Genomic DNA, 72,089 nt, shown 5'->3' with positions numbered 1-72,089 from the left:
GTCTTTGAATTTCGATCAATTTAAGCCTGTGGAGAAAACAGCATATTTTTTTGTAGGAATTAACGAAACTAATTACACGAAACCTAAACAATGTCCTTTATTACAGAAAATAAAACTGAATGAAAAAGATTGCTATTAAGGTAGGATATTTGTCAATAGATGTGCTTTGACTCTGGCACAGTGCTATTGACTGTACGAGCTTCGGACTGCTCTCTGAAGTCCCTCTGGTGTGGAGTATATTGGCTCCCTTCTGGCTGCTGGCCTTGTTGCAACGGAGGTGGAGGCGGAGGCTGTTGCCAGGAAGCTTGAGGCTGACTCGCCGAAGCAACAGAAACTGCAGGATGATTACCCACATATTCTGGGATGTAGGGCGAATGATACGAAGCTGTATGCATGACCTGCTTCGGCTGAGCCTGTTGTGCTGCTGCTTCAGCTATTTCCTTTTGCTTCTGAATAGTAACGTGGCACATCCTGGTAGTATGGCCTTTGTTCTCACCGCAGAATAAGCAAAAGATTCTTCTCGGTTGGTCGCCAAATCTTCCTCCGAAGCCCCTGGCGCCTCTGCCTCTTGGAGCTGGAGGTCGGAAGGAGCTTTGCTGTTGTCCAGAAGCCTGTGAGGAGCATTGTGGCCTTTGCTGTTGGCTTCCTCTGTCATCATTTTGTGTAGAATTGTGAATTGATCTCACATGCCTCGGGTAAAACCTCCCTCCGAAGCCCCTGGTCATTTCAGAAAACCTGAAAGCCTCCTCCCTTCTTTGGCGAAAATCATTGTCGGCCCGAATGTATTCATCCATTTTCTGGAGAAGCTTCTCCAAAGTTTGAGGAGGCTTCCTGGCGAAGTACTGAGCTGACGGACCTGGCCGAAGCCCCTTGATCATGGCCTCGATGACAATTTCATTGGGCACCGTTGGTGCCTGTGCCCTTAAACGCAAGAACCTTCGGACATATGCCTGAAGGTATTCTTCGTGATCCTGAGTGCACTGGAACAGAGCCTGAGCAGTGACCGGCTTCGTCTGAAATCCTTGAAAGCTGGTTAACAACAAATCCTTCAGCTTCTGCCATGAAGTGATCGTTCCTGGTCGAAGGGAGGAATACCAGGTTTGAGCAACACTTCTGACAGCCATAACAAAAGATTTGGCCATGACTGAAGCATTGCCACCATACGAAGACACTGTTGCTTCGTAGCTCATCAAAAACTGCTTCGGATCTGAGTGGCCATCAAATACGGGGAGCTGAGGCGGCTTGTAGGACGGAGGCCAAGGTGTAGCCTGCAGCTCAGCGGACAGGGGAGAAGCATCATCAAAAACAAAATTCCCATGATGGAAATTGTCATACCAGTCATCTTCGTTGGGAAAGCCCTCCTGATGAAGGTCTTGATGCTGAGGCCTTCGGTGTTGCTCATCCTGAGCAAGATGACGAACTTCTTCAGAGGCTTCGTCTATCTGCCTCTGCAGTTCAGCTAGCCTGGCCATCTTCTCCTTCTTGCGTTGAACCTGCTGCTGAAGGATTTCCAGATTTTGAATCTCCTGATCTAGATCATCCTCCGGAGGTGTTGGACTGGTAGCCTTCCTCTTCTGGCTTCGTGCCTCTCTAAGAGAAAGGACGTCTTGATTGGGGTCCAGCGGCTGCAGCGTGCCAGCCCCTGGTGCTGAAGCCTTCTTCGGCGGCATGACGAAGGTGATGCTTGCCGAAGGTGTTGAAAAGCTCAAGAAATGGAAGTGAGTTCACCGGAGGTGGGCGCCAATGTTGGGGACTTGTTCTCAAATGCTTAGAGTTAAGAACAAGGCAACATAGAAAATGTTAATCGTTAATATCCTTCATCCTCCGAAGCATTATTTCCCTTAGGATATAATGACTTGCGGACGAAGGTTATGAAGGTCATACCTTCATAAATTCATCAAACAATGACGAAGGATGAAATATAAAGAATGTAAAAGAAAACATGAACAATCATTTATTATTATTGAGCATAAACAAAAATATTATTGAACTACAAGTGTACCTTCAACCGGAAGGAAATGACAGTACAAGCGTGACGCAAAAAGCGAATGCCAAGTCAGCGTGAACAGTACGGGGATACTGTTCACCTATTTATAGACACGGGACACAGCCCTTACAAAATTACATTCATGCCCTTTACATTTGATAATAACTCTATAGTAGTCTATTGAGGTCTGAATAGCCTTTTCATCTTTAAGTCGGTTCCACTCTTTGCTGTCGCGCCGAAGCTTTCCTGCTCGCACCTTCGGCTCTGAGTCAACCTTCGTATTATTCCGGTCCACTGCAATGCCGACTTTAGTCCGAGGATACCTATTTACACATTGTACTGCAGGAATACTGTTAAATCCTGTTTTTGAGGACCTTCGGACGCCGAAGGTCCCCAACAAAATCTTTCTTAATCGTTGAATGCATTTATTGCTAAATTCCAAGCATTTTTCTTGAAGACTTGTCAGTAGTTTTCTCAAATCTGAATTTTGTTGAGCTTCGGCTTCAAGTTTTGCAGTAAGCTCTAGCTTTTCTCGCTCGAACTGTTCAGACTGGCGGAGAAGCTTCGTGTTCAGTTCTGTTATTTTTGCTTCAGCTTCCGCCAACGAACCTTCGGCTGCCTGGAGCTCAAAGTTCTTTTTCTCAATAACATCCGATTGCTCCTTTATTCTGTTTTCCAGATTTTCAATTATAACTTCGTGCTTCTTATCTTCAAAATCTTGCTGCATTTGCAAGGCTTTGCTCAATAGCATACTCTGCACAAGAACAACCTTCGTCAGACATGTTTTCATTATTAGAAACAATAAGAGTTAAGGTAAAAGTAGTTCACCTTGAAGTTGGAGTAAAATAAACTACCAACGATATGTTGTCGTCGGTAGCGGCTGATGTCTGTTTCTAGCTTCGGAAAGCCGATACTCTTGGACAGAGTACTGATAACTTTGGCTCCTATTTGATCTCGAATACAATCTAAATTTTCATCATCAACGCCTCCGAAGAGGAGTGCCCCAGGTTTGTATCCACAGGATTTAGCATACTCTCTAAGCTCTTCTATTTCAGCTTTTGATAGTTGTTCTCCAACTAAATTCTGGAACATGAAGGCTTCGTTTTCTGAAGCTTCATCAGCGATTTCTTTTCCAGCCATGTCCAGCAGTATTTGGTCAATGTGTTTAATTGTGCTCTCCAGGTTCAAATCTTCAGCTGAGGCAGCTTCAGCAGCTGCTGCCTCCGAAGGTGCAATTTCAATATCTGTCCCCTCTGCAGCCGATGGTATTTTCTGGGCTGAAGCTCTTGGCGGCGTCTTGTCGATCACCTCTGTCACGGTAATAATTCTTTGTTTCTTCGCCTTGATTGTTTTCTTCGATTTTTCGGGCTCCTTGTCCTTCTGAAAAAACTTTGTCAGTTGAGGGCCCAGTGGACTTAGCTTCGCAGGTAAGGATTCGGTCATTACCTTCAGAATTTCCTCAACGACAGCAGCAGAAGGTGATGCGGGGGTTTCTTCTGCTTCGGATATTTGTTGCTTCGGAGAAAAACCTTTCTTCTTCTTCGGAATTTTCTTTTTTAATGGTTCATTTTCTTCATTCATGGCCTCAGTTATCCTTTTTCTTTTTTGGCCCCCAGCACCCTTGTTCAGATTTTCATAATCAGGGTAATCAAAGCCCAAGGCGTCCAACACTCGATTTAGCCTTCGCTTCGGACGGGTGCCGAAGGCTGCGGTCATCAATTGATCTTCTTTTTTGGAATAATTGCCAAGTATTTCATTACACATTGCTTCAATCGTATCTAGCCACTCTTGGCAAGGTGCTTTAAAGTACTTTTTAAACTTGAAATAGTAAGGTAAACGTACGAGTTCACCTTCTTTCTTTTCCCCCTGTAGCTTCGGCATTTCCCATTCTTTCAAACTGGGAAAAACTTTGAATGCTAAAAACTCTTGAACCAGGTCCCTTGTGCTGATATGCTCTGCAATAATTCTGAATTCACTCATTGCTTGTTGTGTTGGACCTTCGGGTGTCATGTTGCAGCGAGGTCGGGTTTCTCCGAAGATTAATTCCAGCGGGCTTTGTACAAGCTTTTCCTTGTCGTCATCAACCTTGACATAGAACCACTCTGATTTCCAGCCTGCTGCCCACTTGCTTCGGTAGCTAATTACAGGAAACTTTGTAGTTTTCCGATACGCGAAGTTATAGCAACCAAAATTATCGTGCAATCCATCTTTTCTAGCCTTTGTTTGATAATGCAACTCGTGAACCCGGCAGAAGCTGTCCGCAAATGGTTCCACTGCTTGGCTTCAGAGTGCCCAGATATAAACAATAAGCCTAACGATAGCGTTAGGGGTCAGCTGATGAAAATAGATACCGAACCTCTTCAGCACCTCTGCAATGATCCCATGTAGGGGGAATCTTAGTCCAGCCTTTAAAAAGCTCTTGAAAATAACAATTTCATCTTTCTCCGGTTTTGGGGTAGTCTCTTCTCCCCCGAAGCGCAAAAGCTTCTTCTGATTTTCAGTGAAAAAGCCCGATTTTACCATCTTGGACAGATCAGCCTTCGAAACAGTAGATTTCCCGAAGTCCAAGTGGCTCGGCTTGCTTGGCATGGCAATGCGATAATCATCTTCGGAATCAGTTTCCTCAATATCTTCTTCCTCTGCTTCAGCGATTGCTTGTTCTGCTTGTTCTGCATCATCATGAGGGATCTTTTCCGAAGTCACTAGCCCCGATCGTTGCATGGCTTCGGAGATAGGGAGAGTCTCCGAAGCTTCAGTTTCCTCCCCCTCGCGCTCAACCCTGGCGGTAGAGCGGACTCTGGCCATTTAATTATGAACTTGTGAAACTTTAATATTTTCTTCCTCCGAAGCAGGTTTCAAACTGGAGCTTCGTTCGATTCCGACAGACAAGCTTCGGCGATGGTTAAAAATTTTGGCAGGAAAACAGTGCAAATAGCAATGAATGCTGTGGTAACTTCACACCTACTCGTCTGTTTATATAGTGCTGCAGGTAAGAAGGCGAAGCGCCAGAATTTTTACACCAGGCGGACACCCGCTTGCGCTCGCTGCGCGGTGGACCGCAGGGACAAACAGTAAACTCTGCAACGTGGGACCGCTACGTGCCGGGAAATTAAATCGTTTCTCGGCAACGAGCTCAGGGAAGGTGTTTTTTGGACCTTCGGCTCCCCGAAGCTTAAGAGACTTTTTTCACGGATCAAGCTCGTTACGAAAAACGATCTAGCACCGCAAAAGGGGCTACTGTTGGGTCTATGCTTCGTCGCCGAAGGTCTTCAAGGGAGAAGCGGCTTTCGGCTGAAGATGTTTGTATGAGATGGCCGAAGGTTCCTCTCCATGAAGCTTCGACAGTATAAACCGACTTAAAGATAGAATGACTTTTTAGTCCATAAAGGTCTGAGTCAATGTTGTAAGCTTTTATAAGGGGCATACTTGTAATTCCTCACAGGCTGCGTCCTGTGCCTATAAATAGTGAACAGTATTCCGTTGCTGTTCACAGATTCTAGTAATTGCAATCGCATAACCTGGAATTCAACTTTTGTCAAGGCAGAGGTATTATTGTATTCATTGATTTAACATATTAAATAAATATAATATTATTCATCTATGATTTATTTACCCCTTTTTATACCTCTTATTTTATGTTTTTTGACATTTTATTACGAAGATTTAAACTTCGTAATTATACTCTCATCAACCTTCGTTCAAGGCCCACATTATCCCCAAGGGAATAATGTTTCATGAACGAAGGACGTTAACATTTAATATTTTATGTTGCCTTGTTCTTAATTCATAGCATTTGAGAACAAGTCCCCAACAAAATGGTTTTCAAAGATTGTGAGACCAATTACAACTTTACTAGCAAATAATGTTGAGTTCAAGTGGACCCAGAAGTGCCAAGAGGCCTTTGAAGCGCTAAAAGAGAAGTTGACTACAGCGTCTGTCTTAATTTTGCCTCATGTGCACAAACCTTTCTTGGTGTACTGTGATGGTTCCTACACCGGCTTGGCATGTGTATTGATGCAAGAGGGAAGAGTTGTGGCATACTCGTCCCAACGGCTAAAGGTTCATGAGAAGAATTATCCAATCCATGACCTAGAGTTAGAAGCGGTGGTTCATGCACTGAAGACATGGAGGCACTATCTGTACGGGCGGCAGTGTGATGTTTATATAGACCACAAGAGTCTGAAGTACATATTCACCCAGTTGGAGCTAAATATGAAGTAGCGAAGATGGTTAGAGTTGATTAAAGATTTTGAATGGGAGATTCACTACCATCCAGGCAAAGCGAACATGGTGGCAGATGCTTTAAGCAGAAAAAGTCAAGTCAACATGATGGTCGTTCATCTGATGCCTTATGAGTTGGCCAAAGAATTTGACAGACTTAGCCTTGGATTTTTGAACAACACGCGAGGAGTAAAAGTTGAATTAGAACCCACCTTAGAGCGGGAAATCAAAGAAGCGCAGAAGACAATGAGAAGATCAATGAAATCTGGCAGCTGATTCTAGAAGGAAGAGCCAAGGATTTTCTAATGTCCAATCCATTCAGGCAGAGCCAAGGATTTTCTAATGTCCAATCCATTCAGGAAGAGCCAAGGATTTTCTAGAAGGTGTGGTATGGTTCAAAGACTGCATGTGTGTTCCTAATGTCCAATCTATTCAGGAGTTGATCCTCAAGGAAGCTCATGAGACAGCCTATTCCATACATCCTAGAAGCGAGACGATGTATCAGGATCTGAAGAAGACCTTATGGTGGTATGGAATGAAAAGGGAGATTGCAGAGCATGTGGCCATATGTGACAGTTGTCAGAGAATCAGGGCAGAGCATTAGAGGCCCGCAGGTCTATTGCAGCCGTTGTAAATTCCTCAATGGAAATGGGATGAGATCGGAATGGACTTCAGAGTCGGGTTGTCTCGCACTCTAGTAGGCTACGATTCCATTTGGGTAGTAGTGGACCACTTGACAAAGTCAGCCCACTTCATACCTAACAAAAGTAGCTACAACAGTGCAATATTGGCAAAGGTGTACCATGTCCCGAATCGTTTGTCTTCATGGTGTGCCAAAGAAGATAGTGTCAGACCAAGGAATGCAGTTCACCTCTCATTTCTGGCAGCAGTTGCATCAAGCTTTGGGTACACATTTGAATTTCAGTTCAGCTTATCACCCACAGACAGACGGTGAGACTTAAAGAACTAACCAAATCCTTGAAGATATGTTGAGAGTCTGTGCATTGCAAGATAAGTCCGGATGGGATAAGAGGCTACCTTATGTAGAATTCTCCTACAACAACAGTTACTAGGTCAGTTTGAAGATGCCACCATTTCAGGCACTTTATGGGAGGAGTTGCAGAACTCCGTTGCATTGGGATCAACCCAGAGAAAAGAAAATGTTTGGGCCTGACATTTTGCTCGAAGCTGAAGAGAATATCAAGATGGTTCGGGAGAATATGAAGATAGCGCAGTCAAGGCAGCGAAGTTATGTAGACCCAAGAAGAAGAGAACTGAGTTTTGAAGTGGGAGATTTTGTCTACCAGAAGGTATCCCCTATCAGAGGAGTCAGAAGGTTTAGAGTCAAAGGCAAGCTAGCACCCTGATATGTTGGTCCGTTTTAGATTCTCACTAAGCGTGGAGAAGTGGCCTATCAACTCAGTTTACCAGAAGACTTGTCAGCGGTGCATGACGTCTTTCATGTGTCTGTGGCGGAACCGCCCGAATTATTCCAACTTAAGTGCCTAAGTCGCACCTTAGAGGCTAGACCACACTTAAATAGGAATAAAACGTCAGTCCCTCGGATCTAGTCCGACAAGGCCACTAACAGGATCAAGTACCACATACTCGCTCGAAGGTGAGGCACAGAGAAAATACAATAAAGCATAAACCCATACATTAAAGAAGTTCTTAAGGTTATTACAACATCATCAGAGTTTTGCAAAAGTAGTAATTATTGTTCGGGATGCAGCGGAAATTAAATAACGATAGATAAAAGGGAGGATGGGGAAGCCTGGCCCATCACTCCTCATGCTCCTCTCCTGCTAAGGTAGGGTCCCACTCGACTGTCCAACCCGGTGGCAAGGTAGACAGCCAAGTCACTCCGGCAACCATATCATCCAGAGAACCTGTAAAAATTATGCCACAAGCAAGGCTGAGTATACTAATACTTAGCTAGACATACCCAGTGTGAGGAGTCTACTCCTCTACCTCTAGAGATGCAGCTGTTTGGCTGAGGGGTTTGGTTTGCCAAAAGCACTAGCTGAGTCTAAAATCAAGTTTTAGCTTTTCAAGTTTTACTATGATCCTTTTAGCCTAGATGTGTACCTAGCTAATCATACATGGTATCAAACATTTTATCAATCAACATCTTTTGCCAGTCACATCATTTCCACTTATTACTCAATGCAGTACAATAGATCATGAAGTCTCATTAGCTGCGAGAAGCAGACGATTCGAATCGAGTTTTTAAACCTTGCAAGGTAAACCTAAACACACGATGTGGCGAGGCACTCCGTCCCCACACATGTCAACCATCCCCATCGATTCCTCATCAACAGAAAGAGGCCCACCGTCTTGGCGTACAATGCCTCACTGACCCCGACTGCCATCGTGCAGTGACCGCACTTGTACCCACCAAAACCGGAATGGGAGACCACGTCTCAGGTCGCATGAGGAGATCAATCCGTGGGCAGGTTCACTCAGGTACTAGGCTTACCGATATACCATATTTCTCGGCAAGTGCCTAGTACATTCAAATGCTTGACACAGGTATCTACACGTTAATCCTTATTCCAATTTCGTCTCATAGACAACGCATCCCCATGGATCCGTGTCCACAGACCATCATCATTTCGATATAGAAAATGGATACAATCAATTCCTGACCTCGCGCGAGTGCTACAAAAATTCCTCGACTTCTACCGAGATCCCTAATTAGCAAAGCAGCTACTCGACCTAGCATACTAGTATACATCTCAAAATGAATCCTGAGTTCATGCAACTAGGGTTTCAAGCAACTCCTACACTTAAGTGCATAGTACAGGCCTACAAACATTAAGTGTAGTAAAATAGCATATATAAATGGTTATGCATAAAACCGGGGCTTGCCTTCAAAAGCTGGGGCAGGCATATCCTCGATGGCAGGTTCTGGTGCTGGCTCCTGGACTACCTCCTGAGCAACTTCTTAATCCGAAACAAGGATGTACTCTCCGTCAGCGAGATTACAATCTATCGAATGCAATGAATAAGATACATGCATATTAATGACATGCAAATTTGGTAAATACTATGTATGGTGAAACAATATTTAAACAGTGGGTAAACTAGGGTTTCTTTATCGAATGGTGCTCTTAGTGTTTTGTACACACCTATCTTAGGGTCTTGAGTGAACTTCAAACTTTTAATCATCCCCTTTATGTTTTATTGGACCCTTAGAGAGATTTAGTTGTATAAAATTAATTTCTTCGATAATTCTCTTTTTTACTTTCTATTGATGCTTATTTTTGATTGCTATTGAACTATCATGGTGATTTAGAATTTTCTAAAAATGTTGCAAAAATTACAGTGGGTAAATACTGGTCTCTATAGTTTATCCTACAAATTTGAGGTTAGAATCAATTTAGATAAACCTTGGGCAAAAATGACAAAAGTGATGGTAGAAGGTCACTTTGCACTACAGCTCTAATTTAGGTGAGAGTTCTGGACTAAAATTTATTTTTGCTAAGATTCATGGGTGATAATAGGCCTTTGTGCCAAAAATCACATAAAGCGACCTAATGGTTATTTTGTTGTGACTTTCTAAAGTTTAATGTCAAAAAGGCACTTATAACTAACTTGTTGTTTGAAAAATATGAAACAACAAAACTTATATTTTCCCTAGATTCATCCTAGCATATTATTAGTTATCCCAAGGATTGGGGTGGTTTTTCTTTAGGGTTATTTTTCTAGGATTTTCCTAAGTTCTGACTGTTTTTATGAAATAAAATGTGGTGCATTTCTTTTTTACTAACAGAGGGTTCAACAAAATTTTCTTATGAACTATGTTGCTTAACAAAGCTAGGAAAACTGTGGTTGCCCTCTAATTCGTATTTTAAATTTCCTTTTTCATTTTCTTAAGGTTTAGGCTAAGACAAGCTTTAGGGGTTAATCCTTCATTAACCTAGTATACTTAGGAGTTTAACATTTTTAACCAGGGTAGTTAGTAGTTAAGCATGTCTCTGATTTTTCTTACCCTGAGTCCAAAAGTATTTCTATTTTTCCCTTATTTATTTAGTTTTGGGCAGTACACTTAATTAAATTGAAACTCTAAAAAGTCTTGCAGTACTCATGGTGTTTGTTATTTTTCCTAAGTAGTTCAAATTATTTAGGACCTAGCAAAATTAGTTTGACCAAATTTGGCTGGATAAAATTCGAGTTATGAATTTTGCAAGTTCTGTATTCATTTTAAAGAATAAAACTTAAAAGGTTTAAGGAAAACCAGTTTGCACCGAGGCCCCTAGGGTTTCCCTTAACTAACCCTTTAAACCGTACCCCTACGGAACAATTCCTCTGAGTCACTGACCTCGCAAAAACCCCCTGGCTTTTATTTCTTTCAACTCGGGCTCCTTCCCCCATGTAACAGTAACCGCGGAGAGGAAAAAGGGTGGCGCAACTTACCGGCGGAGAGGGAGGTCCGGTGAAGGGCTGGGTGAGGTCCGAGAGGTCCTGGTGGTCACGTCGAGGTGCGGGTCATCGACGGTGATGGCCGAAATAGGGCTGACCGCGTGCGCAGGCGGTCGGGCTTGTCGGCGGCGTGTGCTCCGGCCTGCTCACGGCGGTAGGGCTCAATCAAATAGCATAGAGAGCTTCACTGGATGCTAAGGAGGCTATAGGCACAAGGAATCGACAAATGGCATACCATGGAGCTCGGTCTATGTGCGACGGCGGCCGGTTGAAGTCCGGCGACGTCGATCTGGTGTCTCCGATGAGGTGATGTTCAATCCGCGGCTCGGGGAGCTCCACTGAGGTCCGGAGAAGCTATCCCAAGGGTCGGACGGGGTGGATGATGGCTAGTTTGGCCGGTCTATGGTGGTCGTGGCTTGCGCGGCCGTTGGCACGCCGTTCTCTGGGCAAACGTCGGCGAACTCGTGCTCGGGTTGGGTCAGGGACGCACGGGGGTGTACGGTCGAGATCGAGGTGGGCTTTATAGCCGCGGGCGCGGGCATGGGCGCGGGGTGACACGGCGTGGGGCTGCATGCGCGGGCTGAGCGCCGAGGGCGTGCTCTGGCGTTGCTAGTGCGCGTCAAACACGTGGCCGTGTTCATCTGCCCAAGTTCTTGCGCCTGCAGAGGTCACAAACGTGCGAATCTCGCCAAAGGTCTTGTGCAAGATTTCTTCCTGGCACTTAGGGCTAGCTAGTTCGTGTAAGTTCCAATGGAAGATCTGCCCTAGCTTACAAGATATGGGGGCGCCAAGTCTTGTATGTCTGCACTGTTCACCAGCGACAAAAATGATGCCAAACCATGTCAAATGGCACTGGTTAGGTTTCAAACTTTTCAGGGATATGCCTTTGGTAGTTTGGCCACTTTTTTTATTTGGTCCAAGTGGTTTTGGCGCCAGCACAAAGTGAACACATCCAATCTTTAGGCTAGGGTTGGTTTTGGGACTTAGAGAAATTTTGATGGCTCTAGTGTGCTTTCCACTTAGTGAACTGATTTGGGGTTTTTGTTTGACCTTTTTGTAATACCTTCCTTAATACATTTTGTAGATTTACTAATATACTTCATCTTTGGCAAAGGTTTCCTTTTATGATTTGGCCATTTGCACAATCTTTTCCCTCTAATCCCATGTTTAGGGTTTAATGGCTTAAGAGGGGATTTAGGGTTTGATAATCTTTTAATGAGTGGGAATGTATGAAGGCTAGGGTGTCTCTCTTGTTATGATCAATACTTAGTTTATCCATGATTATAAAGCTTTTAGTGCCTTCACTTTCCAATTTAGCATATAGGATAAGTAGGACATAAGTGTATTCATTGAGCTAGGGCCTGGGGTGTTACAGCCCTCCCCCCTTAAAGGAATCTCATCCCGAGATTTGGGTAGGGAGCCTTCAGAGGGGTGCTAGGAAGGTGTGTGTTGGTGTATTGTGGTTCCTTTTTTTGTCAAGATCCTCTAGTAAACTACTCTTCGAATGTCATTCTCTTTACTACTTCAGAAGGAAGTCCTTCTAGATTTAGTTTCACAACTTACTATGTTCTCATTAACTTTATTTTTCTTATATTTAGATTCCAAGGGCCGGTGGGTGTTTTGGGTTACGGACCGATGCCTTTAGGCAGAAAATCGGGGAAGTGAGAGCGCAGAAAATCCTCAGTTTCCCACGTAGCCTCTTCTTATGAATGGTTGCTCCACTGAATCTTATACATTCGGATTGACCTTGCTTGAGTTGACCTTTCCTTTTGGTCCAATACCTTGACGGGGTGCTCTTGATATGACAAGTCTGGTTCTATTTCCAATTCAGGCTCAGGTAGCACTTCTGTGGGTAAGCGGACACACTTCCTTAGCTGAGACACATGGAATACATCATGAATTGCTGACATATGAAGTGGCAACTTCAACTGGTATGCTATAGGTCCACAAGTCTCCTTGATCTCATAGGGCCCAATATAGCGAGGAGCTAATTTGCCTTTGACCCCAAATCTCTATACACCTTTGGTGGGTGACACTTTGAGATATACATAATCCCCCACTTCGAATTGTAGAGGCTTCCTTCTTTTATCATGATAGCTCTTCTGCCTGGCCTGAGCAGCTTCCAAGTTCTTCTTAATAACTTTGACTTTATCCTCTGCTTCAAGCACCAGGTTAGGTCCAAAAATTCCCCTTTCTCTAGCTTGTGACCAATTTAGCGGTGTTCTACACCTTCTCCCATACAAGGCCTCGAAAGGTGCCATCTTTAGGCTGGATTGGTAGCTGTTATTGTAAGACAATTCTGACAGAGAAAGGCATTTATCCCAATTCTTGCCATAGTGTAACACACATGCTCTCAACATGTCCTCAAGAATCTGATTTACTCTTTATGTCTGACCATCCGTTTGAGGATGGTATGTTGAGCTTCTAATAACGGTTGTTCCAAGTGACTTTTGTAGCTATTCCCAGAAACGTGCCACAAACAGTGCTCCTCGATCAGACACAATAGTCCTCGGGATTCCATGCAAACACACTATTCGGTCAATATGGATCTCTGCATATTTTTCCGCCTTGTGGGTGGTATGTACTGGCAAGAAATGAGCTGTCTTGGTTAACCTATCCACAATGACCCAAATAGAATCATGGTTCCGGGAGGTGTTTGGCAATCCCACCACCAAATCCATGCAAATGTCCTCCCATTTCTAAGAAGGGATGGGAAGAGGTTGTAAGGTACCTGCTACCTTCAAATGACTAGCTTTGATTCTTTGGCAAGTGTCACACTCAGATACATACTTAGCTATTTCCCTCTTCATCCTGGTCCACCAATATAAGGATCTGAGGTCATGATACATATTGTTACTCCCGGGGTACATGGAAAACTTGGAAAGATGAGCTTCGTCCAATATTTTCTTCCTAAGTTCTGGATTTTTAGGAACAACCAAGCGGTCTTCAAACCCTAGAACTCCCTTGCTGTCCTGATGAAAGCATTTGTACTTATCCACCTTTTGTTCGAGCATTTCCTTAATGACTTGAACACCCTTGTCACCAATCTGTGCCAGGACTATCTGCTCTTGTAGAGTTGGCTCCACGGAGATATAATCCAAAGTACCTGGGGACACAACTTCCATGTTCAGCTTGCACAACTCGTCACACAAAGTGGCGATCTTAGAATCCATAGTTACACAGTTGCACTGGGCTTTTCGACTTAAGGCATCTGCCACAACATTTGCCTTGCCAGGATGGTAATGCACTTCCAGATCATAATCCTTGATCAATTCCAACCATCTTCTCTGCCTCATATTAATATCAGCCTGAGTGAAAATATATTTGAGACTCTTGTGGTCAGTATAGATATTACAATGAGCTCCCATTAGGTAATGTCTCCATATCTTCAGAGCATGAACTACTGCTGCTAACTCCAGATCATGCATGGGGTAATTTTGCTCATGAGGTCTGAGTGCTCGGGATGCGTAGGCAATAACTCGGTTGTCTTGCATCAAAACACAACCCAATTCAGTGCCTGAAGCATCGCAATACACATCAAAAGATTTGGTGTTGTCAGGCTGTGCTAGCACGAGTGCTGTTGTCAGATGCTGCCTTAATGCATGAAAGGCATCCGCACACTTCTGGCTCCATTCAAATTTTACTCCCTTCAATAGTTCAGTCATTGGCTTAGCAATCCTGGAGAAATCCGGAATGAACCACCGATAGTATCCTGCGAATCCCAGAAAACTCCGAATATGTCGCACGGTGGTAAGAGGTTTCCAATCCATCACTTCTTGCACCTTCTCCGGATCAACTGATATCCCATCTTGAGAAATGGTATGACCCAAGAATTTGATTTCCCTCAGCCAGAAATCACACTTTGAAAGTTTGGCATACAAATGATGATCGCGCAGTCGCTGAAGTACTATATGCAAATGCATAGTATGCTCAACTTCATTTCTTGAATAGACCAGAATATCATCAATGAAAACCACCACAAATTTGTCCAGCTCTAGCATGAACACTGAATTCATCAAATACATGAAATATGTCGGGGCATTGGTCAGCCCAAAGGACATTACCAAGTTCTCATAAAGTCCGTATCTGGTAGAGAAAGCCGTCTTCGGAATATCGCTAGCCCTGATCTTGATTTGATGATAGCCAGAGCGAAGGTCTATCTTAGAAAACACCTTGGCTCCCACCAACTGATCAAACAACACATCAATGCGGGGCAAAGGATACTTATTTTTAATCGTTATCGCATTGAGAGGGCGGTAATCGACACAAAGTCTCAAACTCTCATCCTTCTTCTTCACGAACAAGGCCGGACATCCCCATGGTGAAGTACATGGGCGAATGAACCCCTTGTCCAACAATTCTTGTAACTGCTTCTTCAGTTCTGCTAGTTCTGCTGGAGGCATCCTATAGGGTCTCTTGGATATAGGTGCAGTTCTGGGTTGCAGCTCAATTGCAAACTCTATGTCTCTATCGGGTGGCATCCCTGGCAATTCATCTGGGAAAACATTAGGGTACTCACAGACCACTAGAATTCTCTCTACGGGTGACTCTACCTCGGTAAGTGCACAAGAACGGGTACAACCTTGGTCAGGTAGGTATAAGGTGATTTCTCCGCAAATAGGTGAGTGTATTTCAATGGCTCTTGCTGCGACATCAATTAAAACATGATGTCGGGATAACCAGTTTGTTCCCAAGATGATGTCTACACTCTCCAGTCCCATAATGAGGAGGGTGGTTCCAACTATGATACTACCAAATTTTATGGGTACTTGTCGGTTGAGTTGATAGATGGCAACTCTGCCTCCTGGTGTTGCAATCATAATAGCCCCCTTTGTGTGATGAAAAGGTAACTGACACTTGACACTAAATTTTGCGCTGATGAAACTGTGTGATGCACTAGAATCGAAAAGAATGACGGCAGGAAAATTTAAAATAGAAAAGATATCAGTCATGACGGGTGCTCCCTCCGGAATGTCAGCCAATGTGGTGAAGTTTAGCCTGCCTTGCCTCACTTGCACCCTCTGCCTCTTGCCTTGGTTTTGATTTGCATTCTGCCCCTGCCTCTGCTGGTTCTTTGGACAATTCTTGGCATAGTGTCCGGTGCTGCCACAAGTGAAACACCTGTTGTCATTGCCCTGACGATACTGCTGCTGTGGCTGGTTGTTGTTTCTCTGAACTGGGGGTTGAGAGCGGTTGGGTGCCTGCTGCTGCTGTTGTGGTCGGATCACCCATCGCCCTTGCTGCTGCTGAGGTCCCCTACTCTGAGTGTTGGACACAATCCTGAAGCGCTAAGGCTGAGCTGAAGGTCCTGCCATACGACTCTTTCTCTTCTTTTCTGCCTGAAGGGCTATGATGCAATCCTCCTAACATATGGCCATGTTGACTAACTCATTGTAGGTGTTGGCCTTGACTGTGTTGAGATGGTCACGGAGCTTAGTATTGAGGCCCCGCCTGAATCTGTCTCTCTTCTTCTCGTCCGTGTTAGCATGAAAGTCTGCATACTGACACAGGTCATTGAAGGCTTGGGCATACTGCAACACTGTACGACCTCCCTGAGTGAGTGCCAGAAATTCATTGAGCTTGCGGTCCATGATGCCCGCTTGTATGTGATGCCCTCTAAATGCTGCCTTGAACTCTCCCCACTCAACCACGTGGTCAACCAGCTGCATGGCGAGGAAATGGTCCCACCATGTCCGCACTGGCCCACAAAGCTGCTGGGTGGCGAAACGGACCTTGGTCACATCTGAACAATCTCCATTAAGCAGTGGGAATTTGGATTCCACCACCCTGAGCCAAACATCTGCGTTGAGTGGGTCTTCTGCCCGAGTGAACAACGGCGGCTGAGTGCTAAGAAACTCCTGATAGGTGGCCGCTGCTGGGGGACGTTGATGATGATCACCACCACCATAATGCTGGGGTGGTGGCTGCCGCTGAGCTAGCTGTCGCAGAATCTCATTCAGCTGAGCCATCAGCACCTGCATGGTAGGAGGTTACGACGGGGGTGGAGGAATACGCTCATTCTGTCCACGGCGTGCCCTTCCTGCCATCTGAAATTTAGGATGTTCTTAATAGTATACTTTGAAATCCGCGATTGCATATGATAAAAGATCTTAAATAACAAGGTTTGTAAGATTCAAAAAATTTCCTTGCCTTTCACAATTGGTATTAACAGAATAAAATTTCATTCATATTTAAAAGTAGAAGCCATCCATCATTCAACATGCCAAAAGAGTTTTTCCAACAGTTACAGCATTGCCCAAAATACTCAACTCTCTCTAGCCTAGTACCTCCAAGGTGCAAAAGCTAAGCTAGTTTCAAGGAATTCAACTGCTGCACCCTTCTACCCTAACTTCGAGATCTAATGAGCAAACGAGGCAACGCTAGACTCGAGGGAAGGTGGTCTTCCTGAGCCAGCAGTGTCCAAGCTGGATGCAGGCTCCGACTCCTCTCCTCCCTCGATGTCTACATCCTCATCGGCCCCTTCTGCCTCCATGTCTTGAATTTCTTAATGGTGCAGATCCAAGTGCTGGTTGGTTTCCTCAAGCTGTTGCTGGGTGGTCTGTAACTAATCTTCCAGAACCTCGATGGTGTTTTCCCTGGCGTCCACCTGATCTTCAAGCTCTTGAATTTGAGTGGCCATCTGTTCCACCTGGAGGTCCTTTTCCACCAGCTCAGTCGACAAGTCGACCACAAGGTCCTCCATGTTATCCAGGGTGATCTTGGTAGACTCCACTAGACCCATCAGCTGTGACATTGCCTCACCTCGTAATGCCTGCATACGATACAGTGCATTCATGCACCGAACCATCAGTTGAGCGGTATATCCAGGGTAGAGAGCCCACACATCCGTGGCATGCTCAACCCGATCCTTCCACATTGGGTCATCCTCCTTCTCAGCGAGGAGCAAGCCAATGGGATGGGTTGATAGCTCCAAGGGGTGAAAGCCGCAGTAGGTCGTCAGCACATGCAGAGCAGTGGACTCAATAGTATCCTCGGCCCTGAAACCGAAAGACTCGGAGTCCAATGAACGCCAGCCCGGCTGCAAGGGATGAGGCTCCAAGGTCATCCTCACCCTACATCAGGGTACCCGGTGCTCCTCGAACAATTGCACCGCGTACTAGGAAGGCGTAGTGTAACCGGCTCCCTGCAGTACATCCCACAAAATACGGGTAAAACCCTCTCGTGCAAGCCCGTCTGTGTGGGGGTGTGCATTCCCTCCTTCCGTGGATACGTGAGAAGTCATCTGTGTAAGGGAAAGCGTAAGCGAAAAAGAAAAGAATTTACAAAAATAAAAGGAAACTAGTGCTTGGCTTTCCCATGGTTAAGTTGAGATCTTCGATGTAGACTTAAATTCTTATTATGGGTGTCTCTTTGATTATGTAGCTTTTTATTTATATTGACCTTTTACTAAGTAGCTAGAAAAATAATGCATGCTTGCTCGTCCTAAGCGACCTCACATCAAGTATATAGGGGTATAGAAATCCCCCACCTATATCATAGCAGCCTGCACGACATATTCAAATAACCACCTAGCTACCCATCTAGCATCCTAAGGCTTCACGTCCTAGGTCTATCCTTATCGTCTTAACGATCTATCCAACATTGGTTTCTAAGAAAGTTTTACTTTTGAAAAAGTTGGTAATTATGATTTATTGATTCCTCTGTGGTGGTACAGGCTTTGATACCAGCTGTGGTGGAACCGCCCGAATTATTCCAACTTAAGTGCCTATGTCCCACCTTAGAGGCTAGACCACACTTAAATAGGAATAAAACGTCAGTCCCTCGGATCTAGTCCGACAAGGCCACTAACAGGATCAAGTACCACATACTCGCTCGAAGGTGAGGCACAGAGCAAATACAATAAAGCATAAAATCTACATCAAAGGAGTTCTTAAAGTTATTACAACATCATCGGAGTTTTGCAAAAGTAGTAATTATTGTTCGGGATGCAGCGGAAATTAACTAACGATAGATAAAAAGGAGGATGGGGAAGCCTAGCCCATCACTCCTCATGCTCCTCTCCTGCTGAGGTAGGGTCCCACTCGACTGTCCAATCCGGTGGCAAGGTAGACGGCAAAGTCACTCCGGCAACCATATCCTCTAGAGAACCTGTAAAAATTATGCCACAAGCAAGGCTCAGTATACTAATACTCAGCTAGACTTACCCGGTGTGAGGAGTCTACTCCTCTACCTCCAGACATGCAGCTGTTTGGCTGAGGGGTTTGGTTTGCCAAAAGCACTAGCTGAGTCTAAAATCAAGTTTTAGCTTTTCAAGTTTTAGTATGATCCTTTTAGCCTAGATATGTACCTAGCTAATCATACATGGTATCAAACATTTTATCAATCAACATCTTTTGCCAGTCACATCATTTCCACTTATTACTCAATGTAGTACAATGGATCAAGCAGTCTCATTAGCTGCGAGGAGTAGACGATTCGAATCGAGTTTTTAAACCTTGCAAGGTAAACCTAAACAGATGACATGGCGAGGCACTCTGTCCCCACACATGTCAATCATCCCCATTGATTCCCCATCAACAGAAAGAGGCCCACCGCCTTGGCGTACAATGCCTTACTGACCCCGACTGTCATCGTGCAGTGACCGCACTTATACCCACCATAACCGGAATGAGAGACCACGTCTCAGGTCGCATGAGAAGATCAATCCACGGGCAGGTTCACTCAGGTATTAGGCTTACCGATTTACCATATTTCTCGGCAAGTGCTTAGTACATTCAAACGCTTCACACATGTATTCGCACGTCAATCCTTATTCCAATTTCGTCTCGTAGACAACGCATCCCCATGGATTCGTGTCCAAAGACCATCATCATTCCGATATAGAAAATGGATACAATCAATTCCTTACCTCTCGCGAGTGCTAGAAAAATCACTCGACTTCTACCGAGATCCCTAATTAGCAAAGCACCTACTCGACCTAGCATTCTAGTATCCATCTCAAAAGGAATCCTGAGTTCATGCAACTAGGGTTTCAGGCAACTCCTACACTTAAGTGCACAATACAGGCCTACAAACATTAACTGAAGTAAAATAGCATATATAAACGATTATACATAAAACCGGGGCTTGCCTTCAAAAGCTGGGGCAGGCAGATCCTCGATGGCAGATTCTGGTGCTCGCTCATGGACTACCTCTTGAGCAACTCCTTGCTCCGGAACGAGGATGTACTCTCCGTCAGCGAGATTACAATCTATCGAATGCAATGAATAAGATACACGCATATTAATGACATGCAAATTTGGTAAATACTATGTATGGTGAAACAATATTTAAAAATAGTGGGTAAACTAGGGTTTCTTTATCGGATGGTGCTCTTAGTGTTTTGTACACACCTATCTTAGGGTCTTGAGTGAACTTAAAACTTTTAATCTTCCACAATTCTCCTTTTTACTTTCTATTGATGCTTATTTTTTATTGCTATTGAACTATCATGGTGATTTAGAATTTTCTAAAAATGTTGCAAAAATTACAATGGGTAAATATTGGTCTCTGTAGTTTATCCTACAAATTTGAGTTTAGAATCAATTTAGATAAACCTTGGGCAAAAATGACAAAAGTGATGGTAGAAGGTCACTTTGCACTACAACTCAGATTTAGGTGAAGGTTCTGGACTAAAATTTATTTTTGCTAAGATTTATGGGCGATAATAGGTCTCTGTGCCAAAAATCACAGAAAGCGACCTAATGGTTATTTTGTTGTGATTTTCTAAAGTTTAATGTCAAAAAAGCACTTATAACTAACTTGTTGTTTGAAAAATATCAAACAACAGAACTTATAGTTTTCTTAGATTCATCCTAGCATATTATTAGTTATCCCAAGGATTGGGGTGGTTTTTCCTTAGGGTTATTTTTCTATGATTTTCCTAAGTTTTGAATGTTTTTATGAAATAAAATGTGGTGCATTTCTTTTGTACTAACAGAGGGTTCAACAAAATTTTCTTATGAACTATGTTGCTTAACAAAGCTAGGAAAAATGTGGTTGCCCTCTAGTTCTTATTTTAAATTTTCTTTTTCATTTTCTTAAGGTTTAGGCTAAGACAAGGTTGAGGGGTTAATCCTTCATTAACCTAGTATACTTAGTAGTTTAACATTTTTAACCAGTGTAGTTAGTAGTTAAGCATGTCTCTGATTTTTCTTACCCTCAGTCAAAAAGTATTTCTATTTTTCCTCTATTAATTTAGTTTTGGGCAGTACACTTAATTAAATTGAAACTCTAAAAAGTCTTGCAGTACTCATGGTGTTTGTTATTTTTTCCTAAGTAGTTCATATTATTTAGGACCTAGCAAAATTAGTTTGACCAAATTTGGCTGGATAAAATTCGAGTTATGAATTTTGCAAGTTCTGTATTCATTTTAAAGAATAAAACTTAAAAGGTTTAAGGAAAACCAGTTTGCAGCGAGGCCCCTGGGGTTTCCCTTAACTAATCCTTTAAACCGTACCCCTGCGGAACTGTGGCGGAATCGCCCGAATTATTCTAACTTAAGTGTCTAAGTCCAACCTTAAATGCTAGACCACACTTAAATGGGAATAACACGTCAGTCCCTCGGATCTAGTCCGACGAGGCCACTAATAGGATCAAGTACCACGTACTCACTCGATGGTGAGGCATAGAGCAAACACAATAAAACATAAAACCATACATTAAGGAGTATTTAAATTTTTTTACAACATCATCGGAGTTTAGCAAAAGCAGTGATCATTGTTCGAAATGCAGCGTAATAAAACTAACGATAAATAAACGGAGAGATGGGGAAGCCTATCCCATCACTCCTCATGCTCCTCCTCAGCCGAGGTAGGGTCCCACTCCACTGTCCAACCCGGTGGCAAGATGGACGGCCAAGTCACTCCAGCAATCATGTCCTCCAGAGAACCTGTAAAATTATGCCACAAGCAAGGCTGAGTATACTAATACTCAGCTAGACTTACCCGGTGTGAGGAGTCTACTCCTCTACCTCTAGACATGCAGCTGTTTGGCTGAGGGGTTTGGTTGCCAAAAGCACTAGCTAAGTCTAAAAATCAAGTTTTAGCTTTTTCAAGTTTTAGTGTGACTCTCTTAAGACTAAATGTGTACCTATCTAAACATTCATGGTATCGAACATTTAGTAATCAACAACTTTTGCCAAGTCATCACATTTCCACTTGTTACTCAATGTAGCAGCATGGATCAAGCAGTCTCATTAGCTGTGAGAAGCAGATGATTCGAATCGAGTTTTTAAACTTGCAAGGTAAACTTAAACACACGACGTGGCGAGGCACTCCGTCCCCACACACATCAACTGTCCCCATCGATTCCCCGCCAACAGATCAGGCTCACCGCCTTAGCGTACAATACCTCACTGACCCCGACTGCCGTCGTGCAGTGACCGCACTTGTACCCACCATAACCGGAATGGGAGACCACGTCTCAGGTCGCGTGAGGGGCAAAGTCTGCTGCCAGGTTCAATCAGGTACTAGGCTTACCGATTTACCATATTTCTCGGCATATGTTTAGTACGTTCAAACGCTTGACTCACGGTACCTCACCTTAATCCTTATTCCAATTTCCATCTCGTAGACAACCAATCCCCATGGATTGTTGTCCACAGACCAACATCATTATGATAAGAAAGTGGAGACAACCAATTCCTGACCTCGCGCGAGTGCTAGAAAAATCACTCGACTTCTACCGAGATCCCTAATTAGTAAAGCAGCTACTCGACCTAGCATACTAGTATCCATCTCAAAAGGAAATCCTGAGGTAATGCAACTAGGGTTTCAGGCAACTCCTACACTTAAGTGCACAATACAAGCCTACAAGCATTAAGTGTAGTAAAATGATATATAGAACTGGTTATGCATAAAACCGGGGCTTGCCTTCCAAAGATGTGGCAGGCAGATCCTCGATGGCAGGTTCTGGTGCTGGATCCTAGGCTACCTCCTGAGCAACTCCTTGCTCCGGCACGAGGATGTACTCTCCGTCAGCGAGGTTGCAATCTATCGAATGCAATGAATAAGATATATGTATGCTATGATATGCAGAATTTAGTAACCATTATGCATAGTGAAGAAAAACTAAGTTAGTTGATAACTTAGGGTTTCCTTGTTATAAGAAGCTCTTAGTGGTTTATGCTTAGCAACCTAGGTTTGAGGTTTTGCTTAAAGGTAAACATAGTCGATTAAGACTTGGATTGCCCCATAAAGGTTTTAGTAGGTACTCAAGGGGTTTTGCTGGGTTGGTTAGGGTAACATTAATCTCCACTACTAATTCCCCTTTTCATTTTCTATTAATGCTCTTAAGGTGGGTTTGAACTACAACAGTGATTTCAAATTTCCCAAAAATTCTGTAAAACTTACAGTGGGTTAATATTGGTCACTGTAGTCTGTCCTATAAATTTGAGGTAAAAAATGAATAGAATATGTCCTGGACAAAAATAACAAAAGCTGGGGCAGAGGGGTCACTTTGCACTACTACTCTTATCTAGGTGTGGGTTCTGTACTAAGAGTTATTTTTGCTGGTATCTATTGGTAATAACATGTTTCTGTGCCAAAAATGACAGAGGGTTACTTAGTGGTTATTTAGTTATGATTTTCTAAAGTTTAATGCCAAAAAGACACTTATAACTAACTTGCTATTTGAAAACTATCAAACAACAGAACTTGTATTTTTCCTAGGTTCTTAGCACAAGAACAGTCATTCCTAAGGTAGGGGTGTTTTCTCCTTAGGATTATTTTCTTATGACTTTTCAAAGTTTTCTCTGTTTTTCATGAATAAATGTGAGTGCAATTTCTTTTCACTGGACTATGGTTCAACAGATTTTTCTTGTGAACTACATCACTTAGGCATGCTAGGAAAAATAGGTTGCCCTCTGGTTTCCATTTTCAATCCCTTTCATTCATTTTCCTAAGTTTGAGCATAAACAAGTTTTAGTGAATAAATCTTCCTTAACCTTGTATACTGGGGTGTTTATTAATTTTAAACAGTGTAACTACTAGGTTAGTGTCTCCACTATTTTTCTCAACCTGGCCTAACAACATTTCTATCTTTTCCTTTATTATTAAGTTTTGGGCAGTTTTCTTATTTAAATCAAAACTCTATAAAACATTACAGGAACTATGGGGTTTACTATTTTTGCTTGATAGTTTATATTTCACAAAGTCTAGCAAAATTGGTTTGACTAAATTTGGATAATTATTCTTCAAGTTATGTATTTATCAAGTTCTCTGCAATATTTAAAAGAAAAGTAAATTCGAAAAGGGAAAAGAAAAACAGATTTGCGATGAAGTCCCTGGGTTTTCTTCCCCCTTTTCTCTCACAAATCAGCCCTCGGTCTACTATTCACATGCTTCACTGACCTTACGCATAACCCCCTGGACTTATCCTATATCTAACACGCGATCCTTGGTTGGCTGGAACAGTAACCGGGGCAAAGATCACGGCGGCGAGGCTTACCGGCAGCAGTAGAGCTCCGGTGGGGTGGTCGGTGACGTCGGGGAGGTCACGACGATCACGACGGTGTGCGGGTCGGCGTCGGAGGTGGCTGGAGCTGCTCTAGCCACGAGCGCAGGCGGCGGAGGTCGGCGGCGGCACCTGCTCCGGCCAAACCACGGCGGTAGGGTTCAATCAAGGTGCACGAGGAGCTCCACTGGGTGATGTAGAGGCTATGCGCGAAAGGAATCGAGAAATGGTTCAGTGGATTACCTGGTCCACGTGCTCCGGCGGGGTCACGAACTCCGGCGAGCGTGATCTCACTGTTCCGGTGGGGCTAGTCCTCGGCTCAAGCTTGGTAAAGCTTCACGGCCTCCCGAGGAAGCTATCCATGGGCTCGGATCGAGCGGAGGTGGGCGGGAATGGTTTGGCCACGGCGGGCGCCCTCGGGCGGCTCTAGCGGGTCACGGGGAGGTCGCCGGAGCTGTGGGCTGGCTCGGGAAAGCTAGGCGCGGTGCGGAGGGGGTAACAGGGAAGATGGCCGTGCATGAGGGCGAGATTTATAGCCACTTGTGGGCACGACAAGGGTGTGGGCACGGGGGCGGCCGAGGGCGCGCAGGGGGGGCGTGCGAGCGTGCTCTGGGCGCGTTCCCAAGTGCCTGCCCACGTCGAACAAGTGGTGGTTTGCTTCTGCCGGTGTTCCCAAGTGGTGGTTTGCTTCTGCCCACCTTAGCGTGTAGATCTCAGCAAAAATCTCGTGTAAGGTATCTTCTCTGCACCATATCCTATCTTTTCCATGTGAGTTCCAAGCAAAGATATGGTCGGGGTTGAGAGATATTGTGGTGTGAAGTTGGCTCTGTCCGAGCTGTCCCGCCCGAGACAAAAACCGTGTCAAGTCATGTCAAACGACTTAGGGTGGGGTTCAAATTTTTCCAGGGTGTTCTAGGGGTCTTCAGGCGCCATTTTGTTGATTGGGATCTATGGTTTTGAGGTTTGGAAAAATGTGAACATGTTTGATCTTTGAAAGAGGGCTGGTTTTGAAAGTGAGAAAAATCTGATATTTCTTTTATGTCCTTCTCTTTGGTGACCTTTTTTGGGGTTTTTCTGAAACCTTTTTGGGGTCACTCTCTTACTATTTTTTGTAGGGTATTAAGTCTACTACAACTTTTATAATTAGCCCAAGTCATGATAATGTGGTTTACATAGCCTTTTTGCTATACTCCCCTCTAGGGCTCCATTTGCCATAAGGGATTTGAATTAGGGTTTGAGCCATTCTCTCCGCTTTAGGTGCATGATAAGGCCAAAACATGACTTCTAAGATGGGTTACACCTACTTAGGATCTTGACCCCCCAAGTTTGGTGTCTTTTGCTCAAATTAAACCACATGTGATGATGGGTTCACTAGTGTAGGCTTGAGTGAAAACCCTAAGTAACACCTGGGGTGTTACAGCCCTCCCCCCTTAAAGGAATCTCGCCCCGAGATTTTGGGTAGGGATCCTTTAGGGGTACCAAGAAGGTGTGCTAGTGTTTTAAAATTTTTCTTTAACCAAGTTTCTCTATTTAACTGCTCTTCGAATGTCGTTCTCTTTGCAACTTCACAAGGAAGTCCTTTTAAAGTCATTTTCAAAGCTTACAATACCTTTAACATCTAAGTTTTTCTTATATTTAGATTCAAAGGGCAGGTGGGGGTGGGGGTTTTGGATTACATACCGATTCCTTTGGGTAGAAAGTCGGGGAAGCGAGAACGTAGAAAATCCTCAGTCTCCCACGTAGCCTCTTCTATAGAATGGTGACTCCACTGAACCTTATACATCCTGATCGACCTTGCCCACATTGATCTCTCCTTTTGATCCAATACCTTAACAGGGTGCTCTTGATAGGACAAGTCGGGTTCTATCTCCAATTCTGGTTTAGGTAGCATTTCTGTGGGTAAGAGGACACACTTTCGTAGTTGAGATACGTGGAAAATATCATAAACTGCTGACATATGGGGTGGCAACTTCAATTGATATGCTACAGGCCCACAAGTTTCTTTGATCTCATAGGGTCCAATGTAGCGAGGAGCTAACTTGCCCTTGATTCCAAATCTCTGAACACCTTTGGTGGGTGACACCTTAAGGTAAACATGATCTCCCACTTCAAACTGTAGAGGCTTCCTCCTCTTGTCATGATAGCTCTTTTGTCTGGCCTGAGCAGCTTCTAAATTCCTCTTAATGACTTTGACTTTCTCCTTTGCTTCTAGTACCAAGTCAGGTCCAAATATTTCCCTCTCTACAGCTTGTGACCAATTTAGCGGTGTTCTACACCTTCTCCCATACAAGGCTTCAAAAGGTGCCATCTTTAAACTGGACTGGCAACTGTTATTATAAGAGAACTCTGCCAAAGAAAGACACTTGTCCCAATCCTTTCCATAGTGTAGCACACATGCCCTCAACATGTCTTCCAAAATCTGATTCACCCTTTCTGTCTGACCATCTGTTTGAGGGTGGTATGCTGAGCTTCTTATCACATGGGTCCCAAGTGATTCTTGCAATTGCTCCCAGAAATGTGCTACAAATGGTGCTCCTCTGTCAGACACAATAGTCCTTGGTATTCCATGCAAACGAACTATCTGGTCAATATAAATTTCTACATACTTTTCTGCCCTGTGGGTGGTATGTACTGGCAAGAAATGCGCTGTTTTGGTCAACCTATCCACAATGACCCAAATAGAATCGTGGTGCCGGGAGGTATTAGGCAATCCCACAATGAAATCCATGCAAAAATCTTCCCATTTCCAAGATGGTATGGGAAGGGGCTGTAAGGTGCCTGCTACCTCCAAATGACTGGCATTGACTCTCTAGCAAGTGTCGCATTCAGATATATACTTAGCAATTTCCCTTCTCATTCTGGTCCACCAGTACAAGGATCAGAGATCATGGTACATCTTGTTACTGCCGGGGTGCATGGAAAATTTGGAAAGGTGAGCCTCATCCATTATTTTCTTTCTGAGCTCGGGGTTCTTGGGAACAACCAATCGGTCTCCAAACCATAGAATCCCTTTGCTATCCTGATGGAAACATTTGTATTTATCCACCTTCTGTTCGATCATTTCCTTAATGACTTGAACACCCTTGTCACCAATTTGTGCCATGACTATCTGCTCATGTAAAGTGGGCTCCACTGAAATATAACTTAAGGCACCGGAGGAAACAACTTCTATTTTCAGCTTGCACAACTCATCACACAGGGTGGTGATTTTTGCATCCATATTCACAAAGTTGCACTGGGCCTTCCGACTTAAGGCATCTGCCACAACATTGGCTTTGCTAGGATGGTAATGCACCTCCAAATCATAGTCCTTTATTAATTCTAACCATCTTCTCTACCTCATATTAAGATCAGCCTGAGTGAATATATATTTGAGACTCTTATGATCAGTATAGATATTACAATGAGCTCCCATCAAGTAATGTCTCCAAATCTTGAGAGCATCAACTACGGCTGCTAACTCCAGATCATGTGTGGGGTAGTTCTGCTCATGGGGTCTGAGTGCTCGGGAGGCGTAAGCAATGACTATGTTGTCTTGCATCAAGACACATCCCAATCTAGTACCGGAAGCATCGCAATAAACCTCAAAAGATTTGGTGTTGTGAGGCTGAGCTAATACGAGTGCTGTTGTCAATTACTGCCTTAGTGTATGAAAGGCATCCTCACATTTCTGGCTCCATTCATACTTGACTCCTTTCTTCAACAATTCAGTCATTGGCTTGGCAATCCTGGAGAAATCCGAAATAAATCGTCGATAATACCCTGCCAATCCCAGAAAACTACGGATCTGCCGTACAGTGGTAGGAGGCTTCCAATCCATCACTTCTTGTACTTTTTCAGGATCAATTGATACCCCATCCTGAGAGATGGTGTGACCCAAAAATTTTATCTCCTTCAACCAGAAATCACATTTGGACAGCTTAGCATATAGACGATGATCGCGTAATCGCTGAAGTACAATGTGTAGATGCTCAGCATGCTCAGCTTCATTTTTGGAATAAACCAGAATGTCATCAATAAAGACCACCACAAACTTGTCCAGCTCTGGCATAAATACTGAGTTCGTCAAATACATGAAGTAAGCCATGGCATTGGTCAGCCCGAAAGACATCACCAAATACTCATAAAGCCCATATCTGGTAGAGAAAGCCGTCTTTGGAATATCACTGGCCCTGATCTTGATCTGATGATAGCCAGAGCAAACTTGGAGAATACTTTGGCTCCCACCAACTGATCAAACAATACATCAATGCAGGGCAATGGATACTTGTTCTTGATGGTCACCGCATTGAGATGGCGGTAATCGACACACAATCTTAGACTCTCATCCTTTTTCTTTACGAACAAGGCTGGACATCCCCATGGTGAAGTACTTGGGCGAATGAACCCCTTGTCCAACAACTCTTGTAGTTGCTTTTTCAATTCTTCCAATTCTGCTGGAGGCATCCTATAGGGTCTCTTGGATATAGGTGCAGTCCCGGGTTGCAACTGAATCGCAAACTCGATGTCCCTGTCGGGTGGCATCCCTGGTAATTCATCTGGAAAAACATATGGGTAGTCAAAAACCACTGGGATTCTTTCGACGGGTGACTCTATCATGGTGAAGGCACAGGAACGGGTACATCCCTGGTCGGGTAGGTACAAGGTGATCTCGCCATCCAGTGGGGAGTGAATTTCTATGGCTCTGGCTGCGACATCAATTACCGCATGGTGTCGCGATAACCAATCAGTCCCTAGGATGATATCCACACTATCCAATCCCATGATCAGGAGAGTGGTTTTAAATATGAAGCTACCCAACTTTATTGGTACGTGTCTATTGATCTGATAGGTGGCAACCCTGCCTCCGGGTGTAGAAATTGTAATACCCCCATTGGTGTGGTAAAAAGGTAACTGGCACTTGGCACTAAATTTGGTACTGATAAAACTGTGTGATGCACCAGAATCAAAAAGAATAATTGTAGGATAATTCAAAACTAAAAAGATACCAGTCAAGACGGGTGCTCCCTCTGGAATATCAGCCATGGTGGTGAAGTTCAGCCTGCCTTGCCTCACTTGCACCTTCTGCCTCTTGCCTTGGTTCTCGTTGGAATTATGTCCCTGCCTCTGCTGGTTCCTGGGGCAATTCTTGGCATAGTGCCCTGTGTTACCACAAGTGAAACACTTGTTGTCATTGGCCTGACGGTACTGCTACTACAGAGGCTGATTGTTGTTCCTCTGAACTGGGAGCTGAGAGCGGTTGGGAGCCTGCTGCTGCTACTGTGGTCGAATCACCCAGCGTCCTTGCTGATGCTGAGGTCCCCTGTTCTGAGTGTCAGATACTATCCTAAAGCGTTGTGGCTGAGCTGATGATCCTGCCACATGGGTCTTCCTCTTCTTTTCTGCCTAACGGGCTTTGATGCAGTCCTCCTGAGAAATGGCCATGTTAACTAACTCATTGTAAATGTTGGCCCTGACGATGTTGAGACGGTCGCGGAGCTTAGTGCTGATCCCCCTCCTAAACCTATCCCTCTTCTTCTCATCAGTGTCTGTGTGGTATCCAACATACTGACAAAGGTCATTGAAGACCTGAGCGTACTGCAACATAGTACGATTCCCCTGAATGAGTGCCAGAAACTCATTAAGCTTTCGGTCCATAATGCCTGCTGGTATATAATGCCCTCTGAAGGCTGCCTTGAACTCTCTCCATTCCACCACATGGTCAACTGGTTGCATAGCGAGGAAGTGGTCCCACCATGTCTGCATGGGTCCGCGAAGCTGCTGGGTGGCGAATCTGACCTTAGCCTCATCTGAACAAACTCTATTTAGTAGTGGGAATTTGGATTCGACTACCCTAAGCCATATATCAGCATCAAGCGGATCCTCTGCTCGAGTGAACAACGACGGCTGGGTGCTGAGGAACTCCTGATAAGTGGCTACTACTGGGGGACGCTGATGGTGGTCACCACCACCATAGTGCTGAGGTGGCGGCTGACGCTGAGCCAACAATCGCAGAATCTCATTCTGCTGAGCCATCAATTCTTGCATGGTAGGAGGCGGTGGCGGTGGTGGAGGAATGCGTTCATTCTGTCCACGACGCGCTCTTCCTGCCATCTGAAAAATCAAGGATGCTCTCAATATCATACTTCTGATGTTAGGGTTCATACGTGGCGAAAGATTTGAAAGGGTAAAACCAATATTTTCTTGCATAATTCATAAAAATATTCTACATGGCATAAAACTTTTCTTCATAAATTAAAGCTGACATCATTCATCATCCAACTTCCAAAAGAGTTTGTTATGATTACATCAGTGACCCAAAAGACTCAACCCTGTCTAGCCTAGTACCCCAAGGGTGCAAAAGCTAAGCTAGCTTCGAAGAGTTCTACCGCCACACACTTCTAACTCTATCCCTACAACCTAGTGAGCAAACGAGGCAACGCTCGACTCGGGGGAAGGTGGTCTCCCTGAGCCAGCAGTGTCCAAGCTGGATGCAGGCTCCGGCTCCTCTCCTCCCTCGATATCGACATCCTCATTGGCCTGCATGTCCTGGATCTCCTGGTGGTGCATATCCAAATGTTGGTTAGCTTCCGCAAGTTGCTGCTGAGTGTTGATTAGCTGATCCTCGAGAACCTCAATGGTGTTCTCCCTGGTTCCCACTAGCTCCTCAAGCTCCTGGATCTCATTGGACATATGTTCCACCTGTAGGTCCTTTTCCACCATCTCAGTGGACAGGTCTACCACAAGTTCATCTCTGTTATCCAAGGTGATCTTGGTAGCCTCCAACATTGCCATTAGATGAGACATTGCCTCTCCTCGCATCACTTGCAGACGATACAGGGCATCCATGCATCACACCATCAAGTGAGCAGTCTGCCATGGGTAAAGAGCCCATATATCCTTGGCATGCTCCACTCGGTCCTTCCACATTGGGTCGTCCTCCTTCTCCGTGGGGAACAAGCCAACGGGATGAGTAGACAGCTCCAAGGGGTGAAAACCACAGAAGGTGGTCAGCCCGTGGAGAGCAATCGCCTCGATAGTATCCTCAACCCGGTATCCGAAAGACTTGGAGTCCAACGAACGCCAGCCTGGCTGTAAGGGATGAGGCTCTAGGGTCATCCTTACCCTACAGCGGGGCACTCGGTGCTTCTTGAACAACTGCACCGTGTACTGGGGAGGCGTCGTGTAACCGGCTCCCTGAAGTACCTCCCACAAGATACGGGGACTGTGCGTTCCCTCCTTCCGAGGATCCGTGAGAAGTCATCTGCGTATGGTTAAGCGTAAGTGAAAAAGAAAAAAGAATTATAAAATAAAAGGGAATCAAAGCTTGGCCTCTCGAAGGTTAAGATAAGGTCAGTGAATGTACTTAATCTGTCATTATCACGGATTAAGGTTTTTACCTAATTAACAAGTAGTTTAAGTAAAGGATGCATGCATGCTCGTCCTAAACGACCTCATTTCAACTTAGAAGGAATAGGGAAAAACCCCCCATCCCTTATAGTAGCCTGTAGGGCTAACTCAAATAGCCACCTAGCTAACCCTCTATTATTCTAAGGCTTCACGTCCTAGGTCTATCCTTGTCGTCCTGGCAATCTATCCAACATTTGTTTCTAACAAGTTTTACTTTTGAAAAGAATGATATTTACAATTTACTGATCCCTCTGTGGTGGTACGAGCTTCGATACCAGCTGTGGCGGAACCGCCCGAATTATTCCAACTTAAGTGCCTAAGTCCAACCTTAAAGGCTAGACCACACTTAAATGGGAATAACACGTTAGTCCCTTGGAACTAGTCCAACGAGGCCACTAACAGGATCAAGTACCACGTACTCACTCGATGGTGAGGCACAGAACAAACACAATAAAACATAAAACCAAACATTAAGGAGTATTTAAATTTTATTACAACATCATCGGAGTTTAGCAAAAGCAGTGATCATTGTTCGAAATGCAGCGGAATAAAACTAACGATAAATAAATGGAGAGATGGGGAAGCCTGTCCCATCACTCCTCATGCTCCTCCTCAGCCGAGGTAGGGTCCCACTCGACTGTCCAACCCAGTGGCAAGATGGACGGCCAAGTCACTCCAGCAACCATGTCCTCCAGAGATCCTATAAAGTTATGCCACAAGCAAGGCTGAGTATACTAATACTCAGCTAGACTTACCCGATGTGAGGAGTCTACTCCTCTACCTTTAGACATGCAGCTGTTTGGCTGAGGGGTTTGGTTGCCAAAAGCACTAGCTGAGTCTAAAAATCAAGTTTTAGCTTTTTCAAGTTTTATTGTGACTCTCTTAAGACTAAATGTGTACCTATCTAATCATTCATGGTATCAAACATTTAGTAATCAACAACTTTTGCCAAGTCATCACATTTCCACTTGTTACTCAATGTAGCAGCATGGATCAAGCAGTCTCATTAGCTGCGAAAAGCAGACGATTCGAATCGAGTTTTTATCCTTGCAAGGTAAACCTAAACACACGACGTGGCGAGGCACTCCTTCCCCACACACATCAACCGTCCCCATCGATTCCCCGCCAACAGATTAGGGCTCACCGCCTTGGCGTACAATGCCTCACTGACCCCGACTGCCGTCGTGCAGTGACCGCACTTGTACCCACCATAACCGGAATGGGAGACCACGTCTCAGGTCGCGTGAGGGGCAAAGTATGCTGCCAGGTTCAATCAGGTACTAGGCTTACCGATTTACCATATTTCTCGGCATATGTTTAGTACGTTCAAACGCTTGACTCACGGTACCACACCTTAATCCTTATTCCAATTTCCATCTTGTAGACAACCAATCCCCATGGATTGTTGTCCACAGACCAACATCATTATGATAAGAAAGTGGAGACAACCAATTCCTGACCTCGCGCGAGTGCTAGAAAAATCACTCGACTTCTACCGAGATCCCTAATTAGTAAAGCAGCTACTCGACCTAGCATACTAGTATCCATCTCAAAAGGAAATCCTGAGGTAATGCAACTAGGGTTTCAGGCAACTCCTACACTTAAGTGCACAATACAAGCCTACAATCATTAAGTGTAGTAAAATAATATATAGAACTGGTTATGCATAAAACTGGGGCTTGCCTTCCAAAGCTGGGGCAGGCAGATCCTCGATGGCAGGTTCTGGTGCTGGATCCTGGGCTACCTCCTGAGCAACTCCTTGCTCCGGCACGAGGATGTACTCTTCGTCAGCGAGGTTGCAATCTATTGAATGCAATGAATAAGATATATGTATGCTATGATATGCAGAATTTAGTAACCATTATGCATAGTGAAGAAAAACTAAGTTAGTTGATAACTTAGGATTTCCTTGTTATAAGAAGCTCTTAGTGGTTTATGCTTAGCAACCTTGGTTTGAGGTTTTGCTTAGAGGTAAACGTAGTGGATTAAGACTTGGATCGCCCCATAAAGGTTTTAGTAGGTACTCAACGGGTTTTGATGGGTTGGTTAGGGTAACATTAATCTCTACTACTAATTCCCCTTTTTATTTTCTATTTATGCTCTTAAGGTGGGTTTGAACTACAACAGTGATTTCAAATTTCCCAAAAATTCTGTAAACATTACAGTGGGTTAATATTGGTTACTGTAGTCTGTCCTATAAATTTGAGGTCAAAAATGAATAGAATATGTCCTGCACAAAAATAACAAAAGCTGGGCAGAGGGGTCACTTTGCACTACAACTCTTATCTAGGTGTGGGTTCTGTACTAAGAGTTATTTTTGCTGGTATCTATGGGTAATAACATGTTTCTGTGCCAAAAATCACAGAGGGTTACTTAGTGGTTATTTAGTTATGATTTTCTAAAGTTTAATGCCAAAAAGACACTTATAACTAACTTGCTATTTGAAAACTATCAAACAACAGAACTTGTATTTTTCCTAGGTTCTTCTTAGCACAAGAGCAGTCATTCATAAGGTAGGGGTGTTTTCTCCTTAGGATTAGTTTCTTATGACTTTTCAAAGTTTTCTCTATTTTTCATGAATAAATGTGAGTGCAATTTCATTTCACTGGACTTTGGTTCAGCAGATTTTTTCTTGTGAACTACATCACTTAGGCATGCTAGGAAAAATATGGTTGCCCTCTGGTTTCTATTTTCAATCCCTTTTCTTCATTTTCCTAAGTTTGAGCGTAAACAAGTTTTAGTGAATAAATCTTCCTTAACCTTGTATACTGGGGTGTTTATTAATTTTAAACAATGTAACTACTAGGTTAGTGTCTCCACTATTTTTCTCAACCCTGGCCTAACAACATTTCTATCTTTTCCTTTATTATTAAGTTTTGTGCAGTTTTCTTATTTAAATCAAAACTCTATAAAACAATATAGGAACTATGGGGTTTACTATTTTTGCTTGATAGTTTATATTTCACAAAGTCTAGCAAAATTAGTTTGACTAAATTTGGATGATTATTCTTCAAGTTATGTATTTATCAAGTTCTCTGCAATATTTAAAAAAAGTAAATTCGAAATGGGAAAAGAAAAACAGATTTGCGCTGAAGTCCCTGGGTTTTCTTCCCCCTTTTCTCTCATAAATCAGCCCTCGGTCTACTATTCACATGAGTCACTGACCTTACGCATAACCCCCTAGACTTATCCTATATCTAACCCACTATCCTTGGTTGGCTGGAATAGTAACCGAGGCAATGATCAAGGCGGCGAGGCTTACCGGCGGCAGTAGAGCTCCGGTGGGGTGGTCGGTGACGTCGGGGAGGTCACAGCGGTCACGACGGTGTGCGGGTCAGCGTCGGAGGTGGCTGGAGCTGCTCTGGCCACGAGCGCAGGCGGCGAAGGTTGTAGGCGGCACCTAATCTGGCCAACCCATGGTGGTAGGGTTCAATCAAGGTGCACGAGGAGCTCCACTGGGTGATGTAGAGGCTATGCGCGCAAGGAATCGAGAAATGGTTCAGTGGATTACCTAGTCCACTTGCTCCGGCAGGGTCATGAACTCCGGCGAGCGTGATCTCACTGTTCCGGTGGGGCTGGTCCTCGGCTCAAGCTTGGGAAAGCTTCACGGCCTCCCGAGGAAGCTATCCGCGGGCTTGGATCGAGTGGAGGTGGGCGGGAATGGTTTGGCCACGGCGGGCGCCCTCGAGCGGCTCTGGCGGTTGCGGGGAGGTCGCCGGAGCTACGGGCTGGCTCGGGAAAGCTAGGCGCGGTGCGGAGGGGGTAACAGGTGATGAGGACATCACTTCTATACATACAATAAATGGACCGATAACACGATCTCGTGCACGACAGCTAAATCTCCAGGTACGTTCTACCCTAGTCAATTGTGTTTCAGAGCTTACGCTTGGGGCCATGGATGTTTTGATGATTAGGTACCTTGGAGAGGACCAGCAAGGACTTGGGAAAGGCCAAGGTGTTGAGCAGGAGCAGCAAGGGCGTCCACAACAGGAAGGAGATCAAGTCCGAGTCGGCTGTGACTCCATCTCGGATTCCAGGACCAATCTGCACTAAAATGGACGCCCAAAATGCATAGAGACTCCGATTGCGGCAGACTGGATATGGTTGGAAAGATAACGAGATTATCTAACCAACCCAACTGGTTTCACCCTAAAATTCATCCGCAGTCAACGGGAATCGTGGAAACAAGTCAGCATTCAGATTCTGTTTTGGTGTTGTGACACCGTCTGTTGGGCCGTTGGGCCGTGTATCGCGTTGGAGCCCATTAGGGGCGAGTCTAGGGGTCACGCATGCCCTAATACTCTATTTATTCAGCAGCCGCCGCCACATTTAGGTTTGGGTTTTTCTTAGATCAATTCTGTCATCGAACAGTATCGCCGTCATCGGTTTGTGAGACCCCATCCCGTAATCAATACAATTTTGGTTGCGTTTCTTTCCTGGTCTTGCTTGTGTTCTTGATTGCACTTGCAGGGATAAGCCTTCGTGGCGAGGTCATTCGTGTGTCACTGGTGATAACCAACGGAGCCGTGGTGTAGTGATTGCGAGGAACCGTTCGCTCGGAGCCTTGGATCATCAACGTCGAGATCTCCACTCAATCAAGTTATCGTATCTCACGGAAGATCGGGCCGCGTCTACTATCAACAGGGAAGATGGTCGTGCATGAGGGCGGGCTTTATAGCCACTCGCGGGCACGACACGGGTGTGGGCACGGGGGCGGCCGAGGGCGCGCGGGGGCGCGCTTGCAAGCGTGCTCTGGGCGCGTTCCCAAGTGCCTACCCACATCGAACACGTGGTGGTTTGCTTCTGTCGGTGTTCACAGGCCTGTTTGGTCGCCTTAGCGTGTAGATCTCAGCAAAAATCCCGTGTAAGGTATCTTCTTTGCACCATATCCTATCTTTTCCATGTGAGTTCCAAGCAAAGATATGGTCGGGGCTGAGAGATATTGTGGTGTGAAGTTGGCTCTGTCCGAGCTGTCCAGCCCGAGACAAAAACTGTGTCAAGTCGTGTCAAACGACTTAGGGTGGGGTTCAAATTTTTCCAGGGTGTTCTAGGGGTCTTTAGGCGCAATTTTGTTAATTGGGCCCTATGGTTTTGAGGTTTTGTTAATTGGGCTGGTTTTGAAAGTGAGAAAAATCTGATTTTTCTTTTATGCCCTTCTCTTTGGTGACCTTTTTTGGGAATTTTCTGAAACCTTTTTGGGGTCACTCTCTTACTATTTTTTGTAGGGTATTAAGTGTACTACAACTTTTATAATTAGCCCAAGTCATGATAATGTGATTTACATAGCCTTTTTGCTGTACTCCCCTCTAGGGCTCCATTTGCCTAAAGGGATTCGAATTAGGGTTTGAGCCATTCTCTCCTCTTTAGGCACATGATAAGGCCAAAACATGACTTCTAAGATGGGTTACACCTACTTAGGATCTTGACCCCCAAGTTTGGTGTCTTTTGCTCAAATTAAACCACATGTGATGATGGGTTCACTAGTGTAGGCTTGAGTGAAAACCCTAAGTAACACCTGGGGTGTTACAGGAACTATTCTTTGAGTCCTGACCTCGCAAAACCCCCTGGCTTTTCTTTCTTTCAACCCGGGCTCCTTCCCCCTTGTAACAGTAACCGCGGAGAGGAAAAAGGGTAGCGCGGCTTACCGGCGGCGAGGGCGGTCCGGTGAAGGGCTGGGTGAGGTCCGGGAGGTCCTGGCGGTCACGTCGAGGTGCGGGTCGTCGACGGTGATGGCCGGAATAGGGCTGACTGCGTGCGCAGGCGGTCGGGCTCATCCGTGGCGTGTGCTCTGGCCTGCTCACGGCGGCAGGGCTCAATTAAATGGCACATGGAGCTTCACTGGATGCTAAGGAGGCTATAGGAACAAGGAATCGACAAATGGCATACCGTGGAGCTCGGTCTACGTGCGACGGCGGCCGGTTGAAGTCCGGCGACGTCGATTTGGCATGTCCGGTGACGTGATGTTCAATCCGCGGCTCGGAGAGCTCCACTGAGGTCCGGAGAAGCTATCCCAAGGGTCGGACGGGGCGGAGGATGTCTAGTATGGCCTGTCTACGATGGCCATGGCTTGCGCGGCCACTAGCACGCCGTTCTCTGGGCAAACGCCGACGAATTCGTGCTCGGGCTGGGTCAGGGACGCGCGGGGGTGTACGGTTGAGACCGAGGTGGGCTTTATAGCCGCGGGCGCGGGCGTGAGCGTGGGCGCAGGGTGACACGGCGCGGGGCTGTGTGCGCGGGCTTAGCGCCGAGGGCGTGCTCTGGTGTTGCCAGGGCACGTCGAACACGTGGCCGTGTTCATCTGCCCAAGTTCTTGCGCCTGCTGAGGTCACAAACGTGCGAATCTCACCAAAGGTCTTGTGCAAGATTTCTTCCTGGCACCTAGGGCTAGCTAGTTCGTGTAAGCTCCAATGGAAGATCTGCCCTAGCTTACAAGATATGGGGGCGCCAAGTATTGTCTGTCTGCACTGTTCATCAGTGACAAAAATGATGCCAAACCATGTCAAATGGCACTGGTTTGGTTTCAAACTTTTCAGGGATGTGCCTTGGGTAGTTTGGCCACTTTTTGTTATTTGGTCCAAGTGGTTTTGGCACCAGCACAAAAGGTGAACACATCTGATCTTTAGGCTAGGGTTGGTTTTGGAACTTAGAGAAATTTTGATGGCTCTAGTGTGCTTTCCATTTAGTGAACTGATTTGAGGTTTTTGTTGGACCTTTTTGTAATACCTTCGTTAATACATTTTGTAGATTTACTATTATACTTCATCTTTGGCAAAGGTTTCCTTTTATGATTTGGCCATTTGCACAATCTTTTCCCTCTAATCCCATGTTTAGGGTTTAATGGCTTAAGAGGGGATTTAGGGTTTTAGAATCTTTTCATGAGTGAGAATGTATGAAGGCTAGGGTGTCTCTCTTGTTATGATCAATACTTAGTTTAGCCATGATTCTAAAGCTTTTAGTGCCTTCACTTTCCAATTTAGCATATAGGATAAGTAGAACATAAGTATGTTCATTGAGCTAGGGCCTTGGGTAACACCTGGGGTGTTACAGTGTCTCAGTTGAAGAAGTGTCTGTGTGTGCTAGAGGAGCAGTTGCTAGTGGAAGGTCTAGAAGTCCAAGAGGACTTGACCTACATAGAGAAGCCAACATAGATTCTGGAGACTGCCGACAGGGTCACATGGAGGAACACTATCAGGATGTGCAAAGTCACGTGGGGTCACCACTCTGAGGAAGAAGCAACTTGGGAGTGCGAAGATGATCTGATGGCCAAGTATCCTAAGCTCTTTGCTGGCCAACCTTGAATCTCAAGGACGAGATTCTTTTAAGGCGAATTGGTTTGTAACACCCTGAATTTGGGCGTATAATTTTCCGTCTCCAATATTCACCAAATTCAGGCGTTACTCTATTTTCTCTTCCTCTTTCGCTCCTTCCTCCTATTTTCAAAGCAATTTAGAGACTAGTGTCTGTATCGCATGTAACCAAAACCTAAGTTGATATTGTTGTTGCATCATTCCAGAGAATATTTATTTTGTCTAATGTTGTGCCTAGGCGTGCGATCGATTAGTTTTGGTGTTCGATTCACGAATTAATCTCGATTAGAAGCAAGCGAGATCGAGTATAGGGAAGTTGGCCCATGGCTTGGCCCAGCCCGGCCCTTGCACACGCGCCCAGGCGCCCCCCCATGCGCGCCCCACCCCCTCATTCTCTCCTTCCCGCGCAAAATAACCTCCCTCTCCCTCCCTTCCACCTTTCTCCACCTCTCTCCCTGCCCAAGGGTGGATCCTGGTGAACAGTTGCCGCCGTCCGTCGAGCCCGTGGTGAGTTCCCCTCTCCTTCCTCTCCTCCCCCTAGCGGAGCCCCTCCCCCGGCGTGCGCGCAGCCCTGCCCGGCCGGCCCGCCCCCAACGCGGCTCGCCCCTGGCGTGGCTTGCCTTGGCGCGACCCCCAGCGCGTGCGGCCCTACCCCTAGCGTGCGTAGCCCCTACCCCGGCGCGCGCAGCCCTAGCGCGCGTAGTGACGTTTTAAATTCAATTTAGATCGCGTGTGGTGTCGTGCGCTTCGTCGCGTGACAATCCTTTTAAATTTACCTAGGATTGCGTATAATAATTAAGGTGCGTAGTGTAACGATGATTAATCAAATATCAGGCTAATTAGGATCTATTGCTAATTTTATTTATGCATTGCGCGATTATTAATTAGTATGATTATGTTTAGATAAGTATTTTAATCCATAGCTGCTTAACATAATCGCTATGTCTCTCGACCGTACCCTTGACTGTTGTAGTTTCTTTCTCGCATAGTCGTAGATGTGAGTCCTGCGCCACACGTCTGTTTATTTGTAATATTTTATTGTGTGGTCTATTGTTTATTTCTTTGTTAAGATTGTGGAATGTATGTTTGCACTCGTATAGATAACGGTCCGTTGGCGGAATCCGAAGGAGTTGTAGGCGAATGTGGTGGAACCGCCCGAATTATTCCAGCTTAAGTGCCCAAGTTACGCCTTAGAGGCAGCAACACACTTAAATAGGAAGAACCCGTCAGTCCCTCAGATCTAGTCTGATAAAGCCACTTCCCCGGGATCAAATACCACTAGCTCACTCGAAGGTGAGTCACAGAGAGAATACAATAAAGCATGCAACTACAAATTAAGTACTGGAGTTAATACATAAATCAGAGTTTTAGGTAAAAGGAATCAAGTTCATAATTAAAATGCAGCAGATAATCGATAACGTTGAATGCTGAGGAATAGGGCAAGGCGTGGCCCACTACTCCTCCTGCTCCTCTCCTGCCGGAGCAACATCCCACTCGACCGTCCAACCCGGTGGTAGGGTGGAAGGCCAAGTCACACCATCAACCATGTCGTGCAGCGTAACTGCAAAAATTGTGCCACAAGCAAGGCTTAGTATACTAATACGCAGCTAGACTAACCCGGTGTGAGGAGTCTACTCCTCTACCTCTAGACCATGCAGCTGTTTGGCTGAGGGTTTGGTTTGCCAAAAGCACTAGCTGAGTATAAAACCAATTTTAGCTTTTCCAGTTCTAGCATAATTAATTCAGCTAGGTTTGCTCCTTTCTAAGCATACATGGTAACAATCGTTTAGTACAATCAACATTTTATCTCAAGTAAAACCTCATTTCACTTCTTATTCAATGCAGTACAAGGGGTCAAGCAGTCTCATTAGCTGCGAGAAGCAGACGATTCGAATCGAGTTTTTAAACCTTGCAAGGTAAACCTAAACACACGACATGTAGGGGCACTCCGTCCCCACACATATCAACCGTCCCCATCGATTCCTCGTTCGCGGCCAGAGCTCACCGCCTTGGCATACAATGCTCCACTAACCCTGGCTGCCTCCGTGCAGTGACCACACATGTACCCACCATAGCTAGCATGGGAGACCCAGTCTCAGGACAAGTGAGGGGGAAAGTCCGCGCCCGGCTTCACTCAGGTACTAGGTTTACCGGTTACCATATTTCCCGACATGTGTTTAGTACTTTCAAATGCTTGACTCAGGTATCCACACATTAATCCTTAATTTCATTTCTGTCTCATGGACAAGGAATCCACCCTGGATCCAAGTCCATAGACCATCACAGATCCCATTATAAAGATGAATACAATCAATTCCTGACCTCGCGCGAGTGCTAGAAAAATCACTCGACTTCTACCGAGATCCTAATTAGCAAAGTAGCTACTCGACCTAGCATACTAGTATCCATCTCAAAAAGGAATCCTGAGTTAAAGCAACTAAGGGTTTCAAGCAACTCCTACACTTAAGTGCACATTATAAGCCTACAAACATTAAGTGTAGTAAAGTAGCATATATAAATTGGTTATGCATAAAACCAGGGCTTGCCTTCAAATGCTGGGGCTACGGGGAGATCCTCTGTGGCAGGCTCGAGAGCTGGCTCCTGGTCTTCTTCGTGGACAGCTCCTTGCTCGGGAATGAGCATGTACTCTCCGTCAGCGAGGTTGCAATCTAATGAATGCAATGAGTGAGATATATGTATGCCATGATATGCAATGTGGTAGTAATAGGAATGATTAAATTGATGAAGTAAAGTTTTAATCTTACTACGGGAATTTTAGTGGTATACTTAGCCAATTTAGGGTCAAGTATGGTTAAGTTAAATGTTCAGATTATTGTAGTGCCCTACTGATTTCCTTTTACTGTCTTAGTGAAAGTTTATTATGATCCTTTCTGAATTCATTGGGGTGAGATTCATTATCCTTACTAATTCTCTCTTTTCCCCTTTTTTCTATTATGCTTCTTTAAAGTGGGTTTGAACTACAACCTAGCTTTATAAATTTCCAAAACTTCTGTAAAAATTACAGTAGTTTCTTACTAGTGTATAACTCCCAGTCTCAAAAATTGAGGCTTAAAATGTTAAGGGTTTACTCTGTACAAAATTATCAAGTTATAGGGCAGAGGGGGTGCTTTGAGCTACAACTATCTTCTAACAGTGGATTTTTCCCTAAGGCTTATTTTTGCTGGCCTTTAGGTGCTATAATATGACTTTGTACCAAGTTTTAGCCACTGGTGCCTATTGGTCATTTTATTGTGTTTTTCTAAAGTTCTTGGTCATAGGGGTGCTTTCTATTACCACTATACTTGAAAAATGTCAAACAACATATTTCTAATTTTTCCTACCTTTTTCTTTGTGCAAGAGCAATATAATCGTTCTAGAATTTGGCAACTTTTCTCTTAAGGGAAAGGGTGGTAGAAATTTTTGGACTATTTGGTCCTTTTTATGGGGTAGGGCGTGATGTGTGTTACCTTGCATTTTTAATTGGGTTTCATATTTTTCTCTATTGGTTTACCTCATAAGTAGTTGGGTAAAAATTTTTTTGCCCACTGTTGCACAATTTTAGGCTCCCTCATGATTTAATTAACACATAGGTCAAATCCAAGTCCTAATTATTCAACTCACTTATTGTGATGGGTTGGGGCTTTATTATTTTTGGAGTGGTGTTCTAGCAGTTAGGAGTTTACTGAAATTTCCTTATCATTTTTGTAATGGTCCTTGATGGGGACTTGTTCTCAAATGCTATGGGTTAAGAACAAGGCAACACAAAAAATGTTAAATGTCAATGCCCTTCGTCCTTCGAGACATTATTACCCTTAGGATATAATGATCTTCAGACGAAGGTTTTGAAGGACATACCTTCATCATTGCAGCATACGATAATAAAAGGAGAATCATGTGAAATGTAAGAATATAACATGAACAATTATGTATCATTATTAGTTCATTTCTATTTTATTATCATAGAAAAATAGAAATGATATCAAATTACAAATGTACCTTCGGCTTGAAAGAAGGTAAAGGTACAAGTGTGACGCAAAAGCAAATGCCAAGTTAGTGTGAACAGTACGGGAGCACTGTTCATCTATTTATAGGCATGGGACGCAGCCCATGTAGAATTACACCCATGCCCTTTACATTTGCTAATGACTCTATAGTGATCCATCGAGGTCTAAATGGCCTTTTCCCTTTTAATTCGGTTCCCTTTTCTGCTGTCATGCCGAAGCTCCCTTGAGCGTAGCTTCGGCGCTGCGTCAACCTTCGTATTCTTTGTGCTTCTTACACTGTGGTTCTGATCCGAGTCCGAAGGTACCTGTTCATGTATTATTCTCCAGAAGCATTGTTAAATCATGTTTTTGAGGACCTTCGGAAGACGAAGGCCCCCAACAGTAGCCCCTCGCAATATTAATTTGTTAGAATAACAAATTTAAATTGCGATATAGACGAAGGCCTTAAGCCGAAGGTCCGAAAAAACACCTTCCCTTTGCTAGAATAGCAACAGTCGATGACAGACGGGCCCCTCCAATTTGGAACGCACTGGGCGTATAAATAGGAACTCACCCCAAGCACATTTGGTACACTATCTGCCGCCTGCTTTGCTTGCTCAAATTTTTAGCTCTTTTCTACCAACGCTTGCTTGGTTTTTTAGACTTTCTAAGCTTCGGCTTTAACGACACATTTTCACCATTTCCGAAGAGAAGATGTCTCAAGACAAAAAAGCTGTTGCTGAGACGAAGCTGAGCGAAGAGGAGAAGCTCCTTGAGGAGAAGACTACTGGATTTATTGAATCAATAGCAAAGACAAATACAGAAAAGATTACTAAGGAGATTCTAGAAGGCTTATTTGAAGATACTGATGACAACGACAGTTATGATGCGGAAAGTGGGGGTGAAGACTCCGAAGATCGGCCCTGGCGACCAAGTCATGTAGTTTTCGGAAAATCAACTATTAAACAGAGTCATCTTGATAATATGAGAGGAAAGTATTTTCGAGATATTCTATTGTGAGGGCTGACATCGGAGACAGGACTGTTCCTGTTCCTGAAGAAAATGAAGTCGTGATCTACCGAAGCTTCTTCAAAGCTAGGCTTCGGTTCCCCTTAAGCAGATTTGTGGTTGAAGTTTTAAAGATATATCAGATTTTCCTTCACCAGATTACTCCCGAAGCAATTATCAGAATGGGGATCTTCGTCTGGGCCGTGAGGAGTCAAGGTTTGGAGCCAAGTGCAAAATGTTTTTGCAGCATGCACGAACTTTCGTATGAGACGAAGCCCTGGGGTAAAGAACAGTATCATAACAATTTTGGTTGCTATAGCTTCGTTGCTCATTCTGGCTCAAGCTGCCCAGTGCCAACTTTTTGGAAGAGATGGCCCGAAGACTCGATGAAAGAATGGTTCTATGTGAAGAATGATTTAAAGGCGAGAGAAGACATTACAGAGATCATCATGCGCCCCATTTGGTCTCGCTTCGGCCTTCGGAAACCGAAGGTAGAAATTGATGAAGCAGCCGAAAGATGCCGAAGGGCCTTCGGCACAGTTTGCTCTTTCATCGGGACAAGGGTTTTAGTTCAAGAACATGTAGCCTACAGGATATGGCCACTGATAGACAGCTGGGAAATGCCAGAGGAAACCATCACTAACCCTAGCGAAGGTGGTTTGGTTCGATTGAAATATACCTTCAGGTTTGGAGACCAATTTATCGAACCAGACAATGACTGGCTGAAATGTGTTGAAAATACTAGTGACGAACTACATGGAGCATACTCCAAGTCTGAAGATAATGCATTATCTGCGGCCTTCGGGAGCCGAAAAAACAAAAGACTAAATAGGGTTTTTGACGCTATTGGATTTGTGTACCCTGACTATCGGTACCCGCCGTGGGGGCAGAAAAGAAAGGGTGCAACTTCTGGGAAGGATGTTGCTTCAACCGCTTCAAGCGAGCCCGCGCTGAAGAGGAAAAAGGTGAAGGTTCTTACTCACCGATCGCACTACATTGAACCGGCCATAGTGCCTGAATTTGGTGGTGAGACCTCTTCGGCTATTGAAGCCAAAGGACCTGCTCTTACGCAGAGGATTGAAGAGCCGGCTGCAATGCCGAAGGCTGACAAAATTGAAGAACCGAGAACTGAAGGGACGAAAACATCAGAAGTTCTAAACCCTTCGACAGAAGTGGAGGCGCCGAAGACACAAAAAGATCTAGCAGCAACCCCCAAGAGAAAAAAGGATGGCTAGTGTATTAGATGTGATGGAGACGATAAAAACTTCAAGCTCTACTCCAGGAAAAATTGCCAACGCTTCGAAAACACAGATTGAATCCGAGACAAAGCTGACAGAAGCCGAAGCTATACTGAGCCAGGCTGACGCCGAAGCTGGGCCTTCAGTGCCCGCCAAGGAGAAATCCTCGGAAACTGGAGAAAAGGCAGCAGAAGAAGAGGGTATAGAATAGATTTTGCCTGAAAAAGCTGCCACTCCTGCTCCTGAAGCATCTTCCGAAGTCCTTGATTATATTATTCGACACGCTTCAGGAAAAAGATTATCTGAAGAAGAAATTTTTGAAGCTAAACACTATGCCCGAGAATTGAAATACCCGAAAGGGGCCTTAGTGTTTAATGGCACAGACGAAGATGACTTCTTATATTGCCTCCCAGACAACAAAGAATTATCTGTCTGCCGGGAGATGGCCAGAAGTATGGGCTTTCCGAAGCTCGAAGTTGGCCTTTGTGCCATGACGAAGGATGATCTCGTGGATAGCCTTACGTACAACAGTCTGAAGGTACGAAAATTGTGAATTTGGAATTTTATGAATTTCGAATTAATCTTTGGTTCTTATATTGATCCATTCATTCTTTCGTGCAGGGCTTAATACTTAGCAATGCCTTAAGGGCATAAAAAAATGCCGAAGAGGAGAGTTGCACTATTGCTCTCAATAACTTTCGAACAGAGGTTATTAAGCTGAGGAACGAAGCTTTGGAAAAAGACAAAATTCTGCTTACATTGGTGGAGAAAGTAAAGAGGGATGAAGCTAACTTCAAAACCCAATCTGAAGCCCAAAAAATTGAGATTGAAGGCCTTCGGAAGCAATTAGCCGAAGCTAAAGAGAAGTGCGCAGTCGCAGAAGCTAAACGAGGAATTAGCGAACAGTGGACAAATCATTTGGAGAAAAACGTTGAAGAACTTCGCATATCCAAGGAAAGATGCTTTGAAAAATCTATGGACTGCGTGAAAAAGATAAAAACTAGCTTCGCCAGCGTTGGTGCATATTCAAGCGAGGACAACTTCATAATTGGCGATCCTAAGGGCCCAATTGAGTGGATTAGCAGCGAAGCCGAAGCTTTTGAGGAAATTTTGAGTGACCGCGGGGACGTATGTGCCTTCTCTAGCGCGAGAGGAGTTGCAGCTATTTTGGAGAAAGCAGGGTGCGAACATGTTAAAACTTTGGCCCAAGCCGAAGCTGCTTTCTCTGTTGACGATATGAAGGACCCCTCGTCCGAAGCAAGCTTAATAGGCGGAAATTTTTTTACCGATGTCTGGGAAAATGGCGGCCGAGGGATGGCCCATGAAATAATAAAGAAAAGCGAAAAAGATACTCATGATGCTAGAGAAGCAACGAAAGCAGCTGAAAAAGCTGCGGAACTCGAAAGGCAGATATGTATTACTTAATGGCTTTTAACTTTGTTGTTTATTTTTGTGACTTCGAACTGATTTATGTTTTTTACCGCAGCTGAACTATCTCCTCCCCCAGAGCCCTTCGAGTCATTGGCCGACCCAGAGGCAAAGGAATCAGCAGAAATTATTAACATGGCCGAAATTATTGTAGATGAAGTCGTTACCCAACTGCTGACCGAAGCTGCAAATAAAGTTTTGAAAGAAGAAGAGTAGCTATTGTAAAAACATTGCTAGAATATTAATGTAGCATTTGCTGGACTACGCTTGTAATATTTGGTGCTCCTAGGTTTTGAATGTAATATAAGAATGGTTTTGTAATTCATTTCTTTGCGATGCATGAAACTTTTATGAACATATCGTTTTTGAGCCTTCGGCGAAAAAACACCTTCCCTTCTTTTCATGCTTCGTAAAGAAGAGCTTTTATGCTTCGTAAAAAATCCTCCAATCGTGGCAAAAACATTAATGCTTCGTCAACAATAGATTTTTTCCCCCACATTAGAGCTGATGAAGTTGTATTTCTTCAAAACTTATTTTGTGCCTTAGCACAATTTCACTTTTTCGAAGCATTCTCCGAAGGTCAACATTGTATCCCCTTCTTGTGCCATTGATGCAATATGATGTATGATGTTATGTTATGCGAAATGATGTGATGATGTTATGCTATGCAAAATGATATTTGTGCCGAAGACACACACTCACATCCCCATAGTGGAATACACAATCTCTTTGTCGTTTATTTTTCGGCTTCACCGCTTATTTTTCGGTGTATCAGCGCTGACTTTTCGCTGTAAGTTCTGCATTCCCTTAGGAACGTCTTTTGAACTTCTTTGCCTTCTATTTCTGCGGTATTTGCGTTGACTTTTCGCGCTTCGCCTTATATTTCGGCGGTATTTGGCTCTGTATTCCCTTTGGAACGACTTTTGAGCAGAAAAATTACACTGCGCTCCCTTAGGAATAACTTTTTGTAGCTTCGGCAAACTTAAGCTGCGTTCCTTAGAATGACTTTTTGTAGCTTCGACAAACTTACGCTGCGTTCCTTAGAATGACTTTTTGTAGCTTCGGTGAAACTTGTAATGTGATTTTTAGACCCGCGTTCCCTTAGGAACGACTTTTCACTACAAAACAACCACCCCATTAGCAATGCATATATGTGTTGCAAAAAGTTCATATATACGTTGCTAAGGTCTATACCAACACATAGTTATGCGTTGCCTATACTGCCGTTGCTAGGATCTATAACAACACTTATACGTGTGTTGGTAAAACCAAGAGTTAAGTGTTGCCATGCTACAACGGATATCCGGGGACTATAGTAACGCTTCCATGTGTAGCAAGAAATGAACCAGGTAATAAATATTATTATTACAATAATTTAGTTTGAATACAAATGTAATAAATGTAGCTGAAAAATTATATATTATACCAAACCCATACACAAACTATAAACAAATATATTTATTATTTAGAAATAAATTCTTGAATTACAATAGTATCCACATACAACGTCATTGTTCAGTACAAAGATTGTAAGGGAAAAATAGTATCAAAGCCGTATTGAAATCTACCCCCTCCATCCTCCATCTCTAGTGCATGAACTCTCCACTGATTTGTGTTCATCCGTTCTTAGTCAACAAATGAACTTGCTTCACATTACTGCTTGGTGATAAGAAGACACCAATACAAAGGATGCATCCAGCTTCTTTCAAGATGTAGAGTTTCTGTAAGATCTTATGCCTTCTTTACTTCCTTCAATTCATCCATACATTGTTGGTTGTAGTGCCACCTGAGTTATTATATATATCCATTCACATAGAGAAACAATTAGATTAACTATAAATCAGATGTCTACCACAGTGCCCCAGTTACTGGAAGGGTTAAAGAAAATCTAAAACGACATAAAATATCTCATAGCGCTTGTGTCTGTCGTAGTCACCTTTAGGGGAGACTTTTTTGAGCTCTCTGTGTTTTGTATCCTATCTGGCGTGTTGCTCACAGATGTGTTGACCTTTGCTGATTTTGTACATGAATTCCAAATTTCTCTGTTCTTAATTGAAAGGCAAGTGCTCCTGCCAATACGTGTAAAAAAATTATCGATAGAACATGCAATTATTAGAAACCATTATATGAGTGGGTTTCCTTAATCTAGGCCTTGTTAGTAATGCAATGCAAGTAACAAAACTAATTGAGAACAGAAAAGTACAGTACATCAGCCATAAGGTACTTAATACTTACATGGTAAAGTGGTACGCCATCAAGACTATGAAGCACAATAGTGAACTCAGGAACTGACGGTGATAGGGTACATGCCATAAACAATGTTATTTTTTATTTGGATGCAATCTTTTGCTATGGATTTTCATGAAGACCATGGAAATCCTTTTTATCTTGAGTATATTCTAATCAGTGGCTTGTTGAAATGATCAAAACTGAAAACTTATATTTCCTACAGATAACATAAAAACATACATGAATCCCCGTTACATCAATTTCGAACCTAAGATGTATCCTAGCCTCTCTAAAGCCTTGTTGTGGTTGTAAGCTTGTACATCTCAAGATATGCTAATAATTTCATTGCTGATTGAGAGGCCATGATATTTAGGCAAAAACTTCAGATCAAATTTGGGCATATTGAAGGAAACCGTCCAAATAATCTACATTTTAGTGAACAGTAATTCGAGAGCTAACTTGTATTGGGAAAAATCGCAACAACAATTTTAAATGGCAAATGTATACAACATGAGATAACTTGAAAGTTTTGAATTGTACCCGAGGTAAAGATTAACCTACTAATGCCTAGGTTACATGTCGTAGCAAAAAACATTTGAGTTGCATTTTATGTTTAACTATTTGTTTCTAAAATTTCTTTAGTCCTATATTATTTGGGGTCTCGACAATGATAACTTATGTTTAATGAGCAATGTGAGCAGCAATGAAAAATGATTATTCGATGGTTCTATACTTGACCTATTAAACATTTAATTAACCAACTATGTAATAGGACCTTTTTTTTTACCAATCTCATAATTACTAATAAATTGATCAGGATGAGACCAATAATGTCATGGTTGTGGATATGACCTAGATTTAGTTGATGTGACTGAGGTAACAAACCAAACATTATCATGGAGACAAGAAGGTAGACACATCATGAGCAGCTAGTGTTGTTCTAAGAAGAGAATCTTATTTTATCTGTAAAAAATGCCCCAGGTAATTTGTGCTATTTGTGGTTGGAAAAAAGCACCCTTGTTTCAGACTGCACATGGAAATGAATCACGGTTCATTAAAATTAATTTAGAATCTACTATGGTATAAAACAATAAATATCCATATATATTGTTAGACAAATGTGCATAATATGTACCTTACTCGCTACAATAGTGACGTCCTTAACCAAACTTCAATTGAAAGAAAAAACACTTTCTCTGTCAGCACCTAAGAGTGGACAACTAGGAGGAGATAGGTGACCAGTATTTTTCTTCTTGCTATGCAACAAATATTGTAATGAGTATGGCATGTCAAACTATTGAACTTAGAAAAGCATCATAGAGGTAATTGTAACTAAAAAGAAAAAGGAAAGGAACATTAAGCCATGGGAAATTGTACTGGATTTATGCCATTCAGTACTTATAACAGAGCACTGAGGCAGAAATCTTGATACATAAGCCTCGTCCAATGAAATCCACTTAAAACAGACTACACTTTGATCCTACTTACCATAATGACTTATTTGCATCTACATTTAGGATATATCTCTTGTTCACACATTTGCAAGTCCATGCAAATAGATAATGATATAACCAAGATAGATTACCTGTTGTTGGGGATCTCCTTGTACTCCCCATAAACAAAGAAGAGCATACTCGAGCAACTCCTCCCTCTCATTCATCATCAGGAATTCCTCCTTAGTGATAAAGTAATAGTATTTCCTATCAACTTCACTTGGCTTCATCGCCTTGCTCATTGCAGTGACAACGAAATGGATATTGCAGCCTCTGTAGAACAACCCACACTCAGCTTTGTTGAAAACAAAATAGATCAATTCCATTTCCTCCTACAGCCTATGTAGAGCAACCTATAATCGGCATTGGGAAGCTAATCAGAAACCAATGACCTGCAACAAAGGTAAGTGGAGATAGGGATAGCAATTACCGATGAAGTGTCACCTTGATTACAATGTTGTTTCTGTGTTCATAGCTTCGACGGCGTGGGCATACAGGGGCGGCGCGTAGGACCAGTAGCCGTGAGACGGGATCGGGACGACGGTGTTAGCGGCGGCCACGTGATAACTACCTTTCTTCCTTCTCCTTCGGCCTTTGATCTTGGGGGAGAATCGTAGTACTGGTTGGGATCAAGAACAATGCGGAGGAGTGCTGATGGATGGGGTGCTAGAGATAGAGGAGGGAGGAGGAAGAAGAGGAAAGGACACAACGCGAAGTCCTCTCTCGCCGCCCTTCCCCTTCTCTGTTGTGGGTTGCTTGGCCGAGTTCGCTTGTTGAGTAAAGGAGGCAGCGTGTGGGTATTGGAGCTGGGCGTCCGTGGCGCGTCGGGGTGGAGTAGAGGCGACGGGGAGGGGAGCAGGTCAAGGTCTTCGAAGTAGGCGTAGCAGGATGCTGTGGACACGGGCGAGGTGACGGCGAGTTCACCCGGAGGAGCAGCGACGGTAGCCGCGGCTGAGCAGGAGGTCTGATGAGGCGGCAACAAGGAGGAGCTAGGGTTTGGAGTTCAGACGAGATGGAGCTCGGGGACCGTGAGGGACGCCCAAACGAATCTACTTGAAGTCGCGGCGAGGACCGTAGGTTGGTTTGCAAAAACATCAATGTGCTGAAATTTTGGGCCATGAAATGTGCCCGCAGGGTTGAGGTTTTAATAACTTTCATAGAATACTTGAACGGAGAGATTCTAGAAACCACTCTGCTCTTTTTCCGTGGGTATGTAAACACACACAAAATGGGAATAGAACGACTATGATCTCATCCGCTCACTAATCAAACATATCTCTATACACTTTTAACGAGCCCAACACATATTAATTATGACAGCTAAATTTAGCGAACATGAATTAGTGTGCCCAACATTGATTTAGTTTGTTCTTGTAGTGATTAGTTGTTGCCATTTCTTTGTTAATCAATACATTCCGCTAGCAACGCATATTAAGTGTTGTCGCATCCTATTTAAACAACGGATGTTGCTAGCAACACATAATAAGTGTTTACACATCCTAGTTAATGAACGGATGGTGCTAGCAACACATATTAAGCGTTGCCTCCACCTTAATAACTTAATGGATGATGCTTGCAACGCATATTAAGTGTTGCCTGCTAATTTCTTACAACACATAAAACCATGTGTAGCTACGGATGCGTTGTTGTAGGGGGATTTGTGTTGTAGTGTTTGTGCTTCAGCGACTTTTTTGAACTTCGTGAGTATGTGGAGAAGATATATTATACTATGGCAAGAACGAAGCTATTACAGGAAATTGAAAACGACAAAAGAACTAGGTTTTCAATGATTGTTCCTTATTAAAAAAGAAAATGATAACGAATGTAAAAACTATTTCAGGGGTAGGATATCTCTTAGTAGATATGCTTCGATTCTGGCCCATTACTGTTGACTGTGCGAGCTTCGGACTCCTCCCTGAAATCTCGCTGCTGATGGGTCTGTTGGCTCCCTTCTGGCTGCTGGCCTCGTGAATATGCAGGTTGTAGTGGTGGAGAAGGTGGAGGCTGTGGCCAAGATGCCTATGGCTGGCTAGCCGAAGCATCAGAAGCTGCAGGATGGTTACCCACATACTCTGGTATGTAAGGTGAGTGATAAGAAGTAGTGTGCATGACTTGCTTCGGCTGGTTCTGCTGAGCTGCGGCTTCTGCTATTTCCTTTTGTTTCTGAATGGTGACATGGCACATCCTTGTAGTATGGCCCTTGTCCTCACCACAGAATAAGCAATAAATTTTCCTAGGTTGATCCCCAAACCTTACTCCGAAGCGTCTGGCGCCTCTGCCTCTTGGAGCTGGCGGGCGAAGACAGCTTTGTTGCTGCCCCGAAGCTTGCGAGGAATATTGTGGCCTCTGTTGTTGACTTCCTCTGTCGTCACTCTGGGTGGAGTGGATTGACCTGACATGCCTTGGGTGAATTCTCCCTCCAAAGCCCCTGGTCATCTCAGAGAACCTGTAGGCTTCCTCCCTTCTTTGACGAAAGTCATTGTCAGCGCGGATGTATTCATCCATCTTTTGAAGCAGCTTCTCCAAAGTCTGTGGAGGCTTTCTAGCAAAATACTGGGCAGTAGGTCCTGGACGAAGCCCCTTGATCATGGCCTCAATGATAATTTCATTGGGCACTGTAGGCGCTTGTGCTCTCAGACGCAAGAACCTTCGAACGTATGTCTGGAGATACTCCTCATGATCTTGCGTGCATTGAAACAGGGCCTGAGCTATGACTGGCTTCGTCTGAAAGCCCTAGAAACTTGTCACCAGCATGTCCTTGAGCTTCTGCCATGATGTGATAGTCCCTGGCCGAAGAGAAGAATACCACGTTTGAGCCACATTCTTAACTGCCATGACGAAGGACTTGGCCATGACAGCTACATTGCCTCTGTATGAAGATATAGTTGCTTCATAACTCATCAAAAACTGCTTCGGGTCTGAATGCCCATCATACATTGGAAGCTGAGGTGGCTTGTATGATGGGGGCCACAGGATAGCCTGCAGTTCTGCTGCCAAGGGAGAAGCATCGTCAAAAGTAAAGGTATCATGATTAAAATCATCATACCATCCATCGTCGTTGAACAAGCCCTCTTGATGAAGCTCCCTGTGTTGGGGCCTTCGATCTTGCTCGTCTTGAGCAAGGTGACGTACTTCTTCAGTGGCTTCGTCAATCTGCCTTTGCAGGTCAGCTAGTCGGGCCATCTTCTCCTTCTTCTTTTGCACTTGCTGATGAAGCATCTCCATGTTTCTGATTTCTTGGTCCAACTCGTCCTCCTGGGGTGTTGGACTAGTGGCCTTCCTCTTCTGGCTTCGGGCCTCTCGAAGAGAAAGGGTCTCTTGATTTGGGTCCAGTGGCTGCAGAGCGGCAGCCCCTAGCGCTAAAACTTTCTTCGGTGGCATGATGAAGGTCGATGCTTGCCGAAGGTGGTCGAAAAAAGTTCACCGGAGGTGGGCGCCAATGTTGTGGACTTGTTCTCAAATGCTATGAGTTAAGAACAAGGCAACACAAAAAATGTTAAATGTTAATGCCCTTCGTCCTTCGAGACATTATTTCCCTTAGGATATAATGATCTTCAGACGAAGGTTTTGAAGGACATACCTTCGTCATTGCAGCATACGATAATAAAAGGAGAATCATGTGAAATGTAAGAATATAACATGAACAATTATGTATCATTATTAGCTCATTTCAATTTTATTATCATAGAAAAATAGAAATGATATCAAATTACAAATGTACCTTCGACTTGAAAGAAGGTAAAGGTACAAGCGTGACGCAAAAGCAAATGCCAATTTAGTGTGAACAGTACGGGAGCACTGTTCATCTATTTATAGGCACGGGACGCAGCCCATGTAGAATTACACCCATGCCCTTTACATTTGCTAATGACTCTATAGTGATCCATCGAGGTATAAATGGCCTTTTCCCTTTTAAGTCGATTCCCTTTTCTGCTGTCATGTCGAAGCTCCCTTGCACGTAGCTTCGGCGCTGCGTCAACCTTCGTATTCTTTGTGCTTCTTACACTGTGGTTCTGATCCGAGTCCGAAGGTACCTCTTCATGTATTATTCTCCAGAAGCATTGTTAAATCATGTTTTTGAGGACCTTCGGAAGACGAAGGCCCCCAACAATCCTTATATTTTTAATCATTGTTTTCCTTTAGTTCTAGGTGCCTAATAAAATAATTAACCTTGGATTAGCTCAGGACTAGGGTTCTCTGTATTTTTCCTATGTTCTTTATCCCTTAGGTATTCTAGGAAAAATATGTTCATCCTCTGTTTATTATTTTCCATTGTCTTTCTTAATTTTCTATGTTTTGGGCGGAAATAGTTTTTAATAGACATTCTTGAGTTATTCTTGTATACTGTGGTGCTTAGTATTTTTAAACAGTGTGTATGTTGGGTATGTATCCCTACAATTTTTCTTAACCTTGGTATAGAAGTATTTCTATTTTTCTCTTGATTAATAGGTTTTGGGTATTTTCTTAATTTAAATCAAAACTCTAAAAAGTATTGTAGAAACCATGGGGTTTACTATTTTTGTCTGATAGTCTATAATTTGTAGGTCCTAGCAAAATTGGTTCGACCAAATTTGGTTGAATAATATTCAATTTATGAATTTTCTAAGTTCTCTGCTCATTTAAAAAGAATAAACAGAAATGGTTAAAGGAAAATGACTTTGCATCGGGGTCCCTGGGCTTATTTCTATCTAAGTCGTTTAAACCGTGCCCCTGAAGCACTATTCACCTGAGTCTCTGACTTAGCACTTAACCCCCTAGGTTTCTATCCCCTCTAACCCGAGCTCCTCCCTCGCCTGAACAGTGATCGAAGGATAAAAAAGGCGGTGGTGCGGCTTACCGGCGATGGTAGAGGTCCTGTGAAGGGTCGGGTGAGGTCCAAGGGTCTCTAGCGATCACGTCGAGGTGCAGATCATCGGCGGTGGTGGTCAGAGATGGGCTGGCCGCGTGCGTAGGTGGTCGGGGATGCGTGCTCCAGCCTGCTCACGGTGGCAGAGTCAAATTAAAGCGATCGGGGATCTTTAGTGAAGGTCAGCGGTGATGTGAGTGCAAGGAATTTAAGAGTGGCTCACCGTGTGACCCGGTCTATGCGCGGTGGCGATCGGCCGAAGTCCGGTGAGGTCGTGCTTGCTTCTTCGGTGAGGCAATGCCTCGGCTCAAGCTTGGGAAAGCTTCTCCGCCTCTCAGGGAAGCCGTCCAGGGGGAAGGGCGAGGCTGGGGGTCGTCGGGAAGAGCTGGCCACGGCGACCGAGCGCTCGGGTGGCTTGGCGGGCGGCGCAAAGCTCGCCGGAGCTAAAGACTGGGCTGGGACAGTGAGGGCAAGCGCGGAGTGAAGTGTTGCGTGTCTGGGAGTGGCATTTAAAGGCGCGGCGTGGTGCACAGGCGACATAGACTAGAGCGGGCGCGCGGGCGTGCACGGCTCGGCGTGGGTGCGCGGGCTGGCGTGCACCGGGCATGTCAGCCGCGGTCGAGCACGTGGCATGGTTTCTTCTACTCCTATTCTAACGCCGATAGGGTGCAGATCTTTGCGAATTTGGGCAAGATCGCCGTGTAGGATTTGTTCCCCCGCTGAGCTCTGTTGTTTGTGTGTGGACGTTGTGCGGTGTTGGGCCATGGATAGGGAGTTGTCGCATCGCCAAATCGCCAGTGTCACACGACCGAGTTCCGAGGAAAATCTGCGCCAAGATCTTGTCAAACGTTTGAGAAATCTTCTCAAACTTTACCAGGGCATGTTCAAGGTAGTTTGGCGCCATTTTGGTATTTGGACTTATTTGATTCAAATTTTGAAAAAACAAAGAACACTGTTGATCTTTGAAAAGGGGCTGAAATTCAGATTTCTGAATTTTTCCAAAGGGCATTATTTCATGGGCTGTTTTGGGGATTTTGGAAAATTCACATGACCAATCTTCGTCACTACATTTTGTAAGTTATTTGGTGCACTAAAACTTTGTTAATTGGCTCATATCAAAATTTTGTATTTTTCCCAAGACTTTTTTCCAATTCCATTTTTGTGCTTAAATGGCCCATTTGAAGGGTGTTAGGGTTTTAGATGTTTTTCTCACTTAAAGTGCATGATGTTCTTAGGGTATAATTCTCGAGCTGAAAAAGATTTTGCTTAGGCTTTTAACCCTTTATGTTTGGTGTTTCATCCATCAATTGAGCCACATGTGATAATGGTCACAAGTTGGGGTATTGGAAAAACCCTAGGTAACATTGGGGTGTTACAGCGAAGACCTTGAGCAACAGCTCGTTGGTGAAGGCATGTGTCATCTGACCAATTTATGTCCTATTGAGTTGATAATTCTTCTCCCCGTATTTACATAATTTATACCTAAGTATTGACTAGTCTTTGTTTATCCTGTCCTTGTTCACCTATTTGGGTTGGATCATTTTTGGATTAGCTCTATGCTAGTGCTTTACTTTAATCAATGAACATGATGAGAATTATTTATGATATGAAGTTTAATTTTGATTATGATGATGGCATTATGACATTTAAGGGGGCTCGAGCGGTTTCTCGAGTGCTTCTCCGTAAGGACTGGTTTGTTGGATGACCACCCAGGAAAACAATACATCCATGAGGGTTGTATGGGATGCCCTTAGCCAAATAATTAGAGGAACCGAGGTGTAGTTTGCTTCGCCGTCGTGCCGTCAATGGGGCTCAGTGTATGCGGCTCGCTCTGACGAGGGTGGTTTGCCCCTTGGGGAGGAGTGCGGTACATTTAGGAAACCTAATGGGCGGCTACAGCCTTAGGGAATTTTTTGTAAAGGCTACGTAGTGAAACCTTGCCTATTCACCTTGGTAGTGTTTAAGGGTTTGATCGGCCCGAGGGAAAAAGGAATCACAACTCGTGGGTGAAGTGTGCAACCTCTTCAGAGTGTTGTGAAACTGATATATCAGCTGTGCTCACAGTTATGAGTGTGACGGAACCTCCCAAGGTATTAGGCCCACCTACAGTTGTCCTTGTCCGAAGGACTTTAGACAACTCTGTAGATGAAGATAATCACTTGACAAGTTCGGTAACTGTATCCTCATCATTTAGCCCAAGAGCGCTTCACCCGTCACAGAGATATTACATCACATCGGAGGAAAGGATAAGCGGAAGTAGATTATAATAACTTAATTTACATTCATAAAATATATAGAGAGAGTATTATTATTACAATACCAGGGTATTAAGAGTGCATAAAGTATTATTACAAACCAGGGAGGCAAAACACCCTCCCGCACAAAAGTTTATTGTTTTCAAGGTGGGAGGCAAACATCCTCCCGCGACCAACTTCACTGTTGGGGCTCCTCCTTGGGTACCACCTTTGAATAGAAACAACAAAACTTCGCTGTTTCCTCACCTACAACAACATGGGTTCGAAAACCCTGAGTACGAAGTGTACTTTTGCAAGTCTTACCCGACAAAAGAAAAAGACTCTCAAGGATATGCTGGCTTGAGGGAGTCAAGGTAAGGCTATTCAAGGATCAAAGACTGTGTTTGCAGAAATGCTTACTAACAGTGGATCCTTAAAAATCCAGTTTTTTAATATCAGGTTAAGTCATTACCTGCATCTAGAGTTCTTTCTACCCTGGTTCAAGCACTTGGTCTACACTAGCCGTCTTTTGTCACCCCTTTTTACTTTACTGGATTGCTAAGTCAATGACCAAGTCTTCATGTCCGAGAAGTAATGGCGATTCGAATCGATTAATACCCAGCTGGGGATCTCCAACCACACGACATATGTAGCACTTAACCCTTGCATATGTCAACTCGCCACCGGGTTTCTCAAGACCAGACCGGGTTCACGCCAACCGAGAGCACAGATACACCACCGTCCAGCCTCTTGCCACGGAGGGTACACGCTACTCTCACCATCTCTCCACTCCCATTGCGTGTTGGCCTTTCTGGTATTGGTCCGACCGAGGCAAAGCTTACCCATGACGAGGCATGTGGCCAGTTAAAAGGTCCTCGATCATCAAGCCTACATCGACATGGTCCTTAATCGACTCAGACGGAGACACTACACTGAGACTCTCTTCTCGTGCAAGTCACCCGCCCGGTCTCAACTTTATTATTTAAAACCCATAGTTTGGTACCTGGCAGAGGTACATCTTTTCCGATGTTGAATCCATCATGGCCATGATGGATCCACCATCATGTTTTATTTTTGAAAACGTCCCATTCCATCTGAAGCATCATCTTTTGTTTAAAACAAAACATTTTGTTTTATAAGCACAGCTAAGCATCGGAAAACTTTTTAACAAAACAGGTAATCAAGGAATGGTAATCAATTCCAAGGAAGGAAATGCAGCAATTATTTATCACCCAACTCCTATCACCTAATGCATCATTTCAAGTGATAAAGCGTTTAAAACATCAAGGAAGGGTAAATGCACTGGGGCTTGCCTTGTGTTGTGGGGGATTTGGGATTTGTTCCACAAATGTCAAAGGAGAAACTGTCCCCGACAGGTGGAATTTCATTCGGTGGTGCAACTTCCTCTTCAACAACTATTTCTTCTTCGTTTTCTAAACATAAAAATATACATACATAAATGCCCATGTGATGCTATGAACATGCAGTTATGATAGAACACAACAAGTTATATCTTGAATATAACTTTCCTTCACGGTACTCCTAAGTCACTAGGGTTTCCTGGGTTAATACCCTATCAGGGTTAAACAAGTTCTATTCTAAGAAGCTAGTGTTCTGGGGTTTTGGGATCAAACAATGTCCAAGACATACCAAACTTTACCCAAGGGCTTTTATTATTATATTAAGCTTACCCTAAAAGTTTTATGATTTTTGGAGCTAGTAATCAAATTCTAAAATTCTAAAAGACTAGATTTAGGCATCTTTAATTGCTAAATAATTCATGGTTGGGACTAAAAATCTTGGAAGTATTTTTATTAATTACTAGGGGAAATTAGGAGTCTAGTAAAATTGGTCCCATATTTTTATCATTTTTGTAGAATTTCTGATGGATTTCCAAACCTAATTAGAAAAAGAAAAGGAGAAACCATCGACACTACTAGGCCGAAACTAGCCCAATCGGCCTAGGTCTACACAGAATTCGGGCAAGCCCACGACTGCGCTGTCAACTTTGTGAAAAGGCCCTCGGTCATTCAAATAACCGGTGAAGAACCCCTAGACACTATTCACTGTCTCTCTGACGTTTGTGCAGAGACCCTCCGATTTCTATTTCTTCTCCAAACCGAACCTTGGCAACGGCACGCTCACAGTCGGCCATATCTTTGCTAAGACCGGCCATGAACGGCGTCGACTGACCCAATTAAGTGTCGAACTAGCACCCCCGACCCTATACGAATCTAAGCCCTGCCTTAATTGCACCAATCCAGTCCTAGGTTCTCCTACCCGCGACGACAACGAACTTCACAGACAAATCGAGGTGTTCCGTACAATTGAGCAGGGTCTAGCTTAATAGGTTGAACCGACGAGCATCACCAGTAAATAGAGGTGTGGAAACATGAACAAAGAGAACAAGAACGGACCTAGAATTGGCGGTCCATGGCGCGACGAGACACGGAGGCGCGGAGAAGTGAATTGGGGGAAATGCAAAATTGGAGCACGGTGGTGCACGATAGGAGCTAGCTAGGGATGGGTTGGACACGTAACTAAGAAGCGGAGTAGAGGGCATCCTCAATTTATAGGTCCCGATCGAATTGGACAAGAATTTTGGGATTGAGATCATGGTTATCCGGCTAGAATATTTCACCATGGCCTGCTCACCGTGGCGCATAAAGGGGGAACTGGTATGCAGTCGATAACCGATGGCTTGCCATGACCCTTACGACGCGGAGGGGTGGTTACTACGTGTCACGGCCGGAAAAACGACGAGCTCCGGTGATGCCAACATGACTGACCGCGGCGGGACAGAACGACCAGTCCGGCCAGCGACTAGATTCACCCCCCACCAGATATTTTCACGCCACCCCGACGTTATCTACTCCTCCCAAGGCACGAATCTCCTAGGCGGGTGCGAATTGTGGCGGCAGATCACCGACGTTGAGCTCACGGCACCGGAGATCTTTTCTGGCCACTGTACCACCAATCTTCATCAGAAGTTCTAACAACACGATTTGGAGAGCTTCATTCTCTAATTTGTATGTGACAACATGTTAATCCATCTGTAACAAAGTTGTTGCTCTATAATCCATCTTTGATTTTGCTATAGCATCCACAATCAAATAATCACTGGATCATACTCAAAATTGATCTCAAAGTTATGCCAATGTCACTGGTGGACATGATTCAGTCATCAGTGGTGACTGACAGTCCATCTTTAGGCTAGTTTATCTCCAATTTTTATACAACATCAAGGCTCAGTCACTTAAGAAAAGTTGTACTTCTATCATAGCTCTTCAATTTTGATGTATTGACCTAGGGCAAAATCCTTATGAATTCAGAGATACAAGGCTTCAAAGTTGACCCCATTCCACTGAAATTCAGACTTACCACTTAGGGGTTCTTGGGTCCTTTTGCAAATAAGTCCAAATTCCTCCAAACTACATGAAAATCCTTCAATGTGAAAGTTACTTGGTTTGTGGTGTTCTATTACTTTGATATTTGCACTTTGGTCCAAAAGTGAATAGAATTTGAATTCACCTCCCCTAGGGTTCCAATTATGATTTCCTAGGGTTTCTTTTAGGGTTTTGAGTAATTTAGGGTTTTTGTGCCACTCAAACCGATCACTCTTGATATCTTGTGAACATTTCTAATGACTTTTGAGACATTGCTCATCTTGGCTTCACTTTCATCCATAGGTCCTAATTCTAGGGTTAAGTACCCTACCCTAGTATTAAGTACACCATAAGTCACATCATAACAACTTGTTTTGAAATTTTACCTAGTGAATGCCTTCTAGGTGTAACAACCAACATGAAATATCAATGCACATGATGTTGTGCTCAAGTTTTAGTGCCAGTAACACCAGGGGTGTTACATCCTTCTCCCCATAAAAGAATCTCGTCCCGAGATTTAAGGTCCTAGGGTAAATAATGGAAAAGGAAACACGTCATATCTTTATTTCCTTATTTGTCTTACTGGGCAGGGGGTGGTATGGGGTTTATTCCAACTTTACAATAAATGTACAATATCTTATAGGTTACATGAAGCTTAAAACCTGGGAAAATTTTTCTCCAAGAAGTCTCGAGTCTCTCAGGTAGCTTCATCTTAAGTATGCTGGTTCCATTGTACCTTATAGAATTTAAGAGTCCTTTTTTCGGGTGATCCTGTCCTTCTGATCCAAAACTCGAATGGGATGTTCTGAATAAGTAAAATCTGGTTCCAAAGCAACATCCACTACATTGATGGTCCGAGCAGGAATCCGAAGGCACTTTTTTAATTGTGATACATGGAGCACATTATGTACTGCAGACAATGTTTCTGGCAGTTGAAGTCTATACGTCAGTGGTCCGCATTGTTCAAGAATGGGAAATGGGCCAATGTATCGGGGCACCAACTTTCCTTTTACCCCGAATCGATTAACACACTTCATTGGTGATACTTTCAGGTATACATGATCCTTGACTTGGAAGAACAAAGATCGGCATCGTTTATGCGCATAATTTTTCTGCTGAGCCTGAGCTTGTTTCAAGTGGTGCCTTATTCGTTGAACTTTTTCCTCTGTATCCTCAACTAAATCAGGCCTGAAATACCACCGTTCTCCGAGTTCTGACGAATTTAAGGGTGTCTGACACCGTCGTCCGTACAGTGCTTCAAACGGTGCCATCTTAATGCTTTCTTGATAGCTAGTATTATAAGAAAATTCTACCAATGGCACACCTTCATCCCATTTCTGTGGGAACTCCAGGACACATGCCTGCAACATATCTTCAAGTACTTGGTTTACTCTCTCAGTTTGTCCACTTGTTTGAGGATGATATGCCGATCTATGAAGCAACTTAGTACCTAAGGACTTGTGTAGTGTTGGGGACTTGTTCTCAAATGCTATGAGTTAAGAACAAGATAACACAAAGTATTAAATGTTAAAATCCTTCGTCCTTCGAAGCATTATTTCCCTTAGGATATAACGATCTTCGGACGAAGGTCATGAAGGACGTGCCTTCATCATCACGGTTATAAGATAATGAAAGATGAAACATATGAAACATGAAAGATTATACGAACAAACATATGATGTCATTCATATGTTATCATTATATAAACTTGAATATTAAATATGATATTTAATTACATTTATACCTTCGGCTTGACAGAAGGCAAAACTCCAAGTGTTGCACGTGAGCGATTATAGGATAGCGTAAACAGTACAGGGGTACTGTTCATCTATTTATAGGCACAGGACGCAGCCTGTGGGGAATTACATTCATGCCCTTTACAAAGGTCTACAATCATAATACAAATTATCATGGGCCGATTGGTCATTTCATCTTTAAGTCGGTGCCTTTGGAAATGTACTCTGAAGCCTTCTGATTGATAGCTCCGGCTTTGTGTCAATCTTCCGAAGGTGTTTCTTCTTATGGGACCTTCGGCGACGAAGCAGACCCCCAACAGCAGCTCTTCCCAAAACTTGGATACAATTTTGTGGTCCCCGGTCCAACACTATTGTTTTTGAATTCCATGCAAACTGAGAATACGAGCAATATATATCTAGGCATAGGTAATGACCGGGTAATATGTCTTGACTGGTAGAAAATGGGCTATCTTTATAAGCCGATCAATTATGATCCAGATAGAGTCAAAACCTTTAACTGTCTTGGGCAATCCCACAATGAAATCCATGCTAATATGTTCCCATTTCTAGGTTGGGATGGGCAAGGATTGTAATGGTCTAGCCGTCTTCATATGTATTGCTTTGACACATCTGCAGGTGTCACATCTTGCCACATAGCGTGCAATTTCAATTTTCATTTTTGTCCACCAATAATGTTGCTTTAAGTCTTGATACATCTTAGTACTGCCAGGGTGAATGGAATATCAACTAAGATGAGCTTCATCCAAGATCTGTTGGCGGACCTCAGCATCTTTGGGCACAACTATGCGATCATTAAACCATATTATTCCTTGGTCATCTTTTCTGAAGCAATTTGCTTTGCCGGCTTCTATTTTCTCATGAATATGCTTCATACCCTAGTCGGTTCTTTGGGCATCAATAATTCTTTGTAGAATAACTGACTCAAGCTTTAATTGTGTCAATGTTTCGTGTTGTATCATACCCAGGTTCAACTTTTCCATTTCTTGACATAGGGTGATGTCAGGGGTCCTTATTGTAAGACAATGACCCGAAGCTTTGCGACTCAAAGCATCTGCCACCACATTGGCTTTTCCTGGGTGATAGTGGATTTCCAAATCATAATCTTTAATTAGCTCAAGCCATCTTCTCTGTCTCATGTTCAGTTCTGACTAGGTAAAGATATATTTCAGACTTTTGTGATCCGTATATACATGACATATATTCCCCAGCAGATAATGACGCCATATCTTGAGGGCATGAACGCTGCATCTAGTTCCAAATCATGAGTTAGATAGTGCTCCTCATGCCGGCGTAGTTGTCTTGAAGCATAAGCTATGACTCGGCCCTCTTGCATTAGGACACATCCGAGTCCACTGCCTGATGTGTTGCAATACACATCAAAAGGCTTTTCGATATCTGGTTGAGCCAATACTGGAGCAGTGGTTAGCAACACTTTCAACTGCTCGAAGGCTTCATTGCATTTTGAGGAACAATCAAACTTTGTATCATTTTTTAATAAACCCATAATAGGTTTAACAATCTTGGAGAAATCCAAAATGAACCTGCGGTAATATCCAGCCAGTCCAAGGAAACTTCGAACTTGATGTACTGTAGTAGGCAGTTTCCATTCTAGAATATCCTTGACTTTACTAGGATCAACCGCAATCCCTTTAGCAGATAATACATGTCCAAGAAACTGGATTTCCTCCAACCAGAACGCGCATTTGCTGAACTTGGCATACAACTGGTGCTCCCTTAAGCGCATTAGCACAATCCGAAAGTGCTTAGCATGCTCCTCTTCATTTTTGGAATAGATCAGAATGTCGTCAATGAAGACCGCCACAAATTTATCTAACTCGGGCATAAACACCGAGTTCATTAAGTATGTGAAGTGGGCTAGAGCATTTGTTAATCCGAAAGACATGACTAAATATTCGAATAACCCATACCTCGTAGTGAATGTGGTCTTGGGTATATCCTCAGGTTGAATACGGATCTGATGATAGCTTGACCGGAGGTCAATCTTGGAGAATACCCGAGCTCCAGTAAGTTGATCGAACAAGATATCGATCCGGGGAAGAGGGCACTAGTTCTTGATGGTAACCTCATTAAGGGGTCTGTAGTCCATGCACATTCAGAGCGTCTGATCTTTCTTTTTAAAGAAAATTGCGGGACATCCCCAAGGTGATGAACTTGGTCTAATGAACCCCTTCTCAAGCAAGTCTTGTAGTTGAGTTTTGAGTTCTGCCAATTCATTAGGCGGCATACGGTACGGCCTTCTAGAAATAGGAGTCGTACCGGGCTTTAGTTCAATCACAAATTCCACATCCCTTTCTGGAGGCAACCCTGGCAAGTCTTCAGGAAAGGCATCCGGGAATTCACATACCATCGGAATATCCTGGATTTCTTGTACGATAGCTTCATAAACTCGTCCAGATGGTTTGGCTGGGACAGCTACAAGGATGGACAATTGAATCTCTTCATGGCCATGGCTCAATTAAATGGTTCTTAAGTCTGTATTGATGATGGCCTTCTGCTGGGCTAACTAGTTCATGCCCAGAATTACATCTAAGTCTTGCCCTTTTATAACAATTATATTTGTAGGAAATTCCCGTCCGGCCAATGTTATTGGTATACAGAAAGCTACTTCCTTAGTAAATATCCGCCCCCAGGTGAGTGGATAACAAATCCCTCCCTTGATTCAGTGCAAGGAATGCAATGTTTTTCCACAAAATTCTTGCTTATGAATGTATGTGATGCACCAGACTCGAAGAGGATAACTGCTGGGTGATTGGCAACAAGGAACATACCCATCATTACCGGATCGCCCTCCTGTGTTGTAGCCACCTGAGTATAATAGATCCGTCCAGTTTTTTGAAATTCTTGCTCGTTGAAGTGTTGGTTGTGTTCCCCTTTCCTTGGTTTAAGTTCCCAGAATTCTGCTGAAAACTAGTTTTATTTTGCTTCGGGTATGGGCAGTCCTTGATGAAGTGTCCGGACTTTCCACAATTGAAGCAACCAGTGGAAGAACTGGGAAGAGCAGGGAAACGAATACCAGGGGCACTCTGCTGATTGGTAGGAGCGGGGGCAGTAGTGCGACAAATAAAGATAGGCTGCTTGAATGGATATGAAGGTGGGTGAGGCGAAGAACGATCTTGATTAAAAGGTCAGATCACCAACCTGATTCTCTTCTCAGGTCCTTGATTTGACCTTTCACCTCCAGACCCCCTTTGATTTTCCATGTCCGTCATTTTTAGCTTCCACTGCCAGTGTTGTACTGATAGCCTTACTGTAGGTGAGGTCCAAGCATGTTGCCATTTTCCGCTGAAGCCTATCATTGAGTCCCCTCATAAAACAATTCTTCTTTTTCAAATCTGTATTCACAGGGTCAATGGCAACTGGGAGAGGTGGTTAACTTTATTGAGATACTACATTACAGTATCTCCTCCTTGCTTTAACCGGATAAACACTTCTTGTTTCATATGGAGTACTCCCTCTGGGACATAATGCTCTCGGAACGCTAGCTTGAATTCCTCCGAGGTAATCTCATGCCCAATAGGTTGGATTGCTGAAAAATTTGCCCACCAGGTGCTGGCAGGCCCTCTTAGCTGTTGTGCGGCAAACAATGGCTTTGCGTCTGTGTGCATCGAATTAACCCAAACTTCTGTTCCATCACTCTTACCCACTCATCAGCTTCTAAAGGCTCCTCTACTTTAATGAAAAGCGGTGGTCGAGTCTTAGAGAATTTCAAATAAGTAGTATCACACGGTCCTTGTGGGGGAACTCTGCCTTCGTGCGGTTGTAATTGATTGCCCGCCATTTCGCGCAAGAAGCGCGTATTATCAGCGGTGGCATTCACCAGGGCAACGATAGCCTCGACCAATGTTGGTGGTACTGGTGGCGGGTTGGGAGTATCCTCCCCACCTCGGGATGTCCCTGCACCATCATGTGCGTGAGTCCGTGATGGCATCTAAGGCAAAGAAACATTTGAAAAAAATATAACATGCCAACATACACCATCATATTACATTACCAAAATGTAATAATTATATAGATTCCCATGTACAACTAGACTTTACTACTTATTTTACATAAGTATAACACTTAGACTATATTATTCTAGTCTTCTTCATCCTTTGTTGCTCCATTTCCTGCTGCAAGAGACCGTTCGTTAGCAAGGTTCATAGAAGGAGGGGGCCTAAAAATGTCCAGCTCCCCATTAGGTCCTTCATTTGCTGTCCCTGATGGTCTGGCTCCCATTGCAACAACGTACGGAGGCACGTCCGGGTGCAGTCGAGCATACAATACATGCACTTCTTCATGTAAAGTATTACATTACACTTGCAGGCTTTCGAGGGATGCACTATGCTCTGCCACACGAGCTAGAGCTTTCGCTTCACAGTCCCAAGCGAAAGAGCGCGAGTTGACGACCCAATCAATGGTCGTATCTTGTTCCAAGATTTCATACTGCAGTCGACTGACTTCGGCTGACAATTCCGCAATACGGTGACTCTCCTGCTCACATGCCCTATTCCTGTGGCATAGTTCTGACCAGAGTTGTTCCACCCTGGCTTCCAGGTCTCTAATTGGGTCATTACTGCCACTACTACTTCCTTCGTGCCTGGAGGCTAGCTGATGTCGTGGCACACCAAGAGGTTCAGTAGATTTGCGCGTTGTTTTCCTAGTACGCACCATATCTCCATAAGAGGGGAAGATTTATTAGTATATTCTTAAACATGATGCATGCATAACCTAATAATTATGGAATCAACTTTCGTTGATCCCTCACTTCCTACATATATTGCACTCTGTTACCCGACTTTACAAGATAAGGGGCTACCAGAAAATGGTAAGGTAAGAATGAAAGAATATTTCTAGGTAAGTGTTTGAAACTTCTTTTGAAGTACTACGTAATATCTGTAGAGTTGGGCTTCACTCTGATACCAGCTGTGACAGAACCTCCCAAGGTATAAGGCCCACCTACAGTTGTCCTTGTCCTAAGGACTTTGGATAACCCTGTAGATGCACATAATCACTTGACAAGTTCGGTAACTGTATCCTCATCATTTCGCCCAAGAGCGCTTCACCCGTCACACAGATATTACATCACATCAGAGGAAAGGATAAGCAGAAGCAGATTATAATAACTTAATTTGCATTCATAAAATATATAAAGAGAGTATTATTATTGTGACACCCCAATGTCACCTAGGGTTTCTTCTCAGTACTAACTCAAGTGCCATCATTTCATGTGAACCAAATTGGGCAAGAGGCACCAATCAACTTAAGAATAAAAGATCCACTAAGTTTACATCTAAAGAATCATGCCAAAAACAATTGAGGTTTTCATAAAAAGGGAAAAATGTTGAAACCCTAGACCAACCCTAATTAAGCCACTTAAGTAGAAAGGAAGAAAAGGGGTAAAAAGACCATGAAAAACATGGAATCATGGCTTAGGCCAATTACTAAAATTGGAATACACTAACTAAGCTACAATAAAGATTATGAAAGTTTGGCCAAAATAGTTTGTTAAAAACTCCAAGCAAGCCATTTAAGTGGAGGTTTGATGGGGAAATCTGAAATTCAGATTTCTGAATTTTCAGCCTCTAAACCAAAACCGAGCGCATTCACCTTAATTTCTATCTCAAAACCTTAAGCTTTCATTGACAAAAATGTGCCTAACTAACCTATCTACCTCATACCTGAAGATGGCATTGGGATGCGTGCCCTAGACATGTCAAACCCGGGATCTTCTCTCGGTGTTAAGCAGTGAGACAAACCCAACTTCACCCCTCCATATCTCTTGATCCAGTCAGCGAAACTCACAAGCCTCCACACACAAACAATAAAGAAATGTCAGGGGAAGAGATCTCTCAACGGGATCATGGCCATAATCTCAAAGATTTGGATCCAATCAGCGCTTGAACATGACCTCTCTCTGCTCTGCCTCGTGCTCGACGCCGTGCCCACACACCAGAGCGCTTGTCAGAGCCTCCCCTCGGTCGTGCTCGCCCGCGCCTTTAAAACCATCCCCCGGGCGTGCCTCACCTCACTCCGCGCTCACCCTCGCTGGCCAGACAACCCTCCCTTAGCTCCCGCGAGCTCTCCTCCGCCCGCCATCACTGCCCGAGCCTCGGCCACCGCGGCCAGCTCACTCCAGCCACGTCCAAGCCGTGCTTGTCACTCGGTTAGCTTCACCAATGGCCCGTGAGGCTTTCCAAGCTCTCAGACCCGACAGAACCTCACCGGAGACCCAGGATCGCCTTCGCCGGACTTCGGTCGCCCGTGGCCGCGCGTAGACCGAGCAATCCGGTGAGCCATTCTCAAATTCCTCGCGCACACATCTTCCTTGATCTCTGGTGAAGCTCCCTGACCCATTAAATTGATGTATCGCGCCGTGGTTAGGCCGGATTCCTCATCGCCGACAAGTTCCCCCGCCTACGCGCGTGGACCGACCTACTCCGACCACCATCGCTGATAATTCGTACCTCGACTTTATCGCCAAAGACCCCCGGACCTCGCCCGACCCCTCACCGGAGCAACCTCGCCGCCGGTAAGCCCCTCCGCCCTTTTCCTCCGCCGCGGTCATTGTTCCATTAGGGGAAGGACTGCGGGTTCGATTTAGCAAAACCCTAGGGGGTTTTCTACAGAGTCATAGACTCAGATGAATAGTGAACCGAGGACTTGTCTGTAATACATTTAAAACCTTTCGCCAGGGACCCTAGTGCAAAACCATTTTTCCTTGATCCATTTCTATTTATTCTTTTTAAATTCAGTAGAGAACTTAGGAAATTTATATCTTGAGAAATATTTAGCCAAATCTAGTCAAACCAATTTTACTGGATTTAGGATATTATGAACTGTTATATAAAAATAGTGAACCTTGTGCTTTCTGTTTTAAATTTTAGAGTTTGGAATTGATTAAGGAAACTGACCAAACCTTATTAAAATAAAGAAAATTAGTTATGCTCCTGTGCTGAAATTAAGAAAATTTGTAGAAGTATAAACCCCACTTAGACACTGTTTAAAAATAGCAAGCACCCCAGTATTAAAGATTTAGACAAGGTTACTTATTAAAAGCCATATTTGCCCAAAACTCAGAAAAATAAGAAAAACACTGGAAAATAATGAACAGTGGATGCAAATATTTTTCCTAGTCCACTTAAGTAATAGAGAACCTAGGAAAAATAAAGGGAACCCTAGTCCAGAGCAAATTCAAGGTGAAATGTTTTATTAGGCACTAACCAAACTAGAAAGGCCATTATTAAAAATATAAGAACAATTTCAAAATTGATAAGAAAAATTCAGTAGACTTGTAACCACCAGGACACCACTCCAAAAATGATAAACACCACGGCCCATCATTTTAAGTAGGGTGAACAAATAGAACTTGATATTGAGCCATATTTCAATTGAATCCTAAGCAAGCCAAAAAGTGTGCAACAGTGAGAATTTTTTTTACCAGATTACTAATGGGATAAACCACCAGAGAAAAATGCAAAACCTATTCAAAACTACAAAATAATACCCATTGCCAATACTTCATGAAAAATGCCATTTAGTTCAAGAAATTCCTACCACCCTTCCCTTAAGCAAAAAGTTACCAAAATTTAGAATGATTGCTCTTGCACAAAGAAGAAGATAGGAAAAATTGGAAATCCGTTGTTTAATATTTTTCAAGTATAGTGGTAGTAGAAAGCACCCCTTTGGCTAGAAACTTTAGAAAATCATAGAAAAATAACTAATAAGTATTAGTGGCTGAAAAATTGTGCAAAGTCATGTTATAACATCTAAATGCCAGCAAAAATAAGCCTTAGAGAATACCCACTGTTAAAAGGAAGTTGTAGTTCAAAACACCCCCTCTGCCCTAAATTTTTAAGCCCCAAATTTTGAGACAGAGAATTATACACCAGTGAGAAGCCACTGTAATTTTTGCAGGATTTTTGGAAAATTGTAAAACTATCTTGTAGTTCAAACCCACCTTAAAGGCATAAAAGAAAAAGGAAAAGAAGAGATAAATTAGAAGGAATAAATGAATCTCACCCCAATGAATTCAGCTAGGAATCTTAATAAACTCTCACTAAGACATTAAAAGGAAATCAGTGGAACACCAAAATTAAACTCACCCATTTGGCTTAACCAAACATGGCCCTAATTTGCTAAGTGTACCACATAAATCTCTAGTAGTAAGAATAAGCTCTACCCTATTAAATTGATCATCCCCCATCAAATTTTAATTGCTAAATTGCATACCATGCCATGCATGAATCTTACTCATTGCATTCATTAGATTGTAATCTCGCTGATGGAGAGTACGTGCTCATCCCTGAGTAAGGAGTTGTCCACGAGGAAGACCAGGAGCAAGCTCCCGAGCCTACCATCGAGGATCACCCCGCAGCCCCAGCAATTGAAGGCAAGCCCCGGTTATATGCATAACCGTTTATATATGCTATTTTACTACACTTAATGTTTGTAGGCTTGTAATGTGCACTTAAGAGTAGGAGTTGCTTGAAACCCTTAGTTGCATGAGTTCAGGATTCCTTTTTTAGATGGATACTAGTATGCTAGGTCGAGTAGCTGCTTTGCTAATCAGGATCTCGTTAGAAGTCGAGTGATTTTTCTAGCACTCGCGTGAGGTCAGGAATTGATTGTATTCATCTTGATAATGGGATCTATGATGGTCTATGAACTTGGATCCAGGGAGGATGCCTTGTCCATGAGACGGGAAAAAGAATTAAGGATTAATGTGTGGATACCTGAGTCAAGCGTTTGAACGTACTAAACACATGTCGGGAAATATGGTAACCGGTAAACCTAGTACCTGAGTGAAGCCGGGCGCGGACTTTACCCCTCACGTGACCTGAGACTGGGTTTCCCATGCTAGCTATGGTGGGTACAAGTGCGGTCACTGCACGGCGGCAGCCGGGGTCAGTGGAGCATTGTATGCCAAGGTGGTGAGGCCTGGCCACGAACGAGGAATCAATGGGGACGGTTGACATGTGTGGGGATGGAGTACCCCTACATGTCGTGTGTTTAGGTTTACCTTGCAAGGTTAAAACTCGATTCGAATCGTCTGCTTCTCGCAGCTAATGAGACTACTTGACCCCATGTACTACATTGAGTAAGAAGTGAAATGAGGTTCTACATGAGATAAATGTTGATTGTATTAAATGATTGTTACCATGTATGCTTAGAAGGAGCAAACTTAGCTAAGATAATGATGCTAGAAATTGAAAAGCTAAAAATTGATTTTAGATACAGTAGTGCTTTTGGCAAACCAAACCCCTCAGCCAAACTGCTACATGGTCTAGAGGTAGAGGAGTAGATTCCTCACACCAGGTAAGTCTAGCTGAGTATTAGTATACTCAGCCTAGCTTGTGGCATAATTTTTGCTGGAACGCTTTAGGATATGGTTGACGGTGTGACTTGGCCTACCACCCTGCCACCGGGTTGGACGGTCGAGTGGGATGCTGCTCCGGCAGGAGAGGAGCAGGAGGAATAGTGGGCTAGGCCTTGCCCCATTCCTCACTTTCGATGATATCGATTATCCGCTGCAATATATTTGTGAACTTATATCAGCTACTTGAAAAACTCCGATTTATGTAATAACTCCAGTACTTCAATTTGAGGTTTTTCCTGTTTATTATATTTCTTCTGTGACTCACCTTCGAGTGAGTTTGTGGTATTTGATCCTGGTTAAGTGGCTTAATCAGACTAGATCTGA

The sequence above is a fragment of the Zea mays genome, chromosome 10 (assembly GCF_902167145.1).
Source record: "Zea mays cultivar B73 chromosome 10, Zm-B73-REFERENCE-NAM-5.0, whole genome shotgun sequence".
In the NCBI taxonomy this organism is placed as follows: Eukaryota; Viridiplantae; Streptophyta; class Magnoliopsida; order Poales; family Poaceae; genus Zea; species Zea mays.
Note: the sequence above shows the minus strand (reverse complement) of the source record.